Source organism: Pomacea canaliculata, linkage group LG2 (genome assembly GCF_003073045.1).
Source record: "Pomacea canaliculata isolate SZHN2017 linkage group LG2, ASM307304v1, whole genome shotgun sequence".
NCBI classification, from domain to species: Eukaryota; Metazoa; Mollusca; class Gastropoda; order Architaenioglossa; family Ampullariidae; genus Pomacea; species Pomacea canaliculata.
In genome coordinates this window covers 39,937,398-39,992,782 of record NC_037591.1, presented here as the reverse complement: position 1 = coordinate 39,992,782, position 55,385 = coordinate 39,937,398, and the positions used below count along the sequence as shown (strand labels likewise).

The following is a 55,385-nucleotide window of genomic DNA, read 5'->3' as shown; positions in this document are numbered from 1 at the left end:
AGGGTCAGCTGCCCAACCTGGCCCAGGCGAGTGCCCACTACCGAGCAGCGGCTTGACCCCACTACCCGGCTCGTAGGGCACCAAGCTCAATCGGTTGGCAAGCAGTGGTGTGTGTTGTGTGATCGTATCAAGTATATTAGCGATCTTCACTTCAGATGCGACTTTTGCGAATCAACGAATGGACGTTTTGAGTTTTTTTAAATAGATCTTTATTGTGTTCTTTCTAAGCGATGTTAGGCGACAAGAAATAATATCAACTACTATTAATTCAGCGACCATTTTCAAACTCTGTGTTCACGAATGTAGAGTTACATCCGACATCCCGTTGGGCCCCGAAAAGCTAAAAACAGTGGGGATCGGTAGGCATCTTGCTTAGCACTGGCTGAACTCGTTTACTAGTGTAAAACTGATAGTATTGTCTTGTCTGGTATGCCGTTATCTCGGCACCGTGACTGGCGGCCCGGTGTGGTTTTAAACAGTTGCTCGCCGATCCTCTGCAGTCAAGAACCCGAAGAATCGTCAGGGTGGTGTCGGCTTAATATCGTTGTGCTGGTAGAGGCTAGACCTCTTGTTGTAAGTTGTCTGCGAAGGAGGATAAATGCCTCTGTCTGTACTAGTCACACAACCCCACACAGCACACACCACAAAAAACAAACATGTGGCACAACACACACAGTGGTTATTTCCTGATGTTCCATCTCATAGTGGTGGATTGTATGAGTCCCGGGTTGTGGAGGGGAAGGCTTTGGGAAAGCTGGATGCCGACAGGGGTGCTTGAGGTGAGTTTCGACTGTCTTCGCACAGAAGTTACTAAACTTATGGCTAGAGATTTAAAGTCTACGCAAAGCCTCCTTACCAGTGTTGACTTGGTTAGAACCCCTTATGACGCACGGGCTGCTGTTATGGTAGGTGCGGTGTTTGTATAAATGTTTCAACAAGGGATAATGGCCAAGGCTGTTTTCAAACGGTTACTTCTGTCGTGGAATTCGTGAATCCCTGATCTTGTCTTGTAGCTTCTTGTTAGTTCCACTTGGTGTTTTAGAAAGATCACATATTTTTCGTTGATCTTGCACAACATATACGGCGGCTGTCACCTCTTTGTTGTCATTTACAGCGACTTTTAATGATAAGGTACTGTCTTCCACGAGAAACAGATAAGCTTGTGGTCGGTGGACTGAGATTTATTTCTTCGTGCTTTTGCAGACCCGGCGCTGCCTGGGATCGTTGACGCTGGATCGGGTGATTCATCTTTGAAGGAAAGCGGCTGAGTGTTGTTTGAAAAGACGCCGCGCACGCGACGTATTCACCAGAAGAACCGCTAATTCCACGTAGTTACACTCAGAATTGCATGCCAGGATATAAGCAATCCTAGCAATTCAGTTACCATGTCCAACGATGTCTACTGGAACCACCATGCCCTTACCTTGACGCAGAGATTGAAGGTCTGGCGGAGTTCTGTTGAAGATTAGTTAGACGACTAACAGTGTAGGAGAGCGCCTGGTGCGTCAGGGCTGAAGTGTGTCGTTGTCATGTGTAGCTCTCTACAGGAGACGAGGCTTAGTTTAGTGGAGGCAAGGAGGATCAGGATTTTTGGTGAGGATTGTGAATTTTGAATGTGAAAGTGGCGATCATTTAAAATACTGACTACACTACTGATGTTTAAATTGACTGAAGCCCCACTCGTGTGATATGATCCCATCAAACGGTACTGCCATAGCGAAATGTTGATTTTGTGGTGAAAATGAAGTGTGGAGAGCTGGGCGAAACTAGTGAGGACGGCAACTTCTCGGACACTTGTGTTACACCCAATGTTTGCACCTAGAGCCCAATAAAACTTCCCAACGGCGTGAGTGTGGATAGTTTTACAGTACCCCGAAGAATCTGAATAAAGACTAAAATCCTCGCTAACAGTCGCTGTGCCTCTCCGTTGACGAGCACCATCCACGTGGCATCCGCACTAGAGGCAACACTCAGGTGCACACATACTTACGGTGCCGCTGTATCCTGCAGGAAGCCGTAGATGATGGGATGTGCTTGGGCAAGTGCAGCAGCGCCGTGCAGAGGTCAGTGTCAGGATCATGCGGATGCACGACTGTCCCTTGTTGAGGAACAGCAATCTCCACTTCTCGCAGCTTCTGGCGCGACGGGACTTCTTGGCCTGCACACGCGTTCCACGCACATCACGTCAATTCGTACCCAGGTGTAGTAAAGAGCACGTTAGGAGAGACAAAGGGCGTCTCATAGCCCCTGACTTTACCCCTCGACTAGTATCTTCTATCCTCCTCGTTTCAACTGGAGTCCATGACAGAGTAATGAATTACAAAAAACAAACATTGAGCAAAAATATTGAAATAAAGCAACAATCGTGTTAACCAACGAACAAAACAAAACAAACAAGAAACAAAAAACAACAAAACAAAAAACAAAAAAACAACAACACACAACAAAAAGTTTGATAACAGTTGACGAGAACTTACACTGCGAATTAAGAAAAGCCATGGCTGAGATGGGTAAGATATAAATCCCGGCACGATGAACTCGTGGAGTAGACCCGAGGAGTGTTCCCGATGGAGCTCAGACACATATCTAAAGGCGTCTGGAACTCGGGTCATGAACTCCGGTTGTTCACCTGCAGTTTCAGCAGTTCTTAGATGGTTTTCCGCCCCCGTCTTTCACACGTTCCCTTGGTGCAGGTGCACACGTCAGTCACTCAAGCTAGCTATTTTGTCACTGTGAGCCACTTTTGGTAAAGGGCATACAGTGTGCGCATGTGGAAGTTGTCTTGAACTCTTAAGGTCTTCTAGAACTGAACTAACTCTTTTTTTGTTGACAACGTTTTACTGATATTCTCTATCTATCCATCTGTCCATCCGTCCCATCCATCCTACTCGTCTATCCTCTCACAAACATATATGTGTATGTGCTTTGACACCTGGCAAAGTTTGTATGACAAAGACAGGCAGTAGAACAAGCATACACACAAATGAAGGAACAGACAGACAAACTGGAACAGACGACAGAAAGACAGACGGACGGACGGAACACATGAAATCAGGGGCGAATGTACGCAGATAACTGCCGTGACACTTTACTTTCCTGTTTACCGCTGTCTGTTTCTCCCTAATCGACTGACCACACACACACACGCACGTGTATCGTACCCACTAGCAGCGGTACCCGGGCAGAGCGAAGAAACTGATTATCCAGATGAGGAACAGGAAACGTTGGTTTCGGTTGGCCCCTGTCGGTACAGTACTGTCATGATGGCATACACAGAGGTCGGATCTTATAAACACACCACTTTCACCTCCCTTCATAGAATTAAAAATAACAAATTAATAATAACAAAAAATAATAAATAATAATAGAAAAAATAAAATATAACAAAAAACTTTCAAATAAAAAATCCTTTCCTTTTCCTACTATGGAGTTGACCTGCAATGTTAAGCACTTATCATCTATGTCCAGCATCCAAATCTCTACTACTTGTGAGTAGAATACACTTTGGTCACGTGTTGTTTGAAAGAGTATGCAACGGTAATCATGGCTGTCCATGGAAAGTAGGATGTTTGTCATCGTGGTTCATGGATTACATGGACACAGCTGAATAAATGCACCTAGTACCCTTACGATAGGCCCCTTATCATTGCTAGTTACAACGAACATTACTTTGTCAAACGATCTCCTGTTAGGTCCTACAGTCTGTCTTTAGGTCCTGTAGTCCTGTAGAGTCTGTCTTCAGGGTCCGTAGAGTCTGTCTTTACTTCCTGTCGTCCTGTAGAGTCTGTCTTTATAGCATAGTAGACCTGTCTATGTATGTGCGTCATCTGGAGCTTGGTTCGTTAGAATTCCTTTGCCTCATCGCCGTACCCGAGCCCCGGTGATGTACTTCTTTCTGATCATCGACATCGACAGGATTATGTAAAGGTTGACTGTGATCAGAACCTGTTCCAGGTATGGATTCCATGGCAAACAGTCTTGTATGGAGAGAGGTGTCCCCTCAGCCCACAGCTTTGATTCTTAGCGGGATGATCAAAGCCAGCAGCACATCTGTAAATAGGGGGAGGCAGTAAATAGTGAAAACTCAACAACGTAGTCACTAAAAAATTGTAGGTACTAAACACATATAGGGACTAAATTCCGCATGCTGCAACTTTACACCTGACTGCAGCGAATCAAGAGGGATAACTATCGCATTTCATGGTTCCTTCCCCTTGACATGCTCCGCTGGAAGAAGGGTCAACACAGAGGTTACGAGCGTCACGTGAACAACCAACGCCCTGACGGAGCATGTGAAGATGTACTTGGCGCGGCTGCTTTGCAGCTGGTCCGTGGCGTAGAAGATGTACATCACGGGGCAGGTTGAGGGCCGAGATGAGGAGCATGAGCAGTGCCCAGGCCGCGATGAGCAACCCAGAGGTTAGCGGGTCTTGGGGTGTTGCTGGGCAGTTTGTGGTGGATGATGGAGTCTGCGCGAGGTCAAGACGAGAACAGCACATTAACACATCTTTGTAAAATATTAATATTTTCCCGACAGGGACGATTTCTTTTTTCCAGGTGCTTTTACCGTTTGAATGCATGAGACATGCAGATGCTGGGTTTGACAAAGGAGTAACAGCCGTTGGTTGTTGAGTTAATTTTGTGTGCTTCTTCTGTCAGAGGAGGTATATGAATCATCATCATTTAGGAAGAAATCTGATCGAAGCAAGAGCTTTAGAATTATAGTATCTGTGCTGGTAGTTATGAACAACGAATTTATGGAAAGGAATTCGTAGAGGCGGCTTTGTTTTTGTTTGTTTGCTTGTTTTATTTTAGACTTTAAGACATCTAAACAGTAGTAGTAGAAACAGTAGAATAATTAAATATAAGACAGTCTTTGCTAGTAGTAGAGTAGAAAGTAGGTGGTAGAAATAGTTTGAAAGAGGTAGTAGTTGTAGGTGGTGGTGACGGTAGAAGCAGCAGTTTGAAACGAATTTAAAAAATGGGAGCTATATAACTCTTCACATTTTGTACACTAGAATTATCAAATTATCATCAATACTTTTTCAAATTTACTCTGCTTTTACAATATGTATAATAAAATGATCACACCGCCGGACTTTTGTATTTGGAAAGGGTTGCCATAAGGCTTTTAATGTAGCTTATAAAAAATCAGTTTCACAAACAATAACAATGGAATTTTTTAATACTTGTACTGTAGAACTATTGTTGTGTCTAGACTTTCTATCTGATTTGTTACGTTTAAACAAAGACTTGGTGTCAGTATACATCACGGTCAGCCAGTCAATTATTGTCATCAGAACGTGAAGTCGCGTGTAAATGACACAAATCTTACTTGAAAACTTACATTCACCATTTTTCACAAGACCGCTTTCCCCAAGATCGACACGTCAGTGAAACACGCTGACTGTAGAAACGAACTGAAGGTAATCCAGGTGAGTCTTACATGAGTACAACTCAATTTGTAAAGAAAACAATTTGGGACACTCTCCTCGGAGCTGAAGGAGTAGAGTGAAGATGGCAGACGGTCAGCATCCGCATAAACACAAGTGACGTCAATCGTTTTGTAAGAAAAGTTGTGACGTTTTAAGTTCTGACGTCAGTTTGTTTTTGCCTCACAGATAAATTACATCATTAAAGTCTCTAGGTTGTGTTATATAAGTGACGCTGTGTTAAATATAACTTCATTGTGAAGGTGCATGTGTGTAAATAACACGTGTTAATATTGTTTACGTTAAGGCAGAGCTCACACGAAGATTATGTTGATATGCTGTTGTTGGTGTTTGTGATGGTGAGTATTTTACTTGCCAGTCTCGGATGGCCGAGTGGTTAGAGCGCTGGTGTCCAAACTGTGAGCCCGCTGGTTCAGTACCCTAGTAGCGCCGCTCATTTCCCCCGAGTCGACCTAGGTGGCCGGAATGGCTACCTGACTCCATAAAAATGGCCCCGAAAAAAGTGTGGTTTCTAGCCCCTCATGAAAAAAAGGTTAGGGGACGAGCTTTCCCTTACCATTACCTATCAGTCATAATAAGGTTTAAAATATTTTTCTTTTGGGGTTTGCTTTAAAAATATATATATGTATGTCAATGACGTAGTGTATGTGTGTGAGAAGAAGAGACAGAGAGAGAGAGACAGAGACAGAGAGAGAGAGACAGAGAGAGACAGAGAAACATGCACGACACGAAAAGTCTAAACAAATAAAAAGCAACTCGTTAAAAGAATTTCCTGTGAAGAATTTAAATAGGCGTACAACAAATTGAGAAATTCTTTAAAGAATTTAAATAGTCTATCCAATAACAGGTCATTGATGATTCAATTCATATGCTTGACAATGTGTTGTCATTCCACCTGTTTGATCGTTGACTGTTGGCTTGATAACATCAGCAGCTGTAGCATATGTCAGGTTTTAAAAAAGACAACGGTTGTTAATAAACAGAATATAGAGTGATTACAATTAATGAGCGTTTTCAATACTGATAATGACGATAGTATAAATGCACCTAGCAAGCCAATACCTTTGTAGCTGGGACCTGCTATGAGAATGCAGAAATGAGAAACAAGACATGAAAGGACGTGAAAAGACAAGAAATGAGATATGCAAAAATAATCAAATCAAATCAGACTTTATTGTCTGTCGAGGAGACCCAAGACAGAAATTTTTCTTTTGCTCACAAGGGCAGGCATACATACTCACACAGACACTTACACACACAGTTAGGAGTAAAGATACATTATCATGGTAGTTTGGATCTCCGTCAAATGGTCATTGAAATTTCAATACTTTATATTTCTTGTATATATTAAAAAATGCGTTGGCATTGCAGACTGCAACGAAATGTGTCTGAACTGCAGTTTCTTCATCCTCCTAGTACATTGTCAGCTGATACTACTATCTGTTCATTCACCTGGAGGCAAACAACATTACAAATGGTCATCTATGTCATCTAAGGGCCTGTGACAGAAATCTGTGACAGAAAAAGTAATGAGAAAGGAATAGCAGAAGAAAGAATCTTTGTGAAGGCAACGAAAGATATTTATAAAAATAAATAATGTACACACATTTTGAAAACAAATTCCGTCAGTTATATTCCTATTATGTGCTCCGTAAGATCAGCGCCATCCGTCACATTCTGTCTGTGCGCGTTACCAACACTCTTGTCTGTGTGTTTGTTTTATCCAGACTTGATTACTACAAGTCCTTGCTTGCTGGCTGCTCTGTATACCTTCTTCACAAACTCCAGAAAGTACAGAACTCTGCTGCCAGGAAATGGGACCAAGCTGCTCCTTCGTTTTCTACACTAGCTTCCCATCCGTTCTGGCATCCAGTACAAACTGATCTTGCTGTTTTAATTTCTTTGCTGGCACCTGCCCTGATTATTTCTCTGAATTAGTCTGCCTAGTCTCCTTTCTCTGCAGATTTATGACACTCTCCTTCCTTACTGTTTGCTCCTTATTTCTTTATTTGTTCCATTAACCATTTTATTTTCAAATGAACCACTAAAGGTGGGCTCTGTCTTTCACACACACACACACACATCACCCCTCCTGAAAGAAATAAGCGCACAAGCATAATAAATGCAAACATGTTAATATATCTAGCTAATCCACTATTGCCGCAGAATCTCATCAGCAGCTAAAGTTTTCTCCATTTTCTTGAGGGTCTTTAAAACTAAAACGTAGGCAACATTTGCATGATTAGAATACCCCTGAAAAAAAAAACAATAAAGATTATCTTACTAATGATCTATATTTAAGATAAGTGTAGGTACAAAATAATTAAATAAATTTAATAAAAAGAAATCTCTTTATACGAACAAAATCTGGTACTTCTAATTCTCTCAATATACAAACAGTTTATATGTAATCAATAGAAGAGCCTGAAGATGCCCCTGACACTGGTGGCTGAGAAGATATTAGGTCAAATAGTGTCCCCTGAAAACTCTTAATGCTCATCTACTATGTATAGGTACAAAGAGACTAAATCCTTTTTATGCATAACACAAAGTAACTTGCACTGAAAAGTCTTTGAATTCTCTAGAAGTGTATGTAAAATCTTACAGTCAGTAACAGCTGGTGGTGTAGTAAAAGAAGTTGATGCAGTCTGATGGTGACCCCTTTTAAGAAAAAACAAACAAAAACAAAACAACTTAATGTTGATAAATTTAAAATAATGTTAGGTTCAGGGTGAATAAATAAGCTAACAGAAGTATTTCTAATCCCTTTCAATTTTTACTAACTAGAAGTCCAAGGAGAATCTTACAGTTGGTAGCAGCAGATGATCCTATTTTCCTGGATGAGGGATCACAAAAAACATCCCTGTCTAGAGATTAACTTGTGGGATTCTCACGGCTCTCAGTGGTGCTGGGGGAGCTGCAGGTAAGATTTGGGGGGAACTCAACCTTTCTCATTTTCTCAAATCTGTTGAAACTGGAAAACAAACACAGCTATCAATTAATATGTTGTCTAGTGGTTACAGAAGAAAGGTTCAACAAATTTACATATTTTTGAATCTCTTCTTATTATAAGCATTTTGTCTTTAGATTAACGGATGATATAAAATACAGCAATCATGTTTAATATTGTACAATTCGCATATTAAATGAAGTAGCAAAATGATACACCTCTCACATACTTTTCCTTAGCTCTGTTCAAGGCTTTACAAAAACAAATTAGGACAATTTTTGTTAAAGCGGTCATGTAGGAGTACTACACTAGATATGATCAGTTATCAGACACTTGAATCTTGATAGCACATCCCTCTTGGTACTGTTCTCATTTTCTAAAGGCACTGTCAGAAGCTGCTTCTCCATTCAATGTGCGTCTGATGCCTTTTGGAGGAGGCATACTTCTCCGGTATGTTGCTACCAAAATGTCATAAAATAAAATACAGACATGTCATTACACTATATTCATTATAAACAAAGTTAATTTACTGAATTTAATACACAAACAAAATAATGGACATATCTACAGCGCTTTTCCAATAATTTGCTGAGTGCTTTACAAACAGGCCAATCCTCATTAAAATGATTCACTAACAACCATACTCTCATATCAACACATTGCCACTCATATAATAAACAGGTCTAGCTTCCTAATAATTTTTTACCCAAGTTGAATCCCCATCAGATCCAGGCCAAAATATTTCTTTGCGATGCCTAACAAAAGCCACTCATCAGGCACAGTCGCTGCTGATTTCTTGCCATTGTCAACAATGTCGATAAGGTGGTACATCCTTTGAAATTAAAAAAAAGTCATGTTATATTACAAAAACATTTCATCATTAGAAAAAGCTAGAGAAATTTTCCTATAAAAGAACTTTAATTACTTGAGAAATCAGTTTTAAAAGTCTTATTAAATGTTGTTCTTTACCTAAAAATTTAATGATGCATTTCTATAAGATGATGAGTCTCCAGTTAGGAATCGCTCATCTTTGTTAAAATTTCAGATACTGATCGAAAAATATTTAAAATCTTGATACTTTTACCTTGAAAACTTTCTACGAAATGTGAAGATCCGTACGCAACTAACACCAGTAAAAACCGAGCGATTAACTTTATTTCGCGCTGTTTACGTGGCACAAACTGGAAGACTGGCAAGACTGGCAAGACTGGCTCAATGTCGGGGCCATAGTTTAGTCGAAAATGGCGGCAGGTTAACGGCTTTGTCTATCTTTGCCAATCTTCCCACACGCACTGCGAACTCTGGCTAACGCTGGCATTTGTTTGGGAGATGCTTGGCAAAGAGCAATGTAACAAGCTTTAGCCAATCTTGGCCCAATATTGCGTGTTTGCTGATATCGCCTACACACAGCATAGAGGGAACTCGACAATTTGAACAAACATTTATGATGCGTTCTTTTATACACTATACATGCATACACATACATATGTGATCAAGAACGTGGGATTTATACATCGCCTGATGACGCTCACAAAGGTTTACAACAATTGTCGCAATCTTACAGTTTTTTTTTTTGACGACGACGAGGATGATGGTGGCGCATGAAGCAATTGTAAGGATGTAGATGACACAGCCGATGATAAATATGAAGATACTTGTGCTGATGCCAAGAGGTTCGGAACCTTAAAAGAAAATGATATTTGTTATCCTTTAACGCAGAGAAACTTCCACAAACACATGAGGTACTTGTAGGGTTTCCGTTTTCAATGTCGAACAGTCTGGGTTGTTATGACTACGAGAAGAGGGCTAGTGACTAGTCAGATTTAAAAGTTAACTTTCGTTGGTTATCTCTCTCTAGTGAAAAGATGAAGCTAAAGTTTCCTCGATACCATGAAGCGCTTACCGTGATTTGTGTTGATGCCACCACTCAAGTTGGTGACGCCTGACATGACGTCATGGACGCCAGTTGTAGTTGTGTGGACGTCATCTGGGACCACAGTGTGGCCAGCAGTGACTCTGCTGATGGCAGTTAAGACTGTGCTGACATCACTTGTAGGTCTGTTAGTGGTGGTTGTGGCTCTGGTAGTGGTGGTTGTGACACTGGTGACGGGTGTGGTGAATCTGACGTCATCAAAAGTGACTGTGTTAGCGTTGGTACTGGGCGTGGCAATGGCCTTCGTGGTGACGACTGGAGAGATACCATCCGGGTACAAGCATTGGCTGGTGTTCCCAGGTGCAGGTATACAGATGTAGTCGCAGCCACCATTGTTGTTACCGCATCCATTCAGTTCTGCGATTAGCGATAAATAAGAGTAACGAAGTGACTCTCGAGAAAAATGTAATGAATTGAAACTTAATAATGTCAACTTACGGTGCCGAGAAACAGTAGAACAACGAGCTTAAATTCAACGACATTTAACTTAAAAGATTCTTTAAACTTGCTCAGTTCAAACCAGTGGTAAGATGGTAAGTTGTTAAGCGCGTGAAAGTTGTATTCGGAAAGTAACATGTGACTGACAGCATGTTCCTACAACAGCACTTTTATGATTATTATTACTTTAATAATGTGTAGTACACACAGATGAAAAAAAAATCAAAAGACAGCAAACATTCACTGAGAAAATCTGTCGAAACAGACGAAGTCACTGACCATTGTGATCAGTTTCTTCTGAGTAGATGTGTATGTCATTTAATATTCCCGCAAAGCTTCCAATAATTTTCGTAGTTTTCCCATCAGCGCTGACGCGATGGATGTAGGAAGATGAAGTAGGTGGCTTACTGTGACATTCAATGGAACCTTGTCATTAATTTAATTTAATTAAATTAAGTTACTGACTTCACAAAGTTACAGTCTGTAAAGTTATACTCCTAGGTACTTCTGACTTTTACATCTGGATACCATGGACTACACTGTGACACACACACACACACACACACACACACACACACACACACACACACACACTTTTATATTAAATAAAAGGTCCACTTTATCGTCATCTATAACTCGTGTCTGATAAAATATGGAATATGGTGACCAAAAGTAACATTTTAATACACTCCTTCCACAAGGAATAAAAGGGGACAAAGTTATCTCAAACGTGTCTTGGACACAGACGAGTAGAGAGTTGTCATTAAATTATTTACTCAAACACTAGCATTACATCTTCTAACCCCCAGTCTGTAATGAAGAGTTCGTTGAGATAAATGTCCAGACCAAACATATGTCTCCCTGGAAAGAAGGCAATGACTGAGACATTTGTGCCCTCCAGGTCTGTCCAGCCAATTTTGTCCGTGAATCCATCTGCCCAATAGAGCCTTCCAGCTGCACGCGCGCACACACGCACACACGCACAAGAAAAACCAAGAATATAAACATCAGCAAGGAGATATGTGCTAAGTGATCAGCACGAATCTATCACAGAAATTGCAAGGTGCATCTGATAAAACAATTGGCAGGCATGTCTTTCTGTTCGTAAGCTCGATCCTTTCTTTAACCCAAAGAATGATTGTGATGATAGAGGACCGCGACGATAGCACAAAGTCTGTAATCAACTCCATTTCGCTCGATAGCAAACCACATCTATTGTCACTCTCTGTTATCCTACTCCCCACAGACAAAAAGCCGTGAAACTACACCTTTTTAAAAACTCTATCGCTTGGGCACACTACAATCACTTGTAGGGACTTCAGCATCTCTAAGGTTGACTTCACTTTTACCTCGAGACCGGGTCCTAAGCCGAGAGGGCTTAAAAACCAGGAATACTGTAACACATACCAAGAACCAATTACGAGATCTTTTATATAAACAAACTCTGGTAGTAAAAAAATCAGAAATAGAAGACTGGCCTTCTGACATTGTAGGTTGAGGCGGTCAAAGACAGCCATGACGAAACTCTTTTACATCGGACATGATGAGTAAGAGTGAGACTCACCGACTGTGTCCAGAGCCAGACCGTTTGGCCAGTGCAGGTACTGGAACCCTGACACCAGAGTCTTGCGTCCAGTGCCGTCATAGTTGGCTCGCTCTATTCTAGGGGTGGCGCCCACAGTCGCTCCAGTACATCACCCTGCCACCGTGCAAACACCAAAAAAATGATGAGAGGGAGAGGGAGAGGGAGAGGGAGAGGGAGAGGGAGAGGGAGAGAGGGAGAGAGAGGGGAGAGAGAGGGGGAGAGGAGAGAGGGAGGGAGGGAGAGAGGGAGGGAGAGGAAGAGGGAGAGGGAGAGAGTGAGAGATAAGAAAACCCTGGTTCAAAATATCAATCCTTTTTCTTTATCGAAATATAGGCTGGTGGGGTGTTTTTCTATTTAATTTATTCTGTATCTGTAGTCTTTAAACAAATTTACAAACTAAAACCCGTTTATCATCAGACGTTGTTACCGGCAACATCATTACCCATTGAGTTTGTCCAGTTCTATGGCCCTAGGTTCATTAAGGTTGGAATCAACGACAACTTTGTGGTGGTAGCTGTTGATTGCAATCACGGCAATGATGTCATTTCCTGCATCAGTGTAGAAGATAAGCCTCGAGGCTGAATCCACTGCAAGTCCATCCGGCATTGCCTCTGGAGGATAAAAATTATTTTTCAATCTGAAATGCTACTTTAGAGAAAGGTAACCATACTTTGGAATTTTGTTTCAACCAAGGTTTGTTTTTCCAATTGCATGAAGATATGATTTTTAGAAGTCGGAAAGACTTTCTATCTATTATTAAAATTTAGAACCTATAAAAGAGATTCAAAGAGTTTTTGTAAAACTATTTGACTCACAAGTCCAATTAAGAGCTGAAGTATGATGAGAACTGGAGTTAGATAATGCAAAGGAAAGTTTTGAAGAAACTTTACCTTCTTCCATAAAGGTTCCTAGATGTGAATGAGCACACCCCTAATTATTTTATTGTGAACTACACTGATGCTCAGGTGTTAATCACTAAGAGAAACATTGATGAATTAGTGATCAGCTTATGTCTTGAATAGAAAGAGAAAGAGAGTGTGTGTGAGAGTGTGTGTGTGTGGTTTGTGTGTGTGTAAAGAAAGAGAGAAATAGTGTGTGTGTGTGTGAGAGAGAGAGAGAGTGTGTGTGGTTTGTGTGTGTGTGTGAGAGCGAGGACAGAGATACAGTGTGTGTGTGTGTGTGTGATAGAGAGAGAGAGAGAGTATATGTGTGTGTAAGAGAGAGTCTGTGAGACAAGGAACTCACGAGGGCCAAGATTCCGGACTAGGCGCACACCACTGCCATCGAGGTTTGAGGAACGAATCGTCTTTTCAATGACGTCCGTCCAGTATAGTCGACCATCCACTGGGTCGTAGTCGAGGGCAATGGGGTTTGACAGGCCGTCTATTGGGATGACGAAGTTACTTCCGGTGTCCACGTCCATGCGGTGAATGGCATGGAGATACGTGTTTGTCATCAGCAGAAACTTCTGGCGAATGAGTCCTGAATATAAAATCAGAACTACCTTTTATAACTTCTATAGTCAACCTGCTCGAGTGGAGGCGCACAGATTAAAACACTTCTGAGATGTACGTGTCTGTATCATACATATTAGAACATTTTTGGAGATGTTTTCAACACTAATTATTTCATTTTGTCTTGTGTTGGTTTTGTTTACTCAGCATCATTCTTATGCAGATATCCCCGAGTATGTATCCACTCCTTTCGGCGACATCAAAGCGGCACAAGCTTACCTGGCGAGGCCACGTGACCGGGCATAGCACTGCAAGAACCTCCCTCCGAAAACATCAAAATGGAGAGACACCTTTACACCTCATCTGATTGACACCGGTCTGCAATGGCCGCTCTGAGGATGCTTGTAAACAGCTGCATGCACACATCCTCTTTAACCACCGACCAGCATAATCACGGAGTAATACAAGTTCGTGGTATAATCAAGGGACTAAACTAAACTGAGGATGTTGCATACTTATCTCCCTTCTATCGCATCTGTTAAGATTCAGTCTTGAAGTGTTTTTGTTTTTGAAATCCATTCACTTCTTCGCATCCACAAAATTCTTTTTTCTTTTCTACGGAATGATGTATTGAGATTTAATTAAAAAAAGCATATTGAGTGCTGAGCATAGCACAAAATGCATGTTAGAATATTATTTATAGGGAATTGCACCCAATCTAAAACAGACATAAGAAACCGGCAAATGTTATTGAAAAGAAAAGCGAAATAATGCAGTTACAGTCTTAGCATTTCTAAACACACAAACAGCATATATTTACATCGCGTACCCTCCCTTTAATCACACACACACACACACGCACGGACGGACACACACGCACAGACACACGCGCGTAAACCTTCTTCCCTCGCATACGCTCAAGCCAGAATGTCGGTGGTATTCACGATCAGAGAGATACTCAAGACCCAAACCTGTAGAGTAGGTCGCCTCGAAGCCAGCTCTGGATTCAGAGGAGTCAGAGTGGAATTTGACCCACATGGTGTTCGCCATTGACCTTACTTTAGCAGGAACTGTGTTGCAATAGGTACCCAGAGTGGGGGACGCCACAGAGTCGCCTTCTCGAATCTTCGTTAAAAGGAAAACAAGAAGTTCATGGACACATTTATGATAAACCTCTAACTTATTTTTTTGTGACGAAAGAAAGAGAGGAAAAAGACTGACCTGTAAGATACAGTTTGCACTAATTATTTTTGAAGTGTCTTACCATGCAACACTCCATGATAGTATAATGTGTAATGTTACTGTATAGTGACTGTGAAGGGCTATGATGACAAGACCATCACCTGCAGGTAGTCAAGGCAGACACCGGAAGTGGGGCCAGGCTCAAGTTGAAAATTAACAAATGTCAAGGTCACGTGATGACCAGCAGCCGCCCGGATGATGTAGATGCAATCTTGATTGTCGGGGTAGCTGCTGGGATATGATGGTGAAGAAAAGGAACCAGAAGGCTGCGTGAACGACCCTCCACACCCTGGGGAAAATTTTTTTAAAACATCGACATGATTCATGCTCGCACGCAAACACACTTTCTCTAAAGTTTTACTAAAGACCTTCTGATCCTTATAATGAGGAAATAAGGGATAAGATCTCTACACCCAGGTATCTTGAATTAGACATTCTGGACACATTATCATAGGTATAAAATCACTTAGAATAATAAAAATTGGCAGTGATACGACATAATTTAATGGTGGCATCCACTATAAGGGTAAAAATGAACCAGGAACAGTCAACCTCTTATATAAAACATATTACAGACGAGAGCATTGAACACAGAACGTTAGCTTTATAAGAACCCACTGGATACAGGGCAGTCGTACTTTAGAGAACATTAGCATTTTATTTAGTGGTGTTAAGAAAAGCATGTTTTCACATTTTTTTAAACATAAATTCACATTTTACCTCCATATTGTTGCCGAGAACTGATTCTGATGATTGTGGTTAAAAACAAGATCGTGTTCAGTGATTCCATCGTCGCTAAAAAGAGAATATATATATATGAGATCGCCTAAAGGTAGAAAATTAAAAGACCGACCGACCGACCGAACCGACCGACCGACCCGACCGAACAGACAGACAGACAGACAGACAGACAGACAGACAGACAGACAGACAGACAGACAGACAGACAGACAGACAGACAGACAGACAGACAGACAGACAGACAGACAGACAGACAGACAGACAGACAGACAGACAGACAGACAGACAGACAGACAGACAGACAGACAGACAGACAGACAGACAGACAGACAGACAGACAGACAGACAGACAGACAGACAGACAGACAGACAGACAGACAGACAGACAGACAGACAGACAGACAGACAGACAGACAGACAGACAGACAGACAGACAGACAGACCAATAAAATTGAGCATAAAGTTTTAAGGAAGACGTATTTGATTTAGTTTTAAATATCACATCTTCCAAAACGGATTTCAAAGTTTTCATAAGAATCAGTGTCTCTCCTGTGTATCAGACGTTTTGTATCTTTATAACTAAGTAGTTTTGTAATTCAGAGTAGCTTCATAATCAAAAGTAGTTTCAATTTACTAATTACCCTCACTTTATAACCGGCTCTCGGGTTGTTGAACGTGTTATATATTGGTCATACGTTTTTATACTTTCGTCAGATTACAGATGTTAAACGGCCCAAAATAAACATCGATACATGTTAATGTTTGCTGTATCTTTTAAGCTTGATGATGATGAAGATGATGATTGATGATTGATGATTAATGATGATGGCAAAACACACATAAACTCACCTCAAAATTTAGTTCTTCCGATCTGATGACACAGGTTTTAGCTCTGGTTTATTCACAAGAATCAAGCGAGAATTGTTAAGATACTCTCCTCTCTGTAATCAGTTGTTTCTCTGTTTAACAAGAGACAAATTCACTTCCTCCTTCCAACAGCTTCCTCTTCTAGACTTGAGAGATGATCGCCATAGGTTTGTCAGTATGCAAGGTTTGTCGTCACGTGACTTCCCCGATGATTGGCTGATCGCACGCACCGAGGAGGACCACGTGAACGAGACCAAGCCGCTCGTGCTTGTACAAGCTTGTCAAATACAGAATAATAACACATACACGAACGCAAGCAACAAAATATGCAAACGTTATGTGTGTAGAATGGCAAGTGGGATAAAACATTGTAGAGAATAAGCAGATTTAAACAGATTTTAACTTCCGTGCGCCAGGGTGGAGCTACAACGCATTTTTATAAACCGTCGGATGTTTTTCACTGAAAAGTCATCAGCATTCAAATAAGGAAAGGCAGATTTCCTACTTTTCCTATCTAATCCTCTCTCACCTTCCGTCTCTCGTTCCCTTCTCATATTTTGTTAGTTCACTCGCTTTGTGTTGGGTATGATGGAGTTTACTGATTAAACACTACAGGCAGGAAGGACAAATTAACTGCAGAACTTATCAGTGCATTTTGTCAACAAGTAAACAATTGTTGCTGGTCCAATTTAATATATATACTCTAATAGGAATTTTACAACGATTAAATCATGTTTTAACTTTGGCCTCAAATTTTTTATCTCTTCATCTGGCTTTCCCTTGAGCTGCTCGTCTGTAGTGTTAGCAGTGCAAAGGCCTGAGTAGACTCTCCTTGTTCAGGAAAGACAGAATCTGATGACAACGGATTGACTGAGTTGTGGCTGTGTGCTCAAACCACTGTGGAAAAACAGGAAACATTAACCTCGAGTGTCAGGTTATGGCTGTTTATTGTAGTTTACAATGCGATGGTTAAAAGTCTTGCCAATACTAGCACACACAAAACAGTTGATAAATGGATAAAGTCTTATTTGAAAACAAAAATAGACCGATTAATAAAAACAATTTCAGCGAGGGATTAAACGTTGATTTCTTCTCTATTCTTTTAAAGACTTGATTATGGATATATCTTGAGAAAACAATTTTTTTTTTAGTGCGGATCAGGTAACAAACAAAACTCTAAAGAATGGGAGATAACAAGCAAAACCTTTTTTTATGTGTCTTACGTCCCTTTGATTAGTTTCTCTGCCAGTTTGAATGAATTTGTTTAGTGTGGCGTCCATGCACATAGTCAAAATGCTCAGGTTATTAGCTTGAGTATTATTTTAATAGCTTAACTATGTAATTGAACAACATTTTAATTCAGGCGGACCTTTGAAAACATTATCAAAAAGACTGGTTTAAATTTTTCACCAAATTTGTTTGGTTGTTAATTTCTGTTTATTTGTTTGTGCTCAGCGCATTGACATCACATCCACTCAAATTATTTGTTTTACAAATCTGATTATTAATATTTAAGGAAGAGAAAGACAGAGATATAAGTGACTACAGCAAGAAATAAACTTTAAGGCTTTACAAGAATGAGACAATGAGCCTAGAACCACCAAGACCATAAACCAGAGACAGGCTGTGATTTGGAATGACAACATGCTTCAAACATTTTTTATCTTGCAGAGATACTAACAACTCATGTCTTGGAAAGTAAAAGACTTGTGAACCAATCCGATTTCGCTTTTGTTTTCATAAAGATTTCAGCGAAACGAAAATCTTTTAATGTCTGTTTAACTCGTGCGTCTATCTTCACTTTCTGTCTATTTATTCTTTTCTTGCGTGCGTGCGTGCGTGCGTGCGTGCGTGCGTGTGTTCGTGCGTGTGTGTGTGTGTATTACAACTAAGAGCCTGGTGCACGCTGTTCTTTCTCTGCACGTGACATCTGTTTACAGGGCTGGCTGCCTTGCCGTGATATAGTCTCAGTTGCTGACACGGCGTGAAGCACCCACTCACCCCCCCCCCCCCACCCGGTTTGTCGGTAACGGTTATCCCACACACTATCACTGCTAATAACTGACTCGATATCAAAAATATAAATTATTAAAATTAAAGACATCGTTGTATCTGGTGTAAACGTGACTTCATCTTTCAAGAGAAAGCTTCAGAATGTAAACGGAAAGACTAGGAGGAATAAATGAACAGAAAAAGTCAACTTGTGCATGCTTCCTTTTCCAGTGTGATTTACTTGTAAGCAAAAGTTTCCTCAGAATGCATCTTGATAAAGATAAAAATAATTCAGACAAATTAAAATAAACAATGTAAAGCAGTGAGAGACTAACAATTTTTTTCTTCTGTTTTAATATATTTAATTTTTTATATCTGTATTTTGGAATGACAATATACCTTTGTAGCGGATAAGAGTGTAGAGGGGGATGGGGGTAGGTTCTCACCTGTTGCTGACCTGTCCCTGTATTTCGAGGAAAGCGTGGGCAAAGAGATTTGTGAACTCTACGTGCTGGTCAAGCAGTGCTCACCCCTGACTGGGGTGGGTATTTAACCCCGACTGTAAGCGGCCAGTGTGCTACTGCTGCTAGTGTTGAATTTTTTGCTAAAGACGAACTGCTGCTGAAGGTGCCAGGCTTCTGTTGCTGTCGCCGGGCGGTTAAACTCAGTTTGCTGAAGATTTTAAGCTGACGGAAGGTTGCCAGAGAAAGTCAGTCAACCGGAGCTGGCGAGAAGGCGGTGCGAATCCAATCAGCGCTTCAGAGTGTCGAGCGACTGTGCACCACCATCACCTGTTTCAGCGACGACAACCCACCGACAGAGGGGAGGGCCAAGCAGCGAACTGAAGATAGTCACCTCCTTGTTCACCGCACCGTTACCTCCGGTGGACCTCTGACGCAGGGCATACACGTGAGCTATCGGGGACGCCGACGAACCTCCACGAGAAACGACAAACTGAAGGTAAGACTTTCTTTTAAAATATTCTAGTAAGAGGGAGGTTTCGAGCCCTCGTTGATATTCTCCACCTTCTTCTAGGAAGTGTTGATGTAGAACTTTTGATGTAAATATCAGACGCTGAGAGTATTGAAACACTTGAGAAGGAAAGTATGTATCTGTCAGGTATTGAATGTTTGTAGCAGAGAATAGACATCGTTGTTTAAATTCAAGTGACAGTTAATTATGTGGAACTGTACCGGCAACAACTAGCACATGTGGTGGATTCATTTTATCATTGAACGTGCTTAAACTGGTTTTAGTAGCCATTGTGTTCGGTGCAACTTAGCAAATATTGTGTTTATTATTATTTTTTTTGTTGCTTGGGTAGCATTTTGCATTATTTTGTACCAAGTAAACTTTGTAGTGATTATCGCCTGGACTGCCTTGCTGCAGTCACAAAAAATTTCTCTTGACGCATAATTAGTGTTTGTCCGGTAAGGGAGGTCCTAAACTGAAGCGAACCTCCTGTTGTTTATTTGAAAGAGTGCGCATGTCCGGGAAGACCGTGACAACCTTAAACGCTTTTCATCTTCCATGGATACTAACAAGTGTGCTCACATACGAAAATAAACAAAAGAGTAAAAAAGATAAATAAATGAACTATGAAAAACAAGTGTTAGTTACAAGATAAGGATAATGTTGTGTGTCAGGGAAATGCCTTATTTTCCGTGTAAGCGTAGTTCACGAGTGTTCACGAGTGGTCTTGTTCGTTAACCCCGTCCAGGAGCATAATTGATGACACGTGACTCTCTAGTAACGACAGTTCACTTCCAGGTTTTTCGCTCAGTGAAGTGCTGTGACATTCCAACGCAGCCGCCGAGACGGATGGTCCTACCTGTGCAGGTGTGAATACAGACAGGGGAATCTGTGCTTTTAGCTCCGTGGCCCAGTCAAGGTAAACAACTATGTTTTTATATTGTCTTAAATTTTAAATTCTGATTTCACGGCAAAATTATTGTGAAATTTTTCATGAGAAAAATCTTAACGTTTCAATAAGAAATCACGTGGCATGAGTTTAACTCAGGAGGACTAATAGTAGCAGTGAATGGTAGTCTCATTAGTAATTAAGTTGTTACAGGAACTAATGTGGAGGAGCAGTTAAGGAGGACCTGCTGAAACGGACCCCTAACTACAGGAGGACCTGTGTGAATCTTCTTCCTACACCGGACCCACCCAGAGGTGACTGTCAACCGAGGGAGGACTGGGTAGCTCGAACCGATCCGGGTAGCCTTGAAGTTTCTTCCCTTGTCGGTCGCAGAGGATTCGAGCATCCTGTCGACGTTTCCACTAATGTCTTTTCCAAAGAGTCTGGAAGTGTCTACCAGCTTTGGTGTTTCCATCGCAACATGTGCAGTGTGGTGTTAGTGTAATTGCTAGTGTGTCAGCTCACCTGTCTAGCAGTGATTGCGTGGGGAAGAACATTCCTGGCGCTGAGATTGTTGAGAGCATCGGACATCGGGAGACCACGGAATGGTAAGTGTTATTTTCGACTTTTTTTAAGTGTGGCCACGAGTCATCGGACATAGTTCCATGATGTCATCTCAATCTTCTGATTAGCAAGTAGACAGACGCGAGAACAAGTATAAGAAACTTGACATTCTTAGCGTGGAACTGAGAAGTGGAGAGGGTTAGTTAGTTAGCATTGAGTTTTCTCTGTGCGAGTTGTCTAGTAGAATTATTTGGTGTTTATACTGTGTGCTGTTGCGCTGCTCTGGGATAAGACACGGTACCATCGTCAGTCCGGGGTGGTGGGTGAGTGGGTATTGTCCTCGTCAACCTCAGCTGAGGAGAGTTTTCAAGGAAGGTTTTTCAATGAAGTTTACGAAAGATTATTCAAGGAAGTGAAGATGTGTGTGTGATAGTATCAGTGTCCCTGAACAGAATCCAAACCGTAAGTGAGAATTTTGTGAACTATTAAAATAATAGTTATCTGAATAAATTGAATGACTGAGAAGTTGAAAGTCGTCTATGACATTGATATGCTATTTATGATTTACAGTGATGTATGTGTTTTGATGTAAGGTATGTAAAATTTGTTGCACAACCTTGAAATAAAACACGAGCTCCCGAACATTTGCCATCTGCAATGTTGATGACAAGGATCGATGATTGATGATTGATTGACAGATGAAAGATGGATGATGGATGAGAAGGATGAGATGGAATGATGAAGGATGGTTGATGGCTAATGGAGGATGGAGGACGGATGGATGATGATTAAGATGTATGATGTGGAGAATGGATGAGGATGCTGTTGGTTGTTGTTGATTGTTGATGTTGTTGGTAGTTCATGTTGCTTGTTGATGATGGTTGATGATGGGGGTTGATGATAGTGGCTGATGAAGTTTGGTGATGATGTTCGGGGATGATGATGGTCGTTGATTAATGATGATGATGGTCGTTGATTAATGATGATGATGGTCGTTGATTAATGATGATGATGGTCGTTGATTAATGATGATGATGGTCGTTGATTAATGATGATGATGTTAGATGGTTGGTAATGATGTTTGATGATGGTTGGTGGTGATGGTGATGATGGTTGGTGGTGATGGTGATGATGGTTGGTGGTGATGGTGATGATGGTTGGTGGTGTTGATGATGATGGTTGGTGGTGTTGATGATGTTGATGATGGATTGATGATGCAATGATGATAGATGTTGATCACAGTTGTTGATTGTTATTGCTGTTGATAATTGATGATGCATGTTGCTGATGATTGTTGTTGTTGATGATGATGTTTTGATGGTTGGTGATGATGGTTGGTGATGATGGTTGGTGGTGGTTGGTGCTGAGTGGTGGTGTTGATGATGAGTGAGTTGATGATGAAGTTGATGAATCAACAGCCAACAGCCAAACAGCCAAACAGCCAAACAGCCAAACAGCCAAACAGCCAAACAGCCAAACAGCCAAACAGCCAAACAGCCAAACAGCCAAAGCAGCAAACAGCCAAACAGCCAAACAGCCAAACAGCCAAACAGCCAAACAGCCAAACAGCCAAACAGCCAAACAGCCAAACAGCCAAACAGCCAAACAGCCAAACAGCCAAACAGCCAAACAGCCAAACAGCCAAACAGCCAAACAGCCAAACAGCCAAACAAACAGCCAGGGTGGTGCTCTGGACCTGGCGATGGGGGAGGTGCCATGCCAGAATCCCCAGCCCTGCCTTCCAGCCAGGGTGGTGCTCTGGACCTGGCGATGGGGGAGGTGCCATGCCAGAATCCAGCCCTGCCTTCCAGCCAGGGTGGTGCTCTGGACCCTGGCGATGGGGGAGGTGCCATGCCAGAATCCCCAGCCCTGCCTTCCAGCCAGGGTGGTGCTCTGGACCTGGCGATGGGGGAGGTGCCATGCCAGAATCCCCAGCCCTGCCTTCCAGCCAGGGTGGTGCTCTGGACCTGGCGATGGGGGAGGTGCCATGCCAGAATCCCAGCCTGCCTTCCAGCCAGGGTGGTGCTCTGGACCTGCGATGGGGCGACGGTGCCATGCCAGAATCCCCAGCCCTGCCTTCCAGCCAGGGTGGTGCTCTGACCTGGCGATGGGGGGGTGCCATGCCAGAATCCCCAGCCCTGCCTTCCCAGCCAGGGTGGTGCTCTGGACTGGCCTTCAGAAGTGGGGGAGGTGCCATGCCAGAATCCCCAGCCCTGCCTTCCAGCCAGGGTGGTGCTCTGGACCTGGCGATGGGGGAGGTGCCATGCCAGAATCCCCAGCCCTGCCTTCCAGCCAGGGTGGTGCTCTGGACCTGGCGATGGGGGAGGTGCCATGCCAGAATCCCCAGCCCTGCCTTCCAGCCAGGGTGGTGCTCTGGACCTGGCGATGGGGGAGGTGCCATGCCAGAATCCCCAGCCCTGCCTTCCAGCCAGGGTGGTGCTCTGGACCTGGCGATGGGGGAGGTGCCATGCCAGAATCCCCAGCCCTGCCTTCCAGCCAGGGTGGTGCTCTGGACCTGGCGATGGGGGAGGTGCCATGCCAGAATCCCCAGCCCTGCCTTCCAGCCAGGGTGGTGCTCTGGACCTGGCGATGGGGGAGGTGCCATGCCAGAATCCCCAGCCCTGCCTTCCAGCCAGGGTGGTGCTCTGGACCTGGCGATGGGGGAGGTGCCATGCCAGAATCCCCAGCCCTGCCTTCCAGCCAGGGTGGTGCTCTGGACCTGGCGATGGGGGAGGTGCCATGCCAGAATCCCCAGCCCTGCCTTCCAGCCAGGGTGGTGCTCTGGACCTGGCGATGGGGCGGTGCCATGCCAGAATCCCAGCCCTGCCTTCCAGCCAGGGTGGTGCTCTGGACTGGCGATGGGGAGGTTGCCATGCCAGAATCCCCAGCCCTGCCTTCCAGCCAGGGTGGTGCTCTGGACCTGGCGATGGGGAGGTGCCATGCCAGAATCCCCAGCCCTTGCCTTCCAGCCAGGTGGTGCTCTGGACCTGGCGATGGGGGAGGTGCCATGCCAGAATCCCCAGCCCTGCCTTCCAGCCAGGGTGGTGCTCTGGACCTGGCGATGGGGAGGTTGCCATGCCAGAATCCCAGCCTGCCTTCCAGCCAGGGTGGTGCTCTGGACCTGGCGATGGGGGAGGTGCCATGCCAGGCAGCCAGGGTGGTGCTCTGGACCTGGCCCATGCCAGATCCCCAGCCCTGCCTTCCAGCCAGGGTGGTGCTCTGGACCTGGCCCCCCGGCCAGGGTGGTGCTCTGGACCTGGCGACCATGCGAATCCCAGCCCTGCCTTCCAGCCAGGGTGGTGCTCTGGCCTGGTGCCATGCCAGAATCCCCCGCCCTGCCTTCCAGCCAGGGTGGTGCTCTGGACCTGGCGATGGGGCGGTGCCATGCAGAATCCCAGCCCTGCCTTCCAGCCAGGGTGGTGCTCTGGACCTGGCGATGGGGGGGTGCCATGCCAGAATCCCCAGCCCTGCCTTCCAGCCAGGGTGGTGCTCTGGACCTGGCGATGGGGGAGGTGCCATGCCAGAATCCCAGCCCTGCCTTCCAGCCAGGGTGGTGCTCTGGACCTGGCGATGGGAGGTGCCATGCTCCCCAGCCCTGCCTTCCAGCCAGGGTGGTGCTCTGGACCTGGCTGGGCATGAGAATCCCCAGCCCTGCCTTCCAGCCAGGTGGTGCTCTGGACCTGGCGAGGTGAGGTGGTGCCATGCAGATCCCCAGCCCTGCCTTCCAGCCAGGGTGGTGCTCTGGACCTGGTGGTGCCATGCCAGAATCCCCAGCCCTGCCTTCCAGCCAGGGTGGTGCTCTGGACCTGTGGTGGTGCCATGCCAGAATCCCCAGCCCTGCCTTCCAGCCAGGGTGGTGCTCTGGACCTGGCGATGGGGGAGGTGCCATGCCAGAATCCCCAGCCCTGCCTTCCAGCCATGGTGCTCTGGACCTGGCGATGGGGGAGGTGCCATGCCAGAATCCCCAGCCCTGCCTTCCAGCCAGGGTGGTGCTCTGGACCTGGCGATGGGGAGTGCCATGCCTGGAGAATCCCCAGCCCTGCCTTCCAGCCAGGGTGGTGCTCTGGACCTGGCGATGGGGGAGGTGCCATGCCAGAATCCCCAGCCCTGCCTTCCAGCCAGGGTGGTGCTCTGGACCTGGCGATGGGTGCCATGCCAGAATCCCCAGCCCTGCCTTCCAGCCAGGGTGGTGCTCTGGACCTGGCGATGGGGGAGGTGCCATGCCAGAATCCCCAGCCCTGCCTTTATGCCCCCCTTGCCATCAACCTCTCCTCGCATTGGTAGGACTGTGCCATCATGGGCTGGTAGGAAGCCGGTGACCGATCTGACTCACCATATGGGGTCTGAAGTGAAGGGTGTTAGAGAATCCCCAGCCCTGCCTTCCAGCTAGGGTTGTGCTTTGGCCCAGCCAGGGTGCGGTGCCATGCCAGAATCCCCGACCCTGCCTTAACGCTACCCCTGACGTCACCGTCTGCCAGTGGAAGGTTTTCGATTATTTTCTTAAATTTGCACCATTTAGAAAAATACATCAGCCTTGCTTAAGGTTCTCTAACCCAAGTGTACTTTCTCATAAGTATTGTCCTCTTGGCATGGTCTCGAGATTCATGTTAAGCTGGCATTAGAGATGAAACAGACGTAGCATCATCCTGAAGCTATCAATGGTCGGAAATGAGTGTGAAATTCCTTGGACATGGACTGATTGTATTGACTGTCCAGATGCTGTTTTCATCTTTTAACAGAGGAAAACATGTAGAGTGGAAGATAAGAAAGGTGATGCCCAGTGGTAAAGCTAGGCCGACCCACCCACCCCGCCTTTTCATGCCGATTTGCTGCGTGGAAGAGGGCTGGGCCATCAGGAGTGTGACGGGTCAGTGATGCGTGTGTGGCGTTTGTGTATTACAGTTTAAAACCAGTGTTGCTGTGACGGTCCACCCTTGCAGAATCATTTGAAATGATCTTTTAGATATCGAAAATAGAAAAAAATATGATTAAAGACATCATTGTATCTGTTTAAACAGTACTTCTTCTTTCAATAGAAAACTTCAGAATTAAAACGAAACGACTAGAAGACTAAATGATCAGAAAAGTTATCTCGTCCATTCTTTAACTTTCCTGTGTGATATACTTGTGTAGTAAAAGTTACATCCTGATGCATCTTGTTAAAGATAACAAAAACAGACACATTGAAAAAGTTACAAGTAAGAGACTTACAATTTTTTTCTTCCTTTTATAGATTTAATTGTTTACATCTGTATCGAGAAAACCTTTGATTGCAAATAAGTCGAAGCCTAGAACCGTGAAGACCATTATCCAAAGACAGCCTGTATTTTCAATGACAACATACTTTAAACGCTTTTTATCTTGCTGGGATACTATCAAGTATACTATTATGAAACTACAGTGTATTGCACAATTTAATAGTTTTTATCCCACTGTCTCGTGCGGCCCGCAGCACCTGGACTACAGTGATTTACACCTGTACAACTCCTGTGTGTATTGTTATCGTCACGAAGAAGAATCTTCGTCGCACAGACTCGCCCACCTGTCAGGTACAACTCCCTGAGTGGGGGAGATGGAGAGGTGGCACTAGAAAGCTCGGCACAGCAATCAGGTGGTTCAGATGTTAAAAGTTCTATCAAAAACAAGACCTTCCGCCAAACATTCCATCAAGCAAAAGTGAACCGTTACAGTCCGCTAGTCTTTATCACGTGACAGAGACGCTAGGTGTGGTCTGTAGGTAGGGCAAGGGGTAAAAATCTGCTTTAGTGTGAAAGTAAGGAATTTCACACGCTATTCGAGTTAATTTGTCATTAAAAAGTTTCTTTACAAATCGATTGGCATTGTCGCCTGACTTCCCGTATGACATTGGAGCAAGGCCGTCCCTACCATCAGCCCCTCGCCGCATGGACAGCATTAAGAAAATCATAGTAAAGGGAAATTTTTGTGAAAATGTCAGCTAAACAGGCTGGACATTAAGCGGTAGCCAGGGGATTCAACAATGCCAACTGTGAATTCGTGTAGACAAACTTACAGTCATATAGCGATACTGTCGATGAAGTGAGATTTGGAAAATTTAAGAACAATTATAAAATTCTGAGAGAAAATATAGCGCTAGAGAATTACAAATATAGACAATAGATGCTATAATAGAATCTAGCGTAAAACTAAGTGTTAAAAAATAGGAAAGAGTACGACATTGCGTACACAGCCGCACGGACACAAACACACAGCCGCACGACACAAACACACGGTCGCACGAACACACCTACTCGCTCAGCCAGAGGCGGCACACAAAGTACCGAGCAAACCTTTGATGAACGTAGACCACAAAAAAGACGAAATGAACGGTACAAATAAGAAGTTTAATGACATGTAGATAAAATTGAGGAAAAATGATTAGAGAAATGCTCAAACAAATACACACACACACGCGCAAGGAAACGGGACTATCCCACGCAAAAAAAAAGTGGTACTGATAGGTGAGTAAGGGAGATAACAACACAGAACGCCCGCGCACACTGCGGCACAGTACTGTCAGAGTTCTTGCCCCTGAGCCGTGCAGGCCTGACGTGCTATGTAAAGCACCGTGAACTCTGTTGACCCTGTCTCATTCACTTTCTTACGCGACGCTCTGGCGCTGACCACCATACGTGAAGAAAGTCAATTATTAAAAATTGGGGTCATCAGCCTAAATTACACAGCAAAATGCTAGCTACGGGGTGATAACAGTAAGATGGTAGACGTTTTCTCTTTTGCCATTTTTTTTTTTAGTAATAATAATATTTATTTATCTAGAGCTTCACCCACCATTAAAGGTCTTAAATTATTAGTTCCATTAATCTCTCTGGGATATAATCAGAAATGTGTTGAGTGGTTTTGTGCCATCCCATGGAATAAACCCCCTCGCTACCCCTCCCTCTTCACGTGTGACCGCGTGCGGTGCGTCAGATGGTCACTGGCGTCCATCGCGAGATGTCAGGTCCTACTTACTGCCAGCCCCCACTCATCCACCCACACCTCCCCACCCACTCCTCAACTCATTGACAGACGAGGATGTAGTCCAACAATGCATTGGGAGAGTGAGGGCACTGCGTGGGGGGAGTGAGGCGTAGAGGCCACAGGGAATCGAACACACAGGTTGTGTTGTGGCGCGGCCTTGAGAGGACCTTCTCACGACCAAATATTCTCGCGGTGAAACTGAAATACACGAACCTGGTGGAAGCAGAAGGATGTGAGAGAAAATTACTTACATGTCTGCTGAAGCAGTAGAAAAGTGAGCACCTATTGGCAGCATGTAACAACCGTGAGTTTATGTCTTACAATGAAATAATTTTTATTCGATACATTATTACAGCTTGTGTCTTGTAAAATGAAAACTTTAAACAAACCCGATTTCACTTTTGTTTTCCCATTGAAAGAAAATTTTTATGCTGTGTCATCCTCTTAAGGGTTCTAGGGAAACAGAATCTGTTCATGTTGGCTGTTTAAACTACTGCAACCTGAGGAGAGTGAACTGGTGCGTTATCCTGGAGCAAGAGCGCACCTGCCCTCAGCTTCCCTCTGCGTTTCAACTTGATTCTTCCTTCAGTTGTCTTATTTCTGATGCCTAGTACTGTCTTCTAATAGTTTTTCCTTTTTCCAGTGTAGTCTATCATGATTGCGCCTTCAGAATATTAAAAGCAGAAGCCATCACCTTGCCAACAGAGAGTGCTTGCTTGAATTTCTTAGGGGTGGAGAATCACCTTTACCCTACCTTTACCTATCAGTCATAGTAAGGTTCAAAGTCTTTTTGGATTTGTTTCATGTATATATATAGATGTATAAATGAGAGAGAGAGACAGAGAGAGAGAGACAACAATATAGATGCAGTTGGCAAGAGAGAGAGACAATACATGCAAGACACGCGAAAAAAACCCAACAAAACACGACGTTTTAAAAACCCTTTAAAGAATTTAAGTTTTACAATAACAGCTCATGGACAATTCACTTATTATTATTATTATTATTATTATTATTATTATTATTATTATTATTATTATTATTATCATATTCATCATATCATATTATTATCATCATCATCATCATAGTGAGTTGGGGCAGGTCTTGTATTGTTTGTGTGTAATGGTGTCTTGTGTTTGACGTCATGTGTGCGTCATTTGTTCCACGTCACTCAAGCAGAAAAAGGCGTCATATATAAGAGAAATGCAATTGCTCTAAAAATAGCCTAGTGAGCGAGAAAACACAAAGGTCTTCTGCGCCATCTTCTTTACGATTCTGTCAGTGACATTTCTCTGAACTTGTGCCTTTTCGATTTGATTCGCCTACAAATCTCTTCATCCTCATCGTCATCTGCGGGGGCTCGTCGAGAGGTGTGTTGTGTGTAATACGTCGTTCGTGCGCGTGCAAGGTAAGTGTACGTTCGTCTGTTGCAAGTCATATGCTTGAAGATCGTGCGATACAGTGTGTTGAGCTTCCGTCTGTTTGATCGTTGTACTGTTGGCTTGAGAACATCAGCGGCTGTACATCTGTCAGGTGTAAGAAAAGACAACAGATGTTAATTAACTGAATATAGAGTACTTAAAAATGAGAGTTTTCAATACTGATAACGACAACAATATAGATGCAGTTGGCAAACAAATATTTTGTGACTGGGAACTGCTATGAGAATGCAGAAATGAGAAACAAGACATGAAATTATTCAAAAGACAAGAAATGAGATTTGCAGAAATAGAGCAATAACGAAGACTAGAAGAAAAAAACCTTTATGAAGGTTAAAAGATGAAGTCAAAGATAAACTTACTTAAACTTGCCACAGTTTAGAAAGTTTGCCACTCGTTCGTTGTCCGATATTCGATGCTAATTGGCTGTAGGTAGCCTCCGTTTTCTTGTCCTGCAAGAGAGAGAGAGGGTAGTATGATTAAAGAAAGGTGACGTGCTCAGAAGAGCAGAGAGGTTAGTTTTCAATCCACTGATGTACAGACTATATTTTGACTAAGTTCACTACACTACTCTTACGGCTAGCATTACGCTTACGTGTGTTGGCATAGTACTTTCCTTACTGCTTTTCGGGAAAAAAAACTGAGTAACTTCAGGAAGCAGAAAGAAATGCTGTAAATATTCTAATATGATTCAAAGTTTCATCTGCTTACAAATCAAGATACGTTCATAAAGCGCCAGACACTTTCAAGACGAGGAAAGCAAAGAGTGTGTGGACATGTTTCGTCAAACCTGGGGTTAAAGGTTCCTGGTGTGGACTTGGACCGTGGACAACATTCATCACAGGAGTATTAAGGGCATATGAATAAGGAAAGTCCTCAGTGGGGCCTATGTCTAGCAATCAGCGGCTCATCGTAGATGTTTTCACTGGACTGACGACTAAAGTACGCCTTCTGGGCGTCGTGGTCCATTTTAGGGCAGTCTGTAGTTGAGGTCCCTGACACTGTTTGCTCGTTACTCCTCTGTCTCAGGAAGCGCAAGGAATTGTCACCTATACAGAGCATAGAAGAAACTCGCTAATTTGAACAGAAATTTATGATGCGTACATTACTACATTATGCTTATACACACATATGTGAGGCTTATATTATACACACATATGATTATGAATAATAAAAATAATAATTATAATAGCAGCAAAAACAATATTAAAATAAAAGTAGGATTTATATAGCGCGTGATGATGCTCATGAAGGTTTAGAGCAATTGTCGCAATCTTACGGTTTTTCTTTTTGACGATGATGATGATGGTGACGCATGAAGCAGTTGTGATGATGACGACAACAGTGCCGATGACAAGTATGATGAGCTGTAGACTGATGCCAGGAAGGTTCGGAACCTTTAAAAAAAATGATATTTGCTTTTTTAAAACTCTAACTTCCACAAACACACGAGGTACTCGTAGGATTTCCGTTTTCAATGTCGAACATTCTGGGTCGTTATGACTACGAGAAGAGGGCTAGTGACTAGTCAGATTTACAAGTTAACTTTCGTTGGTTATCTGTCTATCACGAAGCACTTACCCTGATTTGCGTTGATGCCACCACTCAAGTTGGTGACGCCTGACGTGACGTCATGGACGCCAGTTGTAGTTGTGTGGACGTCATCTGGGACACAGTGAAGCCAGCAGGGACTCTGCTGATGGGAGTTACGACTGTGCTGAAATCACAGTTAGTTCTGTAAGTGGTAGTTGTGGGCCTGGTAGTGGTAGTTGTGGTTGTGGGTCTGGTAGTGGTGCTTGTGGGTCTCTTAGTGGTAGTGGTGGTTGTGGGTCTGGTAGTGGTGGTTGTGGGTTTGGTAGTGGTGGTTGTGGGTCTGTTAATGGTAGTTGTGACACTGGTGACGACTGGAGAGATACCATCCGGGTACAAGCATTGACTGGTGTTCCCAGGTGCAGGTATGCAGATGTAGTCGCAGCCACCATTGTTGTTGCCGCATCCATTCGGTTCTGCGATTTGTGGTGAATAAGTTAAGCAAAGAAGTGACTCTTCAGAAAAACTTATTAAGGTCAACTTACAGTGCATAGAAACAGTAGAACTACGAGCTTAATAAATTCAACTATATTTTACTTAAAACATTCTTTAAGCTTGCTCACAACAAACCTGCGGTAAGCTGTTAAGCGCATAAAAGATGTATTCAGAAAGTAATATGTGACAGGCAGCATGTTTCTACAACTTCACTTTTTATAATTTTTATGACTTTACTAATGTGTAGTACACACAGATGAAAACAAATCAAAAGACATGAAACATTCACTGAGACAATCTGCGGAAACAGACCAAGCCACTGACCATTGAGACCCATTTCTTCTGAGTAGATGTGTATGTCATTTAATCTTCCACCAACACTTCCAATAGTTTTTACAGCTTTCCCATCAGCACTGATGCGATGGATGTAGGAGGTTGTAGACGGTTGCACACTGTGACAGTCAATGGAACCTTTTAATTAATTTAATTAAGTAAGCTATTGAAATCACTGCGGTAGTCACAAAGTTGTCTGTCATTACACTTCTAAGTACTTCAGACTCGTACATCTGGTTACCATGGACTACACTGTAACAAACACACACACACACACACCTCTTTATATTAAATAAAATTTCCATTTAATCCACTTATTTAATTCAGTGTCTGATAGAATATGGTGATACTGAACAAAAAGTAACATCTTCATGCACTTTTGCCACAAGAAATAAATGGAGACAATTCTCTCAAGCGTATCTTTGAATCTTTGACACCGACGACTAGAGAGTTGTCATTAAATTATTTACTCAAACACTAGAATTACATTTTCATGCCCCAATCTGTAATGAAGAGTTCGTTGAGATAAATGTCCAGACCAAACATATGTCTCCCTGGAAGGAAGGTAATGACTGAGACATTTGTGCCCTCCAGGTCTGTCCAGCCAATTTTGTCCGCGAATCCATCTGCCCAATAGAGCCTTCCAGCTGCACACACGCACACACGCATACACGCACACACGCACACACGCATACACATGTACAACGCACGCACACAAGGAAAACCAGGAATATAAACATCTGCATGAAGATATCCGCTAAGTGATGAGCACGAACCCACCACAGAATTTGTACGATGCATCTGGTAAGACAGCGATTTCTGGTAGAAAAAATCAGAAATAGAAGAAGACTGGCCTTCTGACATTGTAGGTTGAGGCGGTCAAAGACAGGATGAAACTCTTTTACATCGGACATGATGAGTAAGAGTGAGACTCACCGACTGTGTCCAGAGCCAGACCGTTTGGCCAGTGCAGGTACTGGAACCCTGACACCAGAGTCTTGCGTCCAGTGCCGTCATAGTTGGCTCGCTCTATTCTAGGGGTGGCGCCCCAGTCGCTCCAGTACATCACCCTGCCACCGTGCAAACGCCAAAAAAACTTCTATTCGCGTTTAGCCTTTGTTTAACAAGGTGCAGACAGACAGACAGACAGACAGACAGACAGACAGACAGACAGACAGACAGACAGACAGACAGACAGACATACAGACAGACAGACAGACAGACAGACAGACAGACAGACAGACAAACAGACAAATAAGAATAACATTTAACAGAAGAAATTTTGATTTAGTTTAAGATGTTACGTCTTCCAAAGGGTTTTTCAAATTTGATAATTATTGAGGATGAGAAGACAAGTGTGTGTGTGTTTCAAATAGAGAAACAATCAGAGACAGAGAAAGTTGTTCAGTTGTTAAGAATACCGATCCTTATTATTTTTTATTGACATATGGACTATCGTCTCACAGTGAAGTGTTGTCTGTTTACTTTTTTTCTTCTGTACAGTCTCTAATGATTTCTATTCAGAAACTGAAAAGTGTTTATCGTCAGACGTTCGCTACAGGCAACATCATTACCCATTGAGTTTGTCCAGTTCTATGGCCCTAGGTTCATCAAGGTTGGAATCAACGACAACTCTGTGGTGGTAGCTGCTGATGGCAATCATGGCAATGATGTTATTTCCTGCATCAGTGTAGAAGATAAGCCTCGATGCTGAATCCACTGCAAGTCCATCCGGCATTGCCTCTGGATGATAAACATTATTTTTCAATCTGAAATGCTACTTTAGAGAAAGGTAACCATACTTTGCAATTTTGTTTCAACAACATTTCCTATTGCGAGAGGACATGATGAGTTGAGGTCAGAAAGACTTTCTATTACTTGAAATCTCAGAACCTATGAAAGAGATTCAAAGAGTACTTTTAAAACTTACAATTCCATAAGAGCTGAAGTATGATGAGAACTGGAGTTAGACAACGCAGCGGAAAATTGTGAACAAATTCGCCTTTCTTCCATAAAGGTTCCTAGATGTCTATAAGCACACCCTTAATTACTTTATTGTGAACTACACTGATGCTCAGGTATTAATCACTAAGAAAAAAATTGATGAATTTGTGAACAGCTTATGTTTTGAATAGAGATAGAAAGAGTAGGTGTGTGTGTGACAGAGATAAAGAGAGGAGAGAGATACAATGTGTGTGTGTGTGTGAGATAGAGAGAGAGTATATGGGCGTGAGAGACAGTGTGTGTGTGTGAGAGAGAGTCTGTGAGACAAGGAACTCACGAGGGCCAAGATTCCTGACGAGGCGCACGCCACTGCCATCGAGGTTTGCGGAGCGAATCGTCTTTTCAATGACGTCCGTCCAGTATAGTCGACCATCCACTGGGTCGTAGTCGATGCCAATAGGGTTTGACAGGCCGTCTATTGGGATGACGAAGTTACTTCCGGTGTCCACGTCCATGCGGTGAATGGCATGGAGATACGTGTTTGTCATCAACAGAAACTTCTGGGGAATGATTCCTGAACATAAAATCACAACTACTATGTTTATGACTTCTATGGTCAACCTGCTCTAGTGGAAGCTCGCAGTTTAAAACACTTCTGAGATGTACGTGTCTGTATCACACATATTAGAGCAATTTTGGATAGGTTTCCCACACTGGTTATGCCAACAGTGTATTACGTCACGCTAACAGTGTATTACGTCACGCTAACAGTGTATTACGTCACGCTAACAGTGTACTACGTCACGCTAACAGTGTATTACGTCACGCTAACAGTGTACTACGCTGGTGCACTATTCATGACACTTCAATCAGAGCGACAGGTCAGGTTACTCAGACGTTGAAAGTCTGCATTTCTCGTGCTAGTGGCAGTTTTTCAGAATCACCAGAAATGCAGACTGTCTCTCATTCTTTCTCTCTCTCTGTGATCGGTGTTGACTGCAGGCAATGTGGAAAATGATGTACCAAAGTGACGTAGTATACTCTCATCAGCGCTCGTTGATCGCAGGTGCGAATCGCAGCGGATAATTAATTAACGGGTTCTGGAAGCTGAAATTTACTGGTTAGTTTTATATCGCCTTTATGTACTGACATCTGAAAGGTTAGTCTTTAAAATGGAGAGACACCTTTACACCTCATCTGATTGACACCGGTCTGCAATGGCCGCTCTGAGGATGCTTGTAAACAGCTGCATGCACACATCCTCTCTTACCACTGACTGGTATCATCACGGAGTAATAGAATTTCGTGGTATAATCAAGGGACCGAACTGAACTGAGGATATTGCATACTTATCTCCCTTCTATCACATCTGTCAAGATTGAGTCTTGAAGCGTTTTTTTTCCTTTTGAAATCCATTCTCTTCTTCACAACCACAAAAGTCTTTTGCGGAATGATATATTGAGAATTAATCAGAATGTACGTGGAGTGCTGAGCAAAGTACAAAATGCAATAACTTTAAAGGCGTGATAAAACATTATTTATAGGAAATAAAACCCACTTTAAAAGAGACATCGGAAAGAGGCAAATATTATTGAAAACAAAGGCGAAATAAGTCCGTTACAGTCTCAGCATTATAATGACCTACACACAAACAGAACATGTTTACAACGTCGCATAAACCTTTCTCCCTCGCATACGCTCAAGCCAGAATGTCGGTGATTTTGCGATCAGAGAGATACTCAAGACCCGAACCTGTGGAGTAGGTCGCCTGGAAGCCAGGTTTGGACACAGAGGAGTCAGAATAGAATTTGACCCACAAGGTGTTCGCCATTGACCTTACTTTAGGAGGAACTGTCGTGTTGCAATAGGTACCCAGAGTGGGGGACGCCACAGAGTCGCCTTCTCGAATCTTTGAAGGAAAAGAAGAAGTTTATGGACTATTATTTATGATGAATTACATGTACTTACTTATTTTCTTATGAAACATCAGCGAGAACAACGAAGAAAAGAGACTGAGCTGCAAGATACAATTTGCACTTATCATCTTACTTGTGCTACACTCCATGATTCTGTAATGTGTAATGTTACTGTATAGTGACTGTGATGGGCTATGATCACAAACCATCACCTGCACGTAGTCATGGCAGGCACCGGAAGTGGGGCCAGGCTCAAGTTGAAAAGTCACGAATGTCAGGGTCACGCGACGCCCAGGCGCCGCTCGGATGATGTAGATGCAATCTTGATTGTCGGGGTAGCTGCTGGGATATGATGGCGAAGAAAAGGAACCAGAAGGCTGCGTGAACGTCCCTCCACAGCCTGCGGACAAAACAATTACACGATTCATGCACGCACTCAAACGCACTTTCTCCAAAGTTTTATCAAAGACCTTCTGATCTTTAAATGAGGAAATAAGTGATAAGACCTTAACCCAGGTATCTTGAATTATGCATCCTAGGACAAGGAGCTATAAAAATTATCAAATGTATTAAATCCTTTAGGATAATAAAAATTGTCATTGATGCAACATAATTTAATGGAACTACCCACTATAAGGGTAAAAATTAACCACGAACACTCAACCCCTTCAGCAAAGCAACTATTTTAAACGAAAACATTGAATACAGAACAGAAAATTAGCCTCGTAATACAGGGCAATCGTACTTTAGAGAATATTAGCATTTTATTTAGTGGTGCTAGGAAAAGTATGTTTTCAGATTTTGTTTTTAACATAAATTCACATTTTACCTCCATATTGTTGCTGAGAACTGATTCTGATGATTGTGGTTAAAAACAAGATTGTCTTCATTGGTTCCATCGTCACTAGAAAAAAATATTAGATCGCTTAAAATAGACAAACATCAATAAAAATAAACAGAAGAAAGTTTTAAGAAAGAAACATTTGATTTAGTTTTAGATGTTACATGTTCCCAAGGGTATTTAAAACTGTTCATAAGAATCAGTTTATCTCTCTCTGTGTCAGACGTTTTGTATCTTCATAACCAATTAGTTTTATAACTTAAAGTATCTTCATAATTAAGACTAGTTTCATATTTTTGTGACAATACCAATGACTTCCGTCAACAGGAAGAGGCTTCGTAACCTCTCACCCTTGTACCAAACTTTAGATAAGTCCGAATCTCATTCTACTTTTGTTTCGGTGACATATTGTACAAAAACGACTTTATGTAAATCACTATTTTTCTCTGTTCCTTCCTGAATGCTTGAAAAGTCATTTTATTGTAAAAGAATAAATAAAAATAAATAAAAGCAATAAAAAAGCGTCTTCTTAGCTATAAAGAAACTCGATCGGGTTTTTTTTAAACATCAGAGTATTAAAAAGTTTATATGTGATGGATAATAGTAGCATTAAATTTGATCGATACTTAAAACAAATAAGATAAATAATAAATAAAACAACGGAGAATTGTAAATAAGAGAAACAAGAAAAAAAAACCCTAATTAACTAATTGCGCTGTACCTCTTCAAGCTGCTCTCAGCTGTGGAAGTTCTTGAACTGAACTGTGTCCAGGCTGCGTTGCGTGGATCTCTTGGCTTCTCTACCAACAAGGAAGGTGGGCCGAGTGCTTGTATTAAAGGCTTACTGTCCAAGTTTTAAAAGTAGAATAGTGTATAAATAAAGAAAGTAATATTTGCTCTTACTTCTGAATGCAAATTTTTTTTGCAGGCATAGATTTTGAGATTAAGCATCTTGCAAAATACAAAACGAATGAGTATTCTGTTTTGGATGGCGTGTTTTGTAGCAAACAAAAGACGATTCGTTTCGCTTTGAAGTCAGTTTTTAGGTAGCAATCGCAATAATAGAAACAGATTATTCACTCAGTTTACGGGTCAGTATTTTACAACATGAAAACATCAGTCCAGTGTTTTACAAATGCCAGAAACCAAATTATTCTCTAAAATTGTGAGGGTGATTTTGAAAGTACTATCTTGGGACTGAAAAACAACAAAACAGCAACAAAACAAAAAGGAGAAAAAAAGAATAAACTTGAGGTCTTGGGTCAGATTAGCAATGTTTTATTTTGCAGAGAACAAAATCCAGTCGTTCATAAATAACAGTCGTCTCTGGTAAAACTTTAAGGAAATGCATGGTTGAGTGAAAAGGCGTCACGCGGACAAACAGGAACATCTTCTCCACCAATGAATTGTCCCATGAGAACCGGAAACATGCGGATGTCACGAAGTCACTCAGAAGTAGGTTGAACGAATGAATAAATAATTTTGTGATAGACGATTAAGTAACTGGGTAATTATAATGAGAGGCTGACCAATGGGACCGTTGGTGTAGATTTTTCAGAAATTTCCTATTCAAATGTTATAGGAGAGGTTTCTAAATGTTTAACTTGTGACTTTCTTTTTATTTTTCTTTTACAGTTTTGGGCTCAATGTGCAATATTCTTTTCCTCTAAAAGCTGATCTCATATGTAGGAGTTTAGAGACAGTCTTTTTGACAGTGCTCGTGTCCTACTCGGTGTTAGTCACCTTCCCTAAGGGATGAAGAGTCTGTGCAAACTCTTTGCTGTCTCCACTCTGTCCTTCCTCCCTAAAGAAGGTAAAAACGAAAGAAAAAATAAACTGCTGTCAAGTTGCCACGCATATTTTAATTTAATAAAAACATGCAAATCTGAAACAATTGGGTATAAACCCAAGCAGCAAAACTTCCTCCAAGCTTACGGACAAGAAATTGAAACAACGGTTTCTTGTGCACTAGCAGCACTACACTGAGTTTATTTATTCACCACCTCGTCCATACTTTTCCAAAGGACTTCTTTACTCTTTATGCAGGCCATTGGTTATAGGATTTATACACATACACATACACATACACATACACATACACATACACATACACATACACATACACATACACATACACATACACATACACATACACATACACATACACATACACATACACATACACATACACATACACTATGAAGTTCTGAATACTTCTGTGCGGTTGGATGCAAGGTCTGTGATTTTAGTCATAAAACAACACAAAAACACCAGGTTCATCAGCTGACCATGCCAACAATGAGTAACAGTGCAACCATAATAAAATTAGGCCATGTCGAGGGGATTGACTAACCTTTGAACTTCATTACTCTTCTAGCCTTTGGACCATGTCTGCCATAATAATAGTTATTTGTGTAAAATTTGAAAGTTGGCCATACTTGTTAAAACATTGCTTTAAAGTTGGTCAAGTGATTGAAATTGAAAGAGAATTGTAGGAGGGGTTGGGAAGGCATTCATTTTTTGCATGAACAGGTCAGCTTTGATTGTTATGGTTTTAAAGAGAACCAGTAAAAATCTTTTTTGCATCAGTATTTTGACAGTTAATAAAAAGTGCATGATGAACCTGCATTTTCATTTTTGCAAAAATTATCAATTATGACAATAACAATGTCGATTAATAATTGTAACTTGGAAAGTATAGAAAGTTATGGTGGGGGCGGGAAAACCCAACAAGAAATGTAACAAATTAGCTCTTGAACGGAAGCAAAAGTTGTTGTAGCTGGTGAGCAGAGTCTCCAATCATTTGTTGTTCCTGCTCACAACTGCGCTCATCTTCTTGGCCTGTTCTTGGTCACCTGTAAATGTAACATCACATCCATTAAATCTTTTGATCATTTATTACTTCTTTTAGATAAGAGCAGTGATTAAGACAGATTATATTGGTTTCTGAAAAGATGTAAGATAAAATTCCAGATTTCTCTTCCCTCACCCCGCATGCAAAGTAAGAATAAAAGCTACTTTAAATTACCATGAGAACTTTGATTCAAGCCTGAGCAATCAAGATTACACCCTTGGAACAACAGTGAGAACATAAGCTGTTTACTTCTTTCTACAGACACTGCTTTCATCTGTTCTAGCACAGTCATTCAGAAATACAGAACATCAGTTATACAGTTGTGAATGCCAGTGTGTAGCTCAGAGGAAGTGTGTGGTGTGGGTACTTATGGGCAATTCAGTGTCATCAGCTTACTCATGAGAGGAACAGCCATGAACGCTGATAATATCAAACAGGATTTGAACTTAGAGTGTGAAGAGCGCACGTGCTAAACAGGAGCAGGCAGGACCCATGACTCATCTGACAAGGACAAGACTGAATATCATCTACAATTACAGACAGGACACAAACATGCAAATGCGAGTGAAGTCAAGCACGAACGACAACATCAACACCAAACGTTACGCCGAGTGTCTCGAGCGGAGTGTAATGGTCTATTTATAGAACGCCATTACTGATGTTGTTACGTTGTTACAGCTGATACAAACTTCACATCTCCTGAGTCATTGTATAAAGTAGCATTTGTATTTATTGTATTCGGTTTATAAACATACATTCTCTTTATATTTGGTTCCTTTCTGTGTTTTCTTCGTTTAATATGATTGCTTATTTTTTTTAATAGTTCATATGTTATTTGTTTGTTTTCCTGTCACTCGCATGCTGTCCATGTTTCGTTCTTGTTCTTAAGCGCTAAGGGCATACTCCTTAGCAGTGTGAGTATGCGCTTTACAAATGTTGCATTTTATTATTATTATTATCATCATCATTATTAATGTTTATTTGGATGTGCCTATATGTGGGCACATGTCTACATGCATGAGTATATTTGTATACATGGATGTGTATGTAGTTGCATGTGCACAGGCTTGTGTTTACTTTTGGGGCCAAACATTTATGTGATACACAAAGAAATCCGTCACGGACAGTTTAAGGGGAGACTATAAGGCGAACAACGTTCGACACTGCATCCTGGAGTTGCCGCCCGTGCAAAGCAGAATGACGGTAGAGGCAGTGTGTGGGTGTCACACTAATGAAGTCTACAATTTGCACAAATATCTATCGCCCATTGACGCACACTGTTCCCTGGTAAACATGCAATGGCAATGGAGGCTCCAGTGAGAAACTTAGTATTCTGTTCACCTTTACTCGACATGCCACCCGTCACTCCATGGTGGTGTCCCCGTCGCTGGACTATGAACGTGCTTGTATCCGTTACTCGACGGTAGTGCGCCTATCCCCATTACTCGACGGTGGAGTTGCTCGTCCTGAAAGGCCATATATTTTAATGTTTTGTTGTGATTTATTTCATCCGACTATGAATGAGATGGTGCATCCTGGAACACAGAGTTCAGATAAGCGGCACGTGCAGATACTGACGAAGTTGATATAATAGGACATTTTCTAACATTTCTTTCCTCTCAACCGAGCCCATAGTTTGACATCACCTCCTTCTCCGATTCCCCGTGTTCTTCACAGATGATTTCTACCCGCCTTCTAGTTAAAGAAAAATATGTTATGGGAATAAAATCTTATCAACTAATACTGCGGATGGGAAGGAGGAGGAGGAGGAGGAGGAGGAGGAGGAGGAGGAACGTTGTTTGAATAATGGAACGTCTTGTGTCTGAAGTGTCAGGTTTATAAAAATCCCGAAATAGAGGGCTAGGTATTACTGGGTAACAGTAGGTATCAATACCTGTCCTCGCCTCTTCTTTTGGGGTTAGTTAAAAAAATCTGTGTTCTAAACCTCTACCTTACAACCACTCACTTCCGCTTCTTGTGCTGCCTCCAATAGTACAATCATCCTCACAGAATGACGGGGGTCATCAGATTTGTAACTGTGTAGACGATTGGCTACTGCACTGACTACGGCTTTTGGTTTCTCGTGTCACCGCAGCTAAACTTATTTTCTCATCCTTCTTTTCCGAGTGTTATTTCTGATATATACTTGGCAAATCACCGTCAGTACTGATGACTTTTTTTTCTTTAAATACTTATATATTTTCTCTCCCCAATTACATCTTTATTTGATTATCTCGCTTTTTTTTCGTTTCTTATTCTTTCTTCCTTCATTCCTTATCTATCTGCATGAAAGAACTTTATATCCAAATCCTACCTGCTTCTTTGTGGGCAGATGAATTTGTGTGGTACGCATTGTCGTGTATACGGTAACAAAATTCAGATAATACAAGGTCCCAATGTTCTTGCCAGCAAGTGTCTCAATGGCTACACGTCCGTATAAATGTATTTTCTATAATAACTTACAATAACTAAAGTACACCTTGCGTCGGTACTGTCTTCGTAGTCATCAAGTGAAGTCGTATTTACTCTTCAACGATAAGATTTAACAGTCACATTTCTTTATCATTGAGAAGAATATTAAGATTTAGAACATACTCAAGGTTTAGAGACTGCCGAAGCAGAGGTCAGAAGTATAAACTCTTTGTATGGGACATACGGGTCACGAGACATAAAAGACACAAAAAAAAACCAAGGTATTGCTTTAAAGATTTGCTTGAAACATGCTTGTGTGTCCTTAACAAACGAGGAGCGACTCCGGATGAGAGTGAAGTCTCGGCGGGGGACATTGCCCTGAATGTGGACAAGTCCAACAGTTGTTTAGTCCCCAGTTAGCACCTGCTTGCGAAAACGTTTGGTTCGAACAGGTTCTATTGCTAGTATCTAGAGCTTCGCCGACCACAGTGTTTTAAGAAAGAAAGGCACAAACCTACATTCACTGTAGCTTTATCAAAACCCTTTTCAGATTATTGTAATATTGACTATTTAGATATTGAATATTTAAATACAAAGCTGGAGGAGACAAGTTAAACATCGTTCAAACCTGAAGGGCGCACACAATGGCTGATTCGATACTCGTACGACGCAGCAAGTTTTTCCGCCTTTGACTAAGTTGTGGAGTTGGGTATCTGAGTGCAGAGAAGACGAGTCCTGTCATTCTAAAAACTGGCCATGAGGGATCATATAATCCCCCCTACCACCATCACTGCATGGGACTACTTTCACCTTTCACCCGAAATCCTTTTCTCAAAATTTATAACTATAAAATTGAACAGTATCGTGCCATAACAGGAAAGGAAAACACGAAGATCTTTAAAGAAACAATTAAGAAAATAAAGACAATTTGCTAGGAGAAACGTGTTTGTACAACATGTTGCACAGAGCAAACACTCACTTTACAAGCAGGCGCGCAAAGAGGCCAAAGCTGGGTCAAAGGTTAAGCAGAGTCGCAAAGGATTGTTCTAGATTGTATCAGACACCTGTGGCTAAGATGGCTGAGTAATTACAAGACACTTGCTGCCACTGGTTGGCTAAGTCATTAAAGACACCAGCTCCGTAAACCGTTGAACTTTGACACTTTGGGTTAAGGTGTCAAAAAAACAAACTGTTCTGATGGTGATCCTAAGTTCAAGACAACATTAAAAGTAAAATTTTCACTCAATTCATTTTGCAATGCTTATGTTTAATTTTTTGTTCACTATTATTACTTAATATTTCGAAGAGATAAATAGTCACTTCTAAAGTCACCATTGGTACAAGTGTATTATTTTTTCCCTCCAGTTGATCCCGTTTTAAACAGGTACTTGACCCTTTTAGAGGTCTGTAAAAGGAGAGGACATGAGGTAGAAAAACGGGTACCGCCCTCACAAAAAAAGATGTGAAAATAAAATGCAGTCTTTTACACTTCACTGTAGACAACCACAAGGCTACAGGAGACCATAAACTTTTTAGTCGAGAAGATACTTAAAAAGATTTTTTGTTAGAGAATCGACTGCTCGCCATATTCCGCTAAGTGTTATAAACATAGTATTTATTCATTACCTATAATAACTGGCCAAGCATGAAGTGTGACTCCAGGATTTTATTCTTTTAATGTTCGGTTGGTCTGAATGAGATTTCGCCGCAGCCATTTCCATTTGTTTCCCAGTGAAAGGTGTGTGGAAATTATCATAACTCCACACTTTATGGATTGAAAACCCCACTCAGTCATGTGTGACAACAGAAACTGTTTGAAGTCTGATAAAGTCGTGACCTGAACACGACACTAAATTGTCCTAGGGGTAGATGGGTGAGAATAATTGTATCGTAGACAGGGGAATACCCGGCGTTTCCTAACAAAGATCGTCACAAATACCTTGCAAGCAGGTCATCAGGACAGTTTGATTTTATCTCTCTCCCTCCTCATGACAATTCTCAGCTATCTGACCATGCATGTTGTCCGGTTCTCCCAAATAAACAAACAAATCTTATCACGTTGAAAAACTTAAATTCAACAGAGATGAATTGTGTGTATGCGAGTGCGCATGCGTGCATGTGTGTGTATGTGTATGCGAGTGTGCATGCGTGCATGTCTATGTGTGTGTGAGTGTGCATGTGTGCATGTGTGTGTATGTGTGTGTGAGCGTGCATGCGTGCATGTGTGTGTGTGTACATCTGTGTGTGATGTAGGTGTTCTTAAAAATGGTCTAGATGTAAGATTGCTATTAAAAAATATTTTTCTATGATTCATAACTTTTTCTTATCGTGTAACTAGCCCTTGATTTGTTTATTGTTTTGTTTATTTTGTATCTAAGCCCACAATAATTGCTAAAAACATTTTGTAAGGTGAGAGAACTAAAGGGAAGATTTTCTAGTGAAATGATGCGTCAGCAGGGTCTGTGGTAAGCAACTCACCTCTCGCCAGGTAAAAGTAAATTCTTTTCATAACTCTGAGCTGCCATCAACCTTCCACCCCAGGCAAGTATTAAACTGGCGATGCTACAGTGTACCTTGGCCATAAAGATGTCTGATGACCAAGAGACGGTTTGTCTCAAGAGGACAGGACATGGTCGACTCATGGTGACAAGGTGCTGGAGGTGCAACGACACCTGTCCGATCTTTCTTCGCGATAACCGCGCTACTGAAACATGTTTCCCTCCGGGGCCCGTAGAGATCACTGACCTGCATTTGTAGCTGCCGCGGGTAGGTGCAGCTGTCACATCCTCCAGCTCCTACCCGTTCTCTTCCTGGCTGGAACATTACGAGACTGAGCTAGCACTCCATGACCTTTGTCACAGACTCTCTAGCACGGCGAGCTCGTTAAACATCTCAGGAAAAAGCCGGCAACTTTGTGAATTACAAACTGAACGCATAATTGGTTTAGCAACATTGTAATTTGTCAATGATGCCAGTGATTTAGGTCAGCACATAGATGCATAAATGTGTTTGTAAAAAACTAAAAAAAAAAAAAAAACTAAAAAGAAAGTGAGAGGAAAAAAACCCCCAACTAATAGAGTTAGAAGAAGCACAATGACAACAACAAGAACAAAGGAAACAAAGATAAAGGAGAAGAAAGACGAAGAGTTACTGTTTTTAGTCACAGCTCTTTATAGGAAGCTCTCTAGCCTAAAGGCTAGTGCACTTGGGGGTTGTGCAGAAGGCTGCCGGTTCGAAGCCTGCTCAGATCAGCGACTGGAAAACACATCTTTACCCCCAGCGACTATATTTCTATGGGAGTCATTGCCTTTTACCCCATTGTCATCCTTATGCTTTCATACTAGTCAAGATACGTTTTGCTTTTTTTTCTTTGGGGCAACCTTATGAAATCGCTGAGTCATAGTTAGCCTTGCATAGTTTCGACATCAGTACAGAAGCTTCACCAGAAAACACTAAAAACAGATTTATTTTAGGCAAAAGCAGATGTGTGATCAGATGTACACGCGTTTATACATACAAGCAAATACATAAAACACACACACAGCGTTAAAGAGTGAAATGTTAGAGATGTTACTAGCAATGGACAGGAAGGGTAGGTGAGTTACCTTGGCCAAGTTAACGACAGGGAACTCTGAGTCCTAGAATATTGCAAGGGCCATAGACTCCCCTTATCCAATTCTCTACACCTCTACAAGTAGTGTAGCTTGGCAATTGCGAGGTATCCTAGTTCATAACCAAATCGACATCATTCAGGTGAGTAGCTCAAGTAGGGCGGGGAATAAGCAGCAAATTCTGTCCCTGTTCTGTGCCAAAATGTCAAGAAATGCAAAGAATAGCTACAGAATAGTCCTACCTCTTCCCAAACAAAGAAACAGCAAACAGTGCCAGAACTACAGAACCGTAAGTCATATTATCCACCCAGTCATGTTGAAAGTACTACACAACCGTAGAGCAGTTGCTAGTAGAAAAGAAGGATGGCTCAAACCGGGTAGTAACATGATTTAGTAAATGTTTGATTTTTGCTATAATATTTTCCCCATCCCCCGTCTACTAACGGAACTCTTCTGCGCCAAACCACTTTGAAGCTACTGCTCTAGGTCTCGTCCATTCACTTTAATATATATATATGAATTTATATAGAAGTACATATGAACAGGTACGTCTATTCAGAATATCAACCACACTGGAAAGTAAGAAAAGCTCGACCTCAGCATGGAAATAATGACATCCTTGTTCACTATGAGATGACGTAGTAACTTCCATCTTGTCACTTAGCTGGATGAGCAGGTAAACAGTTTGTGACCGCCACGCTCCTGTCTCACGCGCGACTCACGTGCTTGACGTTTGTCACGTCAGCAGTGCAATTTGTTTTACGTCGCTTTTCTTTGTGATTTGCCTTCTGCCACATGTTGAAACATTGACACATTGACACATTGGCACATTGACACATGGACACATTGACACATTGGCACATTGGCACATTGACACATTGGCTTTTGCGTCTCAACTCACTAACGGCTTCTATCTCCTGTTTTTCCATCTTGCTTTGGATTTTTTGACTACTTGATGATGATGATGATGATGATGATGGTGATGATGATGATGATTACTATTATTATTACTATTATTATTATTAAAATCATACAAAATAAGTTGCTAAAACTCATCCTGTATCACCTTTAAGACGCGTACACACGTCTGTACGAACTCGACCTTTGTGAACTTCGAGGACATTAACGACGAAACACTGGATAACATGTCCTTTTTCTCTTTCCCCCCTCCTTGCCCTATTTCTCTCCCCACCCCTCATACTCAATGTTCTTAAAATATTCAAACCACAACCATAAAATTGTCAACAGTCAACAACATCCTCGTATCCAATCGCAGTCTGTCTCCACCTTGTGATTTGCATACATGTCATGAGAGCAAAGAGGTTTTGAGTGGATGTTGCAATACCTCAAGTAGTTTACTTCCTTCCACCTAAAATAGGACCCGGGCTACCCCGACAGACTAATGTGACAGACGCTATCACTTCTCTGAACCTTTCTAACATTAAATCTTTACTCCGAGGTTTTATGTGTGAATGATAATAAAACACTAGAGGCACTGACGATGGGAAGATAAACTTTTAGATGGAAGAAGACGAACTCTATACAAAGTGATTGCCCAAAACTTTAATAGCTGTAGATGTATCCATGACGAAAATTCTACGTTGAATCAAGATAACAGAGTATATTAATGTAAAAGAAGTATAAAATAAATCTGTTTGAAAGAATTTATATTTACGTAGTGTTTATTACTATAAACTGCTTTGACTTTTTAGCTGCAGTATAGTTTTTCTTCAAGAAGACATAATATATGGGTGAAACGTTTCTGAATTTATTCAAATAACATCTGATGATGTTAACGACATGTTGCGGTAGTTGATGGCGCAGTCACTAAGCACCATCACCACAACAATGACCATCGAGTGTCGAGGGTTCGCATCTTGGCTTCCGCAATGCTTCCCTCTTTACAGTATGGTTTTCTCCGGCCACTCCGGTTTTGATGTGTGTTCGAGTGCCTGTACTTTAAGTCTGGTTATTACATATAAAGCTCTACTTAAATGTTCACTGTACAAACAATAGACCATATACAGTTCTATTTCCCGTGATACCATACCATCCTAAAGAGTTTTGCTCAAAACGTTTTCGTTAGAAATTAAGATTAATATTTTTATTTATCAAAAATGTTAAATATGAAAAGGATCTGATCGAGTTTAAAGAATACGTCAAAACTTATTATTATTAAGCAGTTCAACATCACAAATCCTGCTTTGGCATCCTGTTGACACACACCCGAGTGAGTATGAGTCATAAACAAGTCATAAAATGTGTTTGATGCAGCGAGTATACACTGATAATGATCTCACTGTACCATGCAGTGTTTCTACGATTTCTGTTTTTCATTTGTCCAGTCAGCCTTTGTAGAAAGGCTGCGTTGTGCGCATGCGCCAAATAGCAGGTTAATGTGGAAACAATAGCGGAGCTGCCATTGGCTGGTTAGTCCTATATAAGGGCTGCAGTCAGGAGGCTGGCAACACAAGGCAGTCAGCTTCACAATTGTCTTGAGTCTTGGAAAGGACCTGGGTTCACTCCACTGCAACTCTTGATGGGTAAGTGAAGTATTTTTCTTTCATCCTCCTCCTCATCATCGTGACGATTGAAAGTTATCTGCGTTTAACTTATCACATCAGGGCAATAGAAAAGTGTCACGTGCAGTGATGAAGCATCTCCATTGTCCTCAATTTTGTTTATAGTAAACCTTCATATTTCATACATAGGTCACAGAAATCACGAACATGTAGAAAGAAAATTTTTTTTTACGCACATCCACCAATCCCAGCAACCTATCACGCTGTCTTATTTTTTCGCAATGCTTATATTCAGATTTTTAAATTTTGTGTCATCTATCGGCAATGTAAATCAGAAGAAAAAGTTATTTATTTTGCAGTTAAACATCCTGGAATGGCGATCCTACTTCTTCTTTGTATGTTGGCTGTGGCGGCAGTCCCAGCACAGGCGCAATGTAAGGATGGCGGTCACGTGTCTGTATAATATTATATATACTTAGCTTAGTCTACATAGTTCCCTTGGCTTAATCAAAGGCAGCAAAGAGTGGTATGTACCTTATGTCCCACATGAGAATGGGTCTGAGTAATTGTTAGACACTGGAGGTAATGACAGCCAGAAGGAAAATAAGCAGATGGCAGGAGGAATAAATCCATGGATTGATGTTTTAGATGTATTCATGTAAACATGACTGTCATTATGGTCAGCAAAAAGAAGCAGAGAGAGGGGAGCATGCATGAATATTTGTACTCAGTATATATCGAAAGTAAGAGAGAGTGCATTACTGAGACGAATATTATATACTTTCAGCATGCAGCCAAACTTTTACTGCTAGAAGCGGATTCGTGTCGTCTCCGTCATACCCGAACCCGTACCCCAACAACCAGAACTGTACCTCCATCATCTGCGCCCCAGAGGGACAGCGCGTGACCATCGTCATCTTGACCTTTGATACACAGTCTGGCACCAACGGCTGTGACCGGGACTATGTTCAGGTCAGGGTCGTTTTCCTCTCTCTAGTCATCCGTTACTTGAGGTCATTATTATCAAATCGGCTGTAACTAGGAATATCATGCGGGAATGTCTGTTTTACGATGCGCATTATGAAGACATGTAACGCCATCTTTAAGAAGAACCACTCTGTCTTTTGGTCTCTTTGTGAAAGAGAATGTATATGTACAGGAGATGTGTAGGTATAAAATATAAATATGGAGATTATATTATGTTATATAATTTTCAGAAAAGGAGGTAACTTTTCTTGTGGTCACAGATTCGAGATGGAAGTTCAGCCACGTCGCCTTCCTTGGGCACTTACTGCAACAAGTCCATCCCTGCGGTGTTCAGGTCCGCCTACAACTGTCTGTACATCAAGTTTGTATCTGATTCCTCTGTATCAGGGACTGGATATTCTGCTATTTACACTACAGGTACGGCATTTCTGAGACGATTAGTTCTCGCAATAACAAAGCTCCACCTTCTCTATGCCTTGTAGTGACAGCTGACCACGTGCAGCATTTCTCATTAATAGAATAATTATATTTTACATTACACTGGACCAATAAGCTAAGTTCACCAAACACATGAAGTTCCGAGTAATGTAAACCTTAGAAAGACTGGACAATTATATAATATGATGTCTAATAACGTCCATATTTACTCTTGTACCAATCCAGTGTCTTTAATTCTTAGTTAAACCACACTGAGTTTCAAGTAGAACAATAAATTAAAAAATATATGTATATATCAGTTGATTGATTACAATTACGACAACACCAGTGGACTGAGCACAGTTAGGATAACACCAGTTTGCTGATAGTGCATCTCATATCTTTAGTGTTTTTATATTCTTTGTTCATAGGATTCAATCAACAAAAATTTCTGCTCACGGCCAACATACTTGTGGGCGCCATTCACCGCCTCGATCTCGACACCGGAAGCAACTTCATCATCCCACTGAGCGGCGTGCAGAGCCCTGTTGCTGTCGATTACGACTATGTCGAGGACCGCCTCTACTGGACAGATGGGAAGGAGAAAACGATCAACTCTGCTTCCCTCAACGGAAGTGACGTCAGAGTGGTCCGCAATCTTGGCCCAAGTAAGGATGTCAGCATGAATGTATTATTTTTGCTTCCGCTCAGGAGGTGTTTAATGTATGTTATGTTTGTGTTATGTTGTGAACCGTACAGATGCTGACTTTACACGCTCGTTGCCCATGCTGTGCTCCAGGCGCAGTGCCTGATGGTCTCGCTGTGGACCAGAAGTCCAGGCTTCTCGTCTACACGGATGCTGGCAACAAGCTCATTGCGATGATGACGATGAGCGGCAACAAGTACAAGACCATCGTCAACACTGGCCTCAACAACCCGCGAGATGTGGAGCTGGACAAGCGCAATGGGTGAACTTTTATTATGAACAAAATTTGACTTACAATGAGATGCAGTTTCCCCTTATGTGTGTGTGAGAGAGAGAGAGAGAGAAAGAGAAAGAGAGAAAAAAAGAAAGACATGGGATGCACTGTGGAAATCCACTAATGTTAGTGTATAAGAAAGTACGATAGAGAAAGAGATATTGAAAGGGTTAGCCGAGAGATAAATAAATAAATAAAAGTTTTCTGTTTGACGATAAAGTTGGAAGTATCAATAATAAATGCTTACTGAACAAACGCTTCTTTACAAATGTATTTTGTAGTACCTATGTACTTACACGCTCCCAGCTAACCAGACCAACTCTTATCTTCCATCCAAACAGCAAGATTTACTGGGGCGACTGGGGGGTCTCCCCTAAGATAGAGCGATGCAACTATGATGGCACCGGCCGGCAGGTTCTGGTCTCAGCAGCTCAGGGCATCGGTTGGCCAAACGCCTTGGCCCTGGACCCACTGGGTGAGACCTGCTCCTTGTTGATATTCCTACCTTATTGTTCCTTCCTGTCTTCTCTTTTTCCTTTGCTTGTTTTCAGATTTGTCTCTTGTCTTCTTGTTCCTGCCTTTTTTGAGTGTTGAGATATGTGCTCCTTCCACAAAAATCTGTATGAGTTAGAATTTTATCTTTTCTAGCGTTTCGTATTATATACATGAACTTAATATATTATTAATTTTTAATAATATTTCATATATTAACATTTACTTATATATATATCTCGTTTATTTTTGTTTGCGAAGGTTTGACAGTGTTCTGGGGAGACGCTCAAACAGACAAGATAGGTATGACGAACGTTGAGAACCAGACCACGACAGTGATTGTTTCCATACCCTCAACACACATCTTTGGCATGGACCTTTACAAGAACAATCTTTATGTCACAGACTGGGGGGCAGCAGGGTAAGAGAGTGCAGTGTCCATTGTTTCTCCTTTTACTTTTTATTAATCACCCATACACTAATCGACTTAAGCAATAGCAATAAAGGTGAGTGAGTATTGTAGCTAAACCACAATCAAGAGCCGTTTGCTTATTACACAATTACTTACATGTCGGGAGTGTGACCTCCTTGACCGAAAATATTGGTTGGGTGGAGCTGGTCATGATAAATACTGACAGCTCAGCATCTGTAGTAAGAGGTGCAGTGACAAGTTGGTTGAATGGTGGTGTCTGTACATCGAAGGATGCCAACGATACTTTCTGTTCAACAGTAACCTGGGGCTGACCTCAGCCATTCACCGCATCGCCAACAACGGAACTAGCGCAGCCACCATCGGGAGGGTCCTCGGCCACCTGGCGGACATCGTAGTGTATGCGGAGGATTCCGTGGACAGAGGTGTGTGTGTATGTGTTTCTCTGTGTGTGTATTTCTCTCTCTCTCTCTCTCTCTCTCTCCTGTGTGTGTGTGTGTGTGCACATTTTGTGTTGGGTACAGTTTTGTGTGAGAGTGTTGATTGACGATCTTCTGTACAGCTTCTTATCAGAACAGAAAATACTTTCTAATGTACGATTATTTTTAGTTATTTCTGCCTCTCCATCAGCTCCACAAATATCATAAAAATAATTAATGTTGTTTGTAGTACAATAACAACACTTATAAACATAGACCATCACCCTGAATTTGTTTTATTATGTTCAAAAAATTTCAGCGCCAACGGCTGTACTGTGAACAATGGCGGATGCACTGACATTTGCATTCCACTCCCAGGAGACAGCAAGAAGTGCATCACTCCAGATCCTTCTGGTATGTTTAGTTGACAAACAACAACAGGTAGAAGTGAGACATGGTGCGTAGAGAGACAGATGAATTTGTGAAAAGACGACAGGAAAGAAAAAGATCTCCTATCACTAATACATTGTTTGCTGCTAACAGTAAAGTTGTGTTTAGACATATGTTGTTGTCTTGTTTATTGCCAACAGTACAGTTCTACTTTCACTTTTATCTTTAAACATTTTTCGTTTCAGTTCCAGCTCCAGGCCGCCGTAGAAGAAGGTCACCTGAGAACATCAATGAAGGTACTGACTTTCTCAACTAGACACTCTTTTACAATTAAAAAAACAACAATAATAGGATTGATAATTATGTAACGGAGAGGTGCAACTTGTCTTAGCTTTGTCATGGAAATAAATTATTTGTAGCCAGAATGATAGGGTATCATTGCCCTTTGCATGTTGAAAGGTGACTGTATAAAACGATCCTGAATACAATAGTTTGATTAATTAACAATCGTGTCAGACTTAGTTTGTTTTAGAATCACTGTTCAGTTCATTCCACCAAGTGATATTCTATTATTTATTTCACCAAGTGATATAATTGTATTATTTATTTCACCAAGTAATATAATCCTGTAATTTTTTTCAGTTATCACGACTCGACGCGTCGCAAGGAGCGTATCGGAGGGCGAGGAAAATGGTACTGCATCATCATCATCATCATCATCATCATCATCATCATCATCATCATCATCATCATCATCATCATCATCATCATCATCATCATCATCATCATCATCTATGTAGCATTTCTGCCACTCATGTGAAGCATAATGTGTTGTCATACTACAGTGAATGTAAATGTTTTATTACATACAAACATAAGTAAATCAACATCGCCTGATGACATCTCACTGTCAGAATAGTCCACTTGGTCATCTAACAGCTTGTGGATGGTTGTAACACTTGTCTCCCTTTCAGGTGGTGTTGTGAAGTACTCCGGTGAGGTTGACCTCGGTATCCTGTCCCCTACAGATTAGGTAAGAAATGACAGGAGATTGAGAGGAGAGGAGAGGAGAGGAGAGGAGAGGAGAGGAGAGGAGAGAGGAGAGGAGAGGAGAGGAGAGGAGAGACATACAAAAGAGAAATTTAAAGGGGAGAGAGAGGGAAGAGACACAGAGAGATGAAGGAATAGGGAAGAGATTTAGAAGGAGAGAGAGAGAGAGCAGGAGAATAGAGCGGTTTTATTTGTCAGCACATGAGATGTTTTATGTAACACATTGTAAAGAGAAATGTTGTAAATATAACTCAAGTAACTCTACGATCGGGCACTTTTTCAATATTTTACAATCATTAGATAAACACACGAGCTTTCTTGCTCGAGCTCACGTCTGTACGCATCATCTGCACACACAAGTAATCAGTATGCTCTGTGTGTGTGTGGGTGTGTGTGTGTGGGTGTGTGTGTGTGTGTTCGAGGCTGTTACACTAAGACAAGTATGTCCTTTATGACATGGTCGTGTAGCCCAAGTTTACAGAAAACACACAATGACGAGGCTTCTCTTTTCAGACAACACCCAGCCCTACTTCACCCCTGCTCGGGACACCCCGGTGAAGACAACCTTCAGAAAGACCCTTGGAAAGTCGTCGTGTTTACTCCTCCTTAGACCTCCTTCACACTTTTTGTACTCCACCATTCATGAGTTCTCCTTAGAAATTTCCCAAAGGAGCTTGCTAATAAATCTTACGAAAGGAGATGATTTTTTAAATAAATTTTCCTCACTGTTTCATTTGTTTTTTCACCGTACAATTCAGAAATGAAACTTTTTTAAAGGCTATGTTATTCTGTTTTATCGTTGTATTTATCTCTATTAATAGTGCATATCCACAAGTCCACATTACAAAATTGCTTCCTATTTGTTTTTTTTCTTTCCCGTCTGTAAAAATAAAGCATGAAGAAGAAAAATCATGTTTGGATTTTGCATTTCTTTCTGTCGGTATGCCCTGTCTGCTTTCTTAAACAAGCAAGCGATTTTCGAGAAACGACATAAACATCTAGTTATCACCAGTCATCATCAGTCTACCCTGTCAACCAGTCATCATCAGGCTACCCTGTCAACCAGTCCCAATCAAACAGTCATCATCAAACCAGCACGTTCATGAAGTCTAAAATAATGTAAAATGTTTAAGATAAATTTCCATTTCCCAATAAACCAGATGATATTTTTCTCTCTTTTCTCATTATAGGTGTTCAAATTCGTCAAGTCTGTTACTAGTTCCAACTCAGCTGGGACATAGTAAAACTAAAAACTATAAAAATTTAATTACATTCAAGTAAATATAGTAATTGTTCTAAACACCACGATGCCAGCTGATAATCCCGACTACAGTCCGGCAAGTTGTCTTCAGAAGACCAGATGGAGAAAGTAAGACACGAGGACTTGCTGAGCCCCTGCACTTCCGGTGTGGGGTTAGCCATGTTCTCAGTGGTGTCCCTGTGAAGTACACTGATCAGGAAGGTTGGGTACCGCGAGAGGGCGCTGTCACACTTCTTAAACATGTGTCCAGCACATTTTGATATCTAGGAAAAAACGAACAAAAATCAAAACAAAAACAAATCAAAGTGACCACACCACTAATGTCAAACTAAAAGGTTTACAAATGCTACTTCTACCATCAGCAACTTGACAAGAGTTCACATACATCTTCACGTCACGTCACGTCACGTCACGTCACGTCACGGTCTGCTAAACACTAAGCTGCTGTACGCGGCGAGGAGGATCTTGTCCTCGTGTCTTTGGAAGTTTCAAAGAACAGCTGAAGCCCAGGGTTTGCGTTCTGACACGTTCATAGTAAATGCTAAAGGGCAAAGGTCGAGAGGTGAATAGTGGCTGGTTCATGGCGGGGTTAAGGATCGTGAAGAAGATTTGTCAGGGTTTTATTGACAGCGGACGAATAGAGAAAGAAATTTCGAAATACAAATCAACAATAACATGAAATCGTTCAAGAGTACATGGCTTAACCTGCTTTGTGGCTGTTGTGATGACAAGAACGAGCAGACGAGCGGAATGACAATGACAGAGGACAAGTCTGTGTGTAAACTAATTCCCGCTGAGAGCAGGGCGTGTGACAGCGTGTTGTTGTGTGCGTCGTGCGAATGAATAACCGTCACCACAGGCGGGCGACGGGGATAAAGGACACTTTGTCCTGAATTACACTCAAAAGCCTGAACTGTGGAGGACTGACAAGTCAGTGAATGTTCTCCATGTCTATTTTCCCGAAAAAGCATGTTTCGACATTA

General features: G+C 41.9%; 2 protein-coding genes and 1 long non-coding RNA gene across 5 annotated transcripts; 1 reads left to right on the top strand and 2 right to left on the bottom strand.

The window, feature by feature from the left end:
- Nucleotides 1-9,218: 9,218 nt before the first annotated feature.
- On the bottom strand, nucleotides 9,219-37,383 carry LOC112557539 (low-density lipoprotein receptor-related protein 4-like). 3 transcript variants are annotated; one of them, XM_025227478.1, is made up of 12 exons: nucleotides 37,299-37,383; nucleotides 36,566-36,640; nucleotides 35,949-36,136; nucleotides 35,573-35,729; nucleotides 34,158-34,394; nucleotides 33,451-33,619; nucleotides 32,813-32,946; nucleotides 32,364-32,523; nucleotides 31,868-31,995; nucleotides 10,307-10,693; nucleotides 9,966-10,085; nucleotides 9,219-9,235 (listed from the first exon to the last, which is right to left on the bottom strand). In XM_025227478.1, coding segments are annotated over exons 2-12 (1,752 nt in total). In that variant the 5' UTR covers nucleotides 36,636-36,640; nucleotides 37,299-37,383; the 3' UTR covers nucleotides 9,219-9,233. The 3 variants fall into 3 exon arrangements, with proteins under 3 accessions (XP_025083263.1, XP_025083262.1, XP_025083264.1); XM_025227477.1 differs by lacking the exon at nucleotides 9,219-9,235 and having other exon boundaries at nucleotides 9,853-10,085; XM_025227479.1 differs by lacking the exons at nucleotides 9,219-9,235; nucleotides 9,966-10,085; nucleotides 10,307-10,693 and adding exons at nucleotides 30,806-30,915; nucleotides 31,100-31,524 and having other exon boundaries at nucleotides 37,299-37,376.
- A 451-nt stretch (nucleotides 37,384-37,834) lies between these two features.
- On the bottom strand, nucleotides 37,835-39,112 carry LOC112557541. Its single transcript, XR_003097968.1, has 2 exons — nucleotides 38,931-39,112; nucleotides 37,835-38,381 (listed from the first exon to the last, which is right to left on the bottom strand). It is a non-coding gene; the product is annotated as an uncharacterized LOC112557541 (long non-coding RNA).
- Nucleotides 39,113-47,866: 8,754 nt separating this feature from the next.
- LOC112558221 (low-density lipoprotein receptor-related protein 4-like) lies at nucleotides 47,867-54,041 on the top strand. Its single transcript, XM_025228552.1, has 14 exons — nucleotides 47,867-47,997; nucleotides 48,336-48,410; nucleotides 48,764-48,948; nucleotides 49,224-49,380; nucleotides 49,812-50,048; nucleotides 50,180-50,348; nucleotides 50,702-50,835; nucleotides 51,114-51,273; nucleotides 51,583-51,707; nucleotides 52,021-52,115; nucleotides 52,337-52,387; nucleotides 52,734-52,784; nucleotides 53,066-53,124; nucleotides 53,655-54,041. The coding sequence occupies exons 1-10, from the start codon at nucleotides 47,994-47,996 to the stop codon at nucleotides 52,038-52,040; spliced, it is 1,266 nt and encodes a 421-aa protein (XP_025084337.1). The 5' UTR covers nucleotides 47,867-47,993; the 3' UTR covers nucleotides 52,041-52,115; nucleotides 52,337-52,387; nucleotides 52,734-52,784; nucleotides 53,066-53,124; nucleotides 53,655-54,041.
- Nucleotides 54,042-55,385: the final 1,344 nt, after the last annotated feature.

Excerpts from the sequence above, each read along its gene's own strand:
- LOC112557539 (XM_025227477.1), bottom strand. The coding sequence starts at position 36,635 with ATGGAACCAATGAAGACAATCTTGTTTTTAACCACAATCATCAGAATC. Across the intron at positions 32,524-32,812 it reads TCTGGCTCTGGACACAGTCG|CTGGAAGGCTCTATTGGGCA; the intron begins GTGAGTCTCACT and ends GCGTGTGTGCAG. Across the intron at positions 10,694-31,867 it reads AGAAGAAATGGGTCTCAATG|AACTGAATGGATGCGGTAAC; the intron begins GTCAGTGGCTTG and ends CGCTAATCGCAG.
- LOC112558221 (XM_025228552.1), top strand. Across the intron at positions 48,411-48,763 it reads AGTCCCAGCACAGGCGCAAT|CATGCAGCCAAACTTTTACT; the intron begins GTAAGGATGGCG and ends ATATACTTTCAG. Across the intron at positions 50,836-51,113 it reads CTTGGCCCTGGACCCACTGG|GTTTGACAGTGTTCTGGGGA; the intron begins GTGAGACCTGCT and ends TTGTTTGCGAAG.